Source organism: Aphis gossypii, unplaced genomic scaffold, assembly GCF_020184175.1.
Source record: "Aphis gossypii isolate Hap1 unplaced genomic scaffold, ASM2018417v2 Contig00534, whole genome shotgun sequence".
Classification (NCBI taxonomy): Eukaryota; Metazoa; Arthropoda; class Insecta; order Hemiptera; family Aphididae; genus Aphis; species Aphis gossypii.
Genome location: NW_026083147.1, coordinates 3,962 through 76,050, shown reverse-complemented (window position 1 = coordinate 76,050; position 72,089 = coordinate 3,962). Strand labels below are relative to the sequence as shown.

The 72,089-nt window shown below is 32.7% G+C and overlaps 2 protein-coding genes, 2 long non-coding RNA genes and 1 pseudogene across 4 annotated transcripts; 4 read left to right on the top strand and 1 right to left on the bottom strand.

Moving 5' to 3' along the window:
* The first annotated feature begins 12,741 nt into the window (after window positions 1–12,741).
* On the top strand, window positions 12,742–13,260 carry LOC126554533 (anti-sigma-I factor RsgI2-like). Its single transcript, XM_050209597.1, has one exon. It carries the CDS (start codon window positions 12,742–12,744, stop codon window positions 13,258–13,260), a length of 519 nt encoding a protein of 172 aa, XP_050065554.1.
* A 19,189-nt stretch (window positions 13,261–32,449) lies between these two features.
* On the bottom strand, window positions 32,450–34,426 carry LOC114121108 (uncharacterized). Its single transcript, XM_027983279.2, has 2 exons — window positions 34,085–34,426; window positions 32,450–33,908 (listed from the first exon to the last, which is right to left on the bottom strand). Exons 1-2 carry the CDS (start codon window positions 34,139–34,141, stop codon window positions 32,583–32,585), a joined length of 1,383 nt encoding a protein of 460 aa, XP_027839080.2. The 5' UTR covers window positions 34,142–34,426; the 3' UTR covers window positions 32,450–32,582.
* Window positions 34,427–45,081: 10,655 nt separating this feature from the next.
* LOC126554537 (uncharacterized) lies at window positions 45,082–45,822 on the top strand. The gene is made up of 4 exons (XR_007606689.1): window positions 45,082–45,321; window positions 45,381–45,499; window positions 45,560–45,681; window positions 45,751–45,822. It is a non-coding gene; the product is annotated as an uncharacterized LOC126554537 (long non-coding RNA).
* Window positions 45,823–45,904: 82 nt separating this feature from the next.
* On the top strand, window positions 45,905–46,181 carry LOC126554536 (uncharacterized). Its single transcript, XR_007606688.1, has 2 exons — window positions 45,905–45,943; window positions 46,011–46,181. It is a non-coding gene; the product is annotated as an uncharacterized LOC126554536 (long non-coding RNA).
* A 2,585-nt stretch (window positions 46,182–48,766) lies between these two features.
* LOC126554538 (uncharacterized) lies at window positions 48,767–53,214 on the top strand (annotated as a pseudogene).
* Window positions 53,215–72,089: the final 18,875 nt, after the last annotated feature.

The window sequence follows — 72,089 nt, the reverse complement described above, 5'->3', positions numbered from 1 at the left end:
CAAAATAATAAAAATTAATTCGTTTTAACTTTATTTAAGTACCTACTTAAGAAGTTAAAAAAAGAAAAACAACCAAGAAGACAGAACACAGTTGAAGTCTTTAGACTAAAGACTTTTATAAACTATAGTTTTGGTCATATGATAATATTATCAGGTCTATGGTCATAACATTAATAACACTATCAGGCTATGATTTTCATGGATTAAATTGACAATTAACTTTATTATCCATGACATTTTACCTAAATCTTCCTTCTCATGTTGGATATATTTTTTCTCTCTCTAAGAGCAGTCCATCTATTATCAGGTCTATGTAGATATCTCATAGCCCATAACACCTCCCCACAAAAAAAAGGTTTATGTTTGCAAGACAGAAATCTTTACAATTTTTCTTAAATGCACTCAGTTACACTTACAATTTCAGTTTTACATTGGTAACTTAATAATAATGTTGTTATATCAAATTTAAATCAATTAAGAATACAATATAAAGTATGTTAGTATAATATATATTATTAATATATATATTTTTTTTAATATTTAAATCTCCTTCACCCTGATTAATACAATTAAAATAATAAAATAAATTCGTGAATAATTAATTAACATTACACACGAACGTTACGTTCTACCCACATACCAAATTAAATAACTGAATAACTAAACTTAATCATAGGCAGGGCCGGATTAAGCACGGAGCCTAGGACCCCGGGAACACGCCCTAAAATATTGAAGGCCCCGAAGGGGCCTTCTATCTGAAACCAAGTATTTTATTTTGGTTACATATTTTTTTAATTTTCATAGTTTTATTGTATTATTTGTATTACGCCATATACCTACTATGCCATCCGCCTACGGACGGTGCGATAATATCGGATTGAAATAATTGTTTGCAATCGGTGCATCAACTAGAACAACATTACGTTACTTATCTTATTTCCGATAATATTTTGTTATTAGTAGATTTAGTTTTGATTTATTTATAGTTAAAATAAATTGTTTTTGCTAGAAACACACGAGCGTCTGTCGTCGACCGTATTTGGTCTTCACGATTTAATCCTAACAGTTGACTTATTTAGTGATTACTGATTACAATATAATATTACTAAAAATGTGCTAGTGGAGCCGCTAAGCGAAAGCTTAAAAAAGAGAAAGAAGAAAGTATGAAAATATTGCTAAATAAGGTAAGGCTATTGGCTATTTAAAAAATTATTACTATCCCATGTATCCTATATGTAAGAAATATTATAAAATTTAATCAGAACTAATATCAAGATCTAATGATTTTAAGCTTTTTTAAATTCACATTCATCCCAATAACTTCAGTTGATTGTGAACGATCATTTTCGGTATGCAAGCATTTATTTACAGATAGTCTGCATAGTTTTACTAAAGAAAAACTTGAATATTATTCAATAATTAATTTTAACAATCAAGAATAAAAGCACATTTTGAGTTGTATATTTTATTTTATTTTTAAATAGTAATATTAATTATACATTTATTTATACGTGTTCTTATTTATACATTTATATTTTATTATCTTTTATTTTTTTCATACTTAATATAACTTAAAATTTTTAAATATAAATTTTGTAAATGCATATTTGTTGCATATATTAATGATTTTTACTGCACATTATATGGCATATTTTTTTATACTTTTTAATGATTATAAATCCGGGCTATTAGCTCTTCCCAAAACAGTTTCTATGTAGGTACCTACCCCAAATATTTACGATCGAAAATTGAAATATTATAATATTGATAATAATTGTTATTTGTTGACGCCGCAATGAAATATAGAACCATCACGCGACCGCGGATAACGCGACTACTCGAGACCGGTCTTCTCTCCGAAATACACACACACACACACACACATATCTTTATTATATAATCTTTACGGGAGTATGTTGGTTCAATAAGAAGCAATTATGATGATATAGAAAAAATGGCATTATCTCTTTCTAAATTCGTTTCTAAACAGTATAATTATGAAAAAAAAAGAAAAGTTATTCGTAGGTAAGTTAACTCCAGATGAAATGATTCGAATTGAAGAAGAGACAAATTTATCTGGGCAGGATAAGTTTAGAGTAGAAACATTTATAATTATAATGGATAAATTAGATATATGCCTGGTAAAAAGAATTGAACAATATACTGATTTAGATAAAAAGTTTGGCTTTCTTACTTATTTTAAATCAATGACTGAGAAGGAAATCACGGACATGGCAAAAAATCTCGGTAAAATATATCCGGACGACCTTGATTGTGAAATTTTTCCTGAAGAAATGATACATTTTTCTAAATTGGTAGATGAACAGGACGAAGAAGGAAAATATAAAATGCCATCAGCACTAAAATGTCTTCATATTATACATGATAATAAACTTAATTCAGTTTTTCCTAATGTGGAAGTAGCATACAGATTGTATTTATGTCTTCCAGTTGCCAACTGTAGTGCAGAAAGAGCTTTTTCAAATTTAAAAAGAGTGAAGAACGAATTGAGGTCTACTATGAAAAATCCACGCTTAAACGCTTTAGCATTAATGACCATAGAGAGATCTTTACTAAAAGAAATAATTACAGACGAAATTATTGTAGAGTTTCAAAAAAAGAAGAGAAAATAAGATAGTAAAGTTAGTTTTAAAATATAATATAATATAATATACTTTAATTTTTAGGTTTTTATATTTTATATTTATATTTTGACATTTAATGAATAATATTGTATAATAGCATGTACTTGATGAAAATTGACAAATATTAAAAAATTTTAAAGATATTTCTGTGCAATCAATTACCTTGTATCATTTTTTTAAATAAATAAAATTCAGTTATTGGTAATAAATATTGTAGGGACTAAGGGCCCTTTGGAATACTAGGCTCCAGGCCGGGTAAACTCTTAATCCGGTCCTGATCATAGGATATAATAGTATTTATATTTTAAAATGCTTTATTAAATTTTCGTACCGTTGCTTCTGTAACACATGATTGAATATACACTTTGTATATTCCACATCCAACCTTGAGTCATGTGCATACGTAGTCTTATGTTTTTTATTACATATTCTATCATGCGTTTCTACTAAGTTCAACAATCTTCCTGTTTTATCGAATTTTCCTATATCTATTTCGAAGATAATCTCCCTATTGCTTAATTTTTCAAACTGAATAAAAAAATTCTTATTAAAATATTTGTCATAACATGTAATGTTCAACATAGGATAATCTAAATTCAACCTTTGTAGAATTGTTTTATCCGAATGTCCATTCCATACTACTATTATATTATTTTCCTTATTCCCTTGCCTGATATAATGATCGATATACTCTCTCGTTAAGTTATTTCGTGTTGAATTTAAACTTTGTTTTAATTGATCTAAACACGCATCTCGTAACTCTGTTTTTCACGCAAATATTCTTTTTATCTCTTTAACTGCTACTTGCAACTCTTTCTCTATCATGGGTCTAGTTTTTTCGTCTATTGGTAGCAATAAAGGTCTACCTTCTAACTTACTAACCTCAAATTTTTCCAAGCTATTTGACATAGCACCAGAGATAACTACTATACTCGTTCTTTTGACCATTGAAAATTCAAAGTCCATGATTATGAATTTATGTGTTTCTTTTCTGAATAATATAAACAATTCAATATTACCTAGTTAATTATATCCTATGTTACATTATATATATATATATATATTTATTGATTATTATATTATACTTATTTTTATATTATTTGTAATTATTTATTATTTTTTTTTTTTACGAATAATAATGAATTATTAATATTAATATTTACGTGGTGATGGTGGTGCGCTAAATGGTACTTCATCATATATTTCTGAAGCAAAATTTCCCCTTCTTACATTTCGTAATTGTGATCTAAAATTAGCCAATCTTCTTGGTATATCAATCACTTGACGATTTCTAACGTATCTACATTTTAATAGTATGTATATAGCTATTATTAATATAATAGATAGTATGGCCAATTGTAACATACAAAAGATTTGAATGTATGAACTGGTGTTTTTGGCTTTGTTCTCTAATAACTTCCTCATCTATCATTTTCTGAATCTCATCAAGTGATTTTGACACACTGTGCAGATCTGTTAATTGTATTTTTGATGTATTATTCCATACATCGCTCAATTTATATTTATGTATATGTTCAGGTATTTTATTAAATATATTCTGTATTTTAGTATTAGGTACAAAATCTTTATAATTTGTACTCGAAATATCCTCTATACTATAGATGATAAGGCTTGAATCGTGGAACTTGAACTATCAGATTCTTCACCTAAACAATTTTCAGTTGACATATTGTCATCCCTGCTAAGCAAAATTTATATCATCATCCGGTTCACAGTTTGACAGAATTGTTGGCTGCATCAAGTTAGACTTAACATGCATACGGAAAGTTGTTCTGAACGTTCTTGCAGTAGGATTACTATAACAAAATAAAAACAAATAATATATTTATTTACTAACATATTTAACATTGAAATATTAAATAGATAGTTACCTATTATATCCTCATCTTTGACGAAAAACTGCAAACATATTTTCAATAACATCGGAGTTAAGTCTTCGTGTAAGTAAATAGTTAAAGCCAATATCATCTTGTTCTTTATATAACATTATTATCGAATTAAGTGTCCATACCATCCCATCAAAACAAACTGAACTGGTATCTCTAAGTGTTTTTTTTTGGATCTGTAGATATTTTTTTTAGCGATTCAAACCAAACCTTAGCTTCATATAACAATTCAAGTTATTGTGGATTTTATAGGACAAAGCACATTTAAAAGGATTTGAATTATAAAGTGAATTACTATTCAGACAATCCAGCAAATTATTAAACTTTTTAATCAATTCTACAGTTTGAGAAGCTGTTCTAGATTGTAATTGTTGAGTCATAATGCAAGTCTTTATAGCAACGGCTACTCTATGACTAAATAATTGCATTGCAAGTTTACATGACATCTTTTGAAATGGTCCTGGATGTATATGTGCATCAGTTATAAGCAGTAAAGAACGACTAGTAGAGCTTTTTTTGTCTATATCATAAGTATCCTTCAGATCTTTGAATGATACTTCTTTTCCATTAAATAAAAAGTTATTTCTTATAAAATGATTTCTGAGATTCTTAAATATATGTGGCACATCAAATATGGTTTATTTTTTGTCATCTTTAAATCCTTAAATGCAGCCACATTACTAACACCTTGGTCACATACAATAGCTTTGACTACAAGACCACATTTAAACAAATGTTCTAGTAATTCTGTTATTAAATCAGCCAATATGATGTGCTTTACTGATGTAGAAGGTAGGAAATATGCAATAGGCAACTTCCATGATGAATATAGTTCTCTAATCATGAACACCATAGCCTGCCCAGCAAGTTGGTTAGTTCTGCCTTTGGAGCCTAAGTCTTCATACCCTTCAACTAGATCTAAATATTTATTGTATTCAAGAAAATTCTTTATTTTCATCTCATCGAAGACTAATGTGCAATATTTTTCCTGACTACTCATAGCATCAACTTTAGTTTTCAACTGCTTAAATAAAGCAGTGTTTAGGCCAGGTAGACATTTCAAATTTCCAATCCAACGCTTAATAGAAGTTTAATATACACTGTCTTGACAAACTTACATCTTTTGGAAAACGGTAGAGTTTAACACCCAAGTCAGAACGAGCACTTTTGCTACAGTTCACATACGAACACTAAGTACCACAAGCATGGGACATTTTAAAAATTTAATATTATTATAATATTAAACACAGACAAAAAACAAAATATAATAACGTTGACACGTTGTAGGTAGGTATTGTATTGTTGATGTTGACCGCTGTTGCAAATTTAATTATTTAAATGATAGTGATAAAATTAATAACAGATAGATGATAGCTCTTTGGTCTTGGTAAGACAAAACCTTTTCATGGCAGAACAAATTACTAACAGCGCAACCTATTGGCATGGCTCCCACACTACTACAATTCTGGCTCCCATTTCACTTTATAAAGCGTTTGACGCGGTCCCGCGTAATAGTTGTTTGAATACAAACGACCTTTGCGCGGAAACCCGCGCCGTCACCTGTCTGTCCAACCGCCAATCGACGACGGCCGACACCGACGCGCGATAAGCGCGTCTGGAATTGTCAACCGCCGGTACCGCGGACCGTCTCCGCACTAGTCTTCCGACCGTCCCGACGGACATTTTCACCGCGGACCGAAAACCCCACACCGTTATACTATCGTCAGTAACCGAACAATCGTTTCTTCATTTTGTTTTGTTTTTAAACGATTAACTCTCCGAGTTTTCTTATCCAGTCCCACCTACGGTGAGACATTTTTTTGTTGCAATTAATCATTTGCACTTGTTTGTTTAACGTTAACTCCCCGAGTTTTTCTGTTCAGACATTTGTTTTTTTTTATTAATCTTTTGCACTTTGTTTGATTTAAATATACGGCGATCACACGCCACTATAACCAAATGCAGTGCTTGTTTTTTTTTATTTTATTTTTTTTTGTGTTTCCCCACGTGTTTTTCACCGCTGTGCGAACCGGCCCCCCGGCCAACACCTAGGTCCGCCACAGAACTGGCTCCCCGAAAAGGAATCACCGGTAAGTGAAAATTATTATCATTTACTTACCACATACTACCCACCCCATTGCACCCCCTGTTGTGAAACTTGCGGAAAGTCCCCGAGTCCATACGACGGAAACGTGGTTTGCAGGCGGTAACGGAAAAACCCGGCGTTACGTAACACAGTCATAAAGCACGTAACGACCGACCGTCCACGCCGCCCGACTTACGGACGCACCGATTTCAGCGCGCGCGACACCGCAAACACACACGGAATAGGATAGGTAGGAACGCAAGAGCGCGACAAGGTCACACAACCACCGCCCAGCACCACCACCCGCAAACACCCGGGACAAAAATACACCAAACCGGACAGCCGTCGCCGCCGTCTAAAGCGACCACCGCCGAAGTCGCAATCGCGATAGTCGATCGGATAACGCACACACGCGCAGCCGCGGCACACGTCACGAAAACCGGTTAGGTGATTGCCGGGCACACACAACAACAACAAACCCACTGACCTACATTCGGACGGAAATAAATACCGATTAACGAGTCACTCGTAATCGGAGGAACGGGACACCCGTTCTACCGACAGCAACCACGTATATTTTTTCCGTACACAGCACCGGAAAACCGACCGGACGACATGTCGGGAAAATACATTAACGAGTTGACCGTCGCGGAACTACGCTATGAATGTAGGCAACGCGGACTACCGGATGGGGGCGCAAAAGACGCCCTCGAAATCCGGCTGTCCCAACATTTCGCGGATATGGACCTGCAGGCCAACGCTGTCCGGTTCCAGCCCATGGAGACCATTGGGCAGACCGGAAGCGGCTCGGATTCGAACCCGGAACTCCAGACCTCACCATCCGAGACCACAGCGGACAACCTCACAGACACCCACCAGCCACAAAACACCAACAACCAACCACCCACACCACACAATCAACAACTGACGGACATGATCAGAAGGGGCCGCGACATAATTCAGGAGGCGCAGAGATCGGCAACGCCCCCGCCGCGAGCAGACAGTCTGGAATCGCGACTGGCTATGCTCGAGAGCTGCATGATCCGTTTCGGTGACGACCAGCGCGCATAGCAGAGACAATGCGACGTTTGGAAATAGGTGTGTCTCAACAGGCGCCGGAACGACAACCGGAGGCACCGTCACCGTACCGCCTCCACAGCACGATGTTATCAGGACAGCACCGGAACACGCCGGAGGCATCGGTGACCGATAGTATGCGAGCGCACACACACACACTCACAAACACGTCAACCGTCATGGACCACGGAACGAGTTACCCCGCCCCACGCGAACCGCGTGCCACGGAATACCAACAATCCGATCACGTACCCGGCCGGTCGGTACGTTTTGAAAACACGGCGTGTAATCACAATGTGCCAACACCCTCGCACACATATGAAGCGCACCAGTCAACACTTATACCGTACGACGAGGTACGTACAGCGAGGTTTTCGCTGCCGGAGTTCCACGGCACCACACCCGGGACCCGGTACGGTTTATACACAAAGCGGAATCGATACTATACCAGTCACGGATAGATAGGTCGGGCTGGACTAACATCATAGAACCGCAGCTGAAGGGCGTGGCCAGTACATGGTGGAGCCCATCAGGTTGCTGGACCTCACCTGGGATGAGTTCCGCGCCGAATTTTTGGAGAAGTTCGACAACGCGGACATGCAATCCCGGCTGCGGGCTGAGATAGTATCGGTGAGACAAACGGCCACACAGACACTAACGGAGTTCGTGATAAGGAAAAACCAACTCGCGCGCCGTATCAACACCGGGCTACCTGAACCACAGCTAGTCAGTACGATAACCGGATTAACGCGAGATGAGTACCGCACACACATACGTCTGCAAAGTCCCGCGACATTCGCTGACCTTCGCCGGATCGCGAGCATATTAGATTACACACCGGAAGAAATAACACCAGCACCACCGCTATCGCTACCGCGACCGAAACTGCAATACAAACAGGTCGAACAGACCCGTGCAACCCGGCCGACCCACCAGTCGCGAACACGGGACGGTACAGCTGGAAAACCGCTACCGCCTAACCCGTGCAAGCATTGTGGAGGGCCTCACTGGAACAGTGACTGCCCCGAGCACACACCGGTTTCGGGAAACGGAAACTGAGTCGGCGAACATTTGTCCGTGCCGCCGCCTCACATACTCACACACACACGATCACGCCACCGCCAACAACGTTCGGCAATACGGACGGGGATATAACTGTCAAACGCGCATCGACAAACTCGGCGTCTTCAGATATATCACCCTCCCGCACACATAAAATTTCAGCAAGTAGTAGGTCGTCGACATCACACAACCACACACAGACTACTACTATGAAATCAACGTGTGCACCGTTGGAACGTACAAATAGCACAGAGGCAACCGTACCGGACAATCTGATAATGGCGGTGCAAACCGCTCATCAGAGTACCGGTAACGCGGTTGAGAACCAGTTGCCCCGCTACAGTAAACAACCAACGTCGAGTAACGAAAAGCGAATATGCCCCGACAAGATTCCGACCCCCGCGGTCGAGCTCGAATTTAGGTCAGGCTTCGTAACAGCGCTACTCGACTCACAAGCGCAAAAATCATATGTAAGCCCGAACATTGCACGCACACACGGCACACCACACCACGGACAACCCACCCACGTACGAATGGCGGACGGACACACCACAATGACAAGTGGTACCGCCACATTCGAAGCCAGGATAGGAGAACTGACGGTCACTTTCACCGCAGCCATCCTGGACAACTTATACTGCGACATACTCCTAGGACACGACTTCCTGGTACACAACGAAGTCACCTGGGACTACACAACAAGCACGATTCACTTAGGGTCACATAGGAGAACAACGGCGTGCTGGAAGGGCCGGAATCCCACCCCCCACCTACAACCAGAGATATCGATAATGTAATAGCATGACACACACAGACACACACACAAAAAATAACCGAAGTAATTCGCACTACCCGGACGTTTTCAGCGGTCACGTAGGTCGCACCAGATTAATCGAACACGATATACTCTTAAAAAACCAAACACCCATAGCGCTCAAACCATATCCCTACCCGCAGGCAAAACAGGTTATAATCGATACCATGATACAGGATATGGAACAACAGGGACTTGTAGAGCAAAGCACGTCGCCATGGGCCGCGCCCGTTGTCGTAGCAAAAAAAAAAGACGGCTCGCCCCGATTGTGCATCGACTACCGACGACTCAACGACGTCACTGAGTCCGACGCTTACCCAATGCCGGACCTCAATATGTTGATACGTCAAATGCGAGGCGCGAAAATTTTTAGCATTTTGGACCTTAAGTCGGGATACTGGCAAGTACCGCTTACCCAAAACGCCCGAAAATATACGGCATTCCGGACGCGTCGAGGTCTGTATCAGTTCCGAGTCCTCCCCTTTGGCCTCAAGAACAGCCCCATGACTTTTGTACGTTTAATGAACGAAGTGTTGAGAGGGTACCTGGACGAGTTCGTCCGCGTATATCTTGACGATATAGTGGTGTTTTCAAACACTACGGACGAACACCAGTGCCACTTGGACAAAGTTCTGGAACGCCTACAGAGACACGGGCTAACGTGCAACACGGGAAAATGCAGTTTCGGATCTACCGAAATATCATTTCTCGGACACATATCACCCCTCCGACGGCATAGATAAGCAACCGGAGAAACTAGAGGGCATCATGCACTTCCCCACACCAACTAAAGTTAGGGACCTACGGAAGTTCCTGGGCGTCTGCAACTGGTACGGCCAGTTTGTCGACAACTACGCGGACACCATAGCACCGCTAACAAACCGACTCAAACAGGGCACCAAATGGTCATGGACCGAGACCGAACAGGCGGCATTTAACACAATAAAACGCGCCCTGTACAACTCGCCAAAACTGTCGACACCAGATTACGGAAAACCGTTCTGCCTACAGACTGATGCTAGCGAAATAGGGGCAGGTGCCGTTCTTTTTCAACGGGGTGACAGACCGGACGAAAGACGGATAATCGCCTACGCAAGCAGAAAGTTCAGTGACACGCAGAGACGGTACGCCGCGGTTGAACGCGAGTGTCTCGCGATAATCTGGGCAACGGACAAGTTTAGACCATATTGGGAAGCCCGCCGCTTTGACCTGTACACAGACAACGCGGCCCTCACGTGGCTCCACCGAGCCAAAAATACAAATTCCAAGTTAACCAGGTGGGCGCTACAACTGGCTAACCTGGACTACAAAACCACGCATGTGCCCGGCGTACAGAACGAGGCGCCGGACATGTTGTCGCGGAACCCGGCCCCCGGGCCCCCGGTAGACGAGGAGCACCTCGAGGAACGTCTGGTAGGAGTACCCACGACACCACCCACCACCACAACACCCGTCACTACTACTAGCATACCGGCCGACAACCTGTTCGCCACGACGGACCCGGACAAGCCGACCGAAGGCCACACTATCACACACGCGATGCTCGCGACGTGGCAGGCCAATGACCCCGAAACGCGAGACATAATGAACAACGGGACACCGGGCAAGCCGGCGCACACTACCGGGAGCACCACGGCAAAAAGTGGTCAATACATCTTTGCCGACGGGCTTCTGCGGAAAAAGTTGGGCGAACACACGCCAATAGTAGTACCGAACGACAAAGCGCAGAACGTGATCTGGAGATACCACGACCACGTCCTCGCAAACCACCCAGGTTGGAAGGAGACATACAGGGCGGTAAGACAACGTTTTTTTTGGAACGGCCAAAAAAACGACGTCCGACTGTATGTCAAGTCGTGCCACATTTGCGCGTGTACCAAGCCACTGAACGCGCGTGCAGATGACCCGATCACTCCCAGAACGCCCCGGCAACCCTGGGAGGTAATTAGCGTAGACCTCATGGGCCCCTATCCACGTACGAGTAGGGGAAAACAATATTTACTGGTTGCCACGGACTTGTTTAGTAGGTGGACCGAAGCGTACCCGCTCGGAACAGCCACTACGAAAACAATAACCGAAACACTCGAACGAGAGTTCTTTTCACGTTTCGGATACCCCCGTGTGTGCTTAAGTGACAACGGCCCGCAGTTCGTAGCAAACGATATGCGTAAGGCGATCGAGCGATGGGGGGCTGAGGGTTGGACAACTCCGGTATATCATCCGAGGGCCAACCCGGTCGAACGCCGCAACCAGGTCTACGCGCGCTACTCGTCGACGGTAACCACAACACCTGGGACACCAAGTTAGCCCCTATACTGTTTTCAATCAGGAATAGACGCAACGACCAGACAGGATATCCACCGTCGGTACTTGTCCTCGGCAGAGAGGGCAAACGACCGGGGGATTGGGCATTGTCTCGTACAGCGGACAGCTCGACCGAACAAACAGATAGGGACAGGGCGACACGTGAGAGCGCCGTACTGGACGCACCGCCTGCAATGGGGGACCAGACGGACACGAAATACAAAACAGGTGACACGGTGTACTATAGAGCGCACCACCTGTCGAGCGCGCACAAAAAATTTCATGCCGGATTCGCACCGAAATGGTGGGGACCGGTAAAATTGTACAAACGTGTGGGTAAAGGCGTGTTCCTTACGGACCAGTAACCCGCACGCAAAATCCACGTGTCCTGTCTCAAACGGGCGACGACCGCAACAAAACCACACCCCACCCCGCCCCCCACCCCAACAAACCCAAAACTAAATTAAATGAATTTCAGTCGACATAATGCAGCAGAACACGGCAACCACGGCGACCAATATCCAGCAGGCGGCGGAGCTGTTGGAACGAAGTCAGGAACTGCTGAGGGTGGCGAGCTTGCAGGAGGCCACCAACACCACCACGGCAGCGCGGGTGATGCGGATGCCGACGGAGCAGCTTCAGCGCGATCCGGTGTTGTGGGCGGCGTACACACGCGGCTGGGAGGACCGCACGGCCGTCTTCCGTAGGGCAACGAGCGGCGATCCCACGGCGGCGATTCGCCTGAACAGGTCGCGCAGCCCCAGGCAGGCGCCTCGACCGGCGGCCACGGCACGAGCCGACCGCCAAACCCGTCCGACAGTCATGTCGCGGCTGAACATACAGTAGATGCAGCCACCAGCGCCGGGCCCAAGGCCAAACACCACCAGGCCAACACTGCTCACCGCAAGTCATCTGCCGTCACCGCACACACGGACGCCAAATGCTGCCACCACAACGCCCACAACTTTGCCGGCTCCGCTGAACGCCCGTCAACGCCGGAACTTACAACGTATGCGGGACTACCGGGCCCGACAACCAGGTTCCCAGCAATACCGCCTGGAAAAACCGGCCTCCACAGCCCCTCCAACCACCACCCCGACAAGGGTAGCGCCGCAGCAAGGAACCGCGCCACCGGCCCCCGCCGTAACCTCGGTACCGGAGGTAGTAATACCTACCGGAACAACCGGGGCTACGGAACAACCAGCAGCCGCCCCTCCGCAAACCGTTGATATGGAAATATCAGCGGAGGAGGAGGCGGAATTGTTGGGAGGACCGGACGCGCACCTTGCCGACGAGGATGATATTATGGAGACGGTGTTCGATAACACGTTCCATAGTCTCCCGGCGTCACCTCGACGGGAGTAGGCACTCCGGGGCACGTCCGCTATCACCAGCCGGAGACACGTGCCGAAACCCCGGACAAGTGCCTGCAACCGGCGACCGCACCCTAGGCACCGCCGGGACATGTCCGCTATAACCAGCCGGAAAACATGCCCGTGGATAAGGTGCCCACACTTCACCACTCATCGGCACACCGCCGGTACCGGCAGGAACTTCGCCGCCGTTGGCGGTTTGGGGGGGGAGTATGACGCGGTCCCGCGTAATAGTCGTTTGAATACAAACGACCTTTGCGCGGAAACCCGCGCCGTCACCTGTCTGTCCAACTGCCAATCGACGACGGCCGACACCGACGCGCGATAAGCGCGTCTGGAATTGTCAACCGCCGGTACCGCGGACCGTTTCCGCCGCTAGTCTTCCGACCGTCCCGACGGACATTTTCACCGCGGACCGAAAACCCCACACCGTTATACTATCGTCAGAACCGAACAATCCTCGTTTCTTCATTTTGTTTTGTTTTTAAACGATTAACTCTCCGAGTTTTCTTATCCAGTCCCACCTACGGTGAGACATTTTTTTGTTGCAATTAATCATTTGCACTTGTTTGTTTAACGTTAACTCCCTGAGTTTTTCTGTTCAGACATTTGTTTTTTTTTATTAATCTTTTGCACTTTGTTTGATTTAAATATACGGCGATCACACGCGACTATAACCAAACGCAGTGCTTGTTTTTTTTTGTGTTTCCCCACGTGTTTTTCACCGCTGTGCGAACCGGCCCCCCGGCCAACACCTAGGTCCGCCACATTTTTCCACCTAATTTAGCATTTAACCATTTTTCCTATCACTTAGACTATCTATGTATATTTAATCAATGTATATACGTATAAAAATTTCTGAAAAGCGAAGAGCTAGAGCCCTCTATCATCGCACTCATCTTCCTTCCCACCATCAAAATTATAACCATTTATCCAATTCCCTGAAAAAATTCTTGTCAAATTTAAATCTACAACCTTGCAAAACCATCTATCTAATCTTTCTCCAAAGGAAGGTACTCTTTGGAAAACAACAAAACAGATACTACGTTATAAAGCACCAAACCTCCCAATCAAAAAATCTGATGGCAGTTTAGCGTGCTGGGACACTGAAAAGGCTGATCTTTTTAAACTTCATCTATTTAACAAATTCCAGCCACACTCTAATATAAGTGATGTTGCGCATTTGAATACGGTCGATGAGTTTCTTAATTCTCCACTTCCCGTCTCTTTACCAGTCAAACCATTCACTCCAAACGATATTAAATATACCATTCAAAAAAGCTCTCTGAATAAATCACCTGGCTTCGATCTTATAACTGCTGAAGTAGCTAGAAGTCTCCCAAAAAGAGCCATCGTCCACATCTCACACATATACAATGCAATTCTTAGACTTTCGTATTTTCCACTACTCTGGAAATTTTCAACTATAATATTAATCCCTAAACCAAATAAACCTCCTGATCTTCCATCATCCTATCGTCCAATTAGTCTCTTACCATTCTTTACTAAAATACTAGAAAGGTTAATTCTTAAACGTATACTACCCAGTATTATGGAAAATAATGTACTACCTGATACCCAATTCGGATTTCGTGCTTCTCATTCGACTATTCACCAAGTACACAGATTAGTTGACTCTATTTCCTATGCACTGGAACAAAAAATATATTGTACGTGTGTGTTTTTAGACTTCTCTCAAGCATTTGACAGGGTCTGGCATGATGGCCTACTGTATAAGCTCAAAATATTCCTTCCACCTGCTTACTATCTAATTATAAAATCGTACCTTATAGAACGTCATTTTCAAATTCGCTACGGTTCTGCTTTCTCCGATATAGCAGTTATAAACGCTGGTGTTTCACAAGGTGGCATATTATCCCCTATCCTTTATAACATTTATGCTTCAGACCAACCAACCACTCCTTTTACGTCAGTTGCCGACTATGCAGATGACAAAGCGATAATTTCTATCAACAACGATCCCCTCATTGCCTCTTCAAACCTACAAAATCATCTTGCCTACATGGAAAACTGGTTTACCATATGGCGTTTAAAAGTTAATCAAAGTAAATCTACTCACACCACCTTCACCCTCAGACAGGCTCCGTGTCCAAATGTTTCTCTATATGGTACACCCATTCCTACCTCTCCTACTGTAAAATACCTTGGTCTAACACTAGATCAAAGACTTACTTGGGCCCACCATATAAGAACCAAAAGACTGGCTCTAAATAATCGCCTACGCATGTTAAAAACGGTATTATGCAATAATAAATATATCTCCAAGTCCACTAAACTTCTTATATTATATTAAAGTCTACTCAAACCAATGTGGACGTACGGTCTGCAGTTATGGGGTAGTGCAAAAAAAAACAAACGTCAACAAAATTCAAGCATTCCAAAACATCGCCCTAAGGAAACTAACAAATTCACCTCCCTACGTCTCCAATTTTTCCCTTCATTCAGACCTAAAACTAAAAACAATAGCAGAGTAATCCAAATGTTTCTATAAAAGATTCTACAACCACCTAAGCGCTCATCCGAATCAACTCATCAAAAAATTGGCCTTCGCCACTATACCAGGTAATCCCCCAAGGCGCCTAAAGCGCAAGTGGTGTCGTGATTTGTTATAGTAATAAAATAAAAAAAAAAGGTAAATAATCAAGAATCACAGAAAGTGTCATCAATGGGTGGCTCCTTTCATCATATTATTTTTCCTGTCATATTACTCTTAACATATATTCTTATTGTATTAATGATACAGATTGTATATTACTTGTAAAAATAAAAAAAATATTTCAACTTCTCAAAGAACATTGTAAGCATATATCATTAAACATAAAATATAAAAAGTTATAAATCTAATTTAATTTTTTTACTTATATAAAAACATCAACAGTTTTATCGTAAACATTGAACAACGGTCTCACAAACTTATAATATATCATACCACATCACGACGCTCAACACAAACACACACGGAAAGAGTTCGTTTTTTTTTAAATATTTCAACTTCACAAAATATCAATGTAAGTATATGTTATTAGTATAGATATTATTTTTATAAAAAAAAAAAAAGAAAAAGAATATAGGCAGATAACAGACGTTACATATAGAACGATTCAAACGAATACATGCACATTATCATTGTATACGTGTACAATATTCAATTAAAAATTGTTTTTAAAATATAAATTACAGTATGATTTCAATCGTTTCAAACAATACACGGAATAGAAAAATCAACAATGTTCTAGAATCTTTAGAATATTATCGTACTAACCCAGAAATCACCTTTAGATATGTAGGAGATTATTACCCATTTATGGTAAAGGATCATGTACTAAATATTTTAACCGATCCACTTCGAAATTATACATTAGTTGAACTGTGTATACAAAATGTAGGAACCCAAAAGTGGTGTAGCAGTGCATGTTATCATGATGAAAGATCTGGCGGTGTTCAAATTTACAATTCTATATACCAGTTTGTTCGATTTAAAGATATAGAAGCGTTTAAAGATTATTGTTATTATACACAATGTATATTATGTAAACGGTTTTTAACAAAAGGAGTTTATTTAGAAAGTAACCCATTCCCTGCTAGCATTGACGTCGTACCTGTACTCGTAACATATTCTGCATTTTTTGTTTTAGATATAATGAGAAATATATCTCATCATTAAAATGTTAACTAATGATAAAACAATTTTTCTAAAAAAAATATATGTATATGTGTATATGTTAAACGACTACAAATGCAATAATTGTAATAACATCGGAGGTTCTGAAGATAAACATCAGATAATAGAGGCAAATGAGTATATAGTAATTCAACTAAAACTATTTATTCCAACATTTGTAAATGGTCAATTTGTTCCCAAAAAGATAACAGATCTAAAACTTAGTGGCGTACCCACCTCTATTTTGGAAATTGCTGGAGCACAATACAAAACTCAAGCTGCAATATTACATATGGGAGAAAACACGAGCTCTGGCCATTACATTGCATACCTGAGACAAGGAACTTCCAATTGGGTTTGCGCTAATGACACAACAGTTGCAGAAAAAAGATGGCCAAACAACAGCAAGGGTGTATATGTTATCATTCTAAAAAGATTGTAAAAATATTCTCCAATTGGTAAAAAACATAACACAGCTAAAAATAAATTATAAACTTAACCTGTATACAATCTGACTGTTATTGGATTAAAAAAGGAACGTGTAAACCGCCAACTATTCACTTAGGTACATAATAATATGTATAAGTTGCCAGTCCCAAGCCTGGATAAAAAGTGTGAGGGCACTAACCTTATAATAATTGTTATTTTTTAACATAAGCAGAAACCTAGATTTTATTTTTATTTAAATAATATTGAACTATATATTATTATCCTCACTTCTGACCTTAATACCTTATACTATGTATGTTTGTATTCAATCCTCCAAATACAAACTACAATTTTAATTGTGCGGTCTTAAGATTATCAACATTTATTATGTATTCGCCTAGGATCATAACATATTTTAATAACTTATAGAATATCAGTTCTACAGCAAATCCTATCTTCCACTGTTAAGTATTTAGATGACTTAAGTCTGTATAATAAGATGTTATTTTCCATACATAATTTAAATTGTTTAGGACATGATATTTTGTAATTTTGTGCCAAGTAAATAATTATAATATACAGTGACTAAAAATAAATAATCAGATTTTATTTAAATTTATTTATTCATAATACTTCATATATTTTACATTGTACATTTCACTATGATACAACTCGAATACTAACAATTTATTGAATATATTATAATACATATAATACATTAAAGGTAAAAAGTAAATATTTAAAAAGCCACTTATTATATATGTTAATACTAATTTATTACATTAAATTTGTTATTTTTTACAGATTCAAAATATTTAATCAATTAACGGTTGAAAGTACATGAATCTTTCAATGGCCTTCATTCGGTTTAACAGTTCAAACATTTTTATTAGTTGATATGTTGATGTACTAAGAACTATGAATCTTATAAAGAATTTATCATTACACAATGTGCTGTGTGATACGAAACTTTTACACAATTCTGTATCTATTGAACTTAAAATTAAACAAATGTATTAATCCACTGTTAATTTTATGAAATATAATAAAATATAAAAAAAAATTCTTTATTAAATGATTTAATTTGAATTATTAATATTGTGAATAGTCCATAGTAATCTAGTCAAATTTATTTGCAATACCTCTATACTAAAGTCTACCAGTTGAAAGGCAAATAACAATTTGTACTACAGTTCACTGAGTATAACATCAGCTGAGCTTGGTTACACTATAATAATATGCACATTTGATGATACAATTCAGCCATTAGTAATATCTAAACAATAAACAAAATACATGGTTATAAGTAAATATTAAGTAATTTAATGTGATAGGTACTTATTAAACTTACATTAATGAAATCTTTAGGAAATAGCTCGTCTTGATGTTAATATGTAATTGTTACACAAGGAATCAACACGACGTAGAATCATATTAATTTAAAACGATTACAATTAATACAATATGGTTAATTCATAATAGAAATACAATTTTAAAAACCGTAATCAACCAACAATGTCAATATACGGAATATAAACAAAACATAAAATATCACAGATATAGATAAAGTTTATTATCTATACCAGCAGCTGCAAGGTTTATAGATTATAATCTATAAACCTTGGCTGTGTACAATATTATATGTGATTATATGGTATACCAGGTATATCTATGATAATATAAGGTATTATGAATTATCATAGATATTATCTATGTGAATTATGATAACTACCTACATGCAATGATTTTGGAAAAATTGATTAACCATGCCAAATGCAAATGCGTCCTAATTGAAAAATAAAATATATGACAATATTTAAATATAATATATTCTAGACTGACAAATCATCTTCGTTCGGAATCGTTTTTCGTATACAATGATACCTATCAATGCATTCAAATTTAACCACCCTAGTCCGAGGTCAACCCCACCCCCTAATGTACAGCAGAACGGTACCCACTTGCCCGCTTTTTTTTTTTGAATAAACCGGTTTTATATCATAATTCGGATTGATATTTTAATCCGGATTATAATTTTAATTCCGGATTAAACGGATTGTTACTTTTGTTTCAATCCGGCTCAATCCGGATCGGTAATTCGGATACGGGATGATCCGGATTTGGTGCTCAGCACTACATTAAACCATGATATCGTATTTACTGCTCTCCGAGAAAAAATGCATTTATTGTTTAATGACGATCACATTTTAAGGCGAATATCTGATCAAGTTTGGGTTGATTTGTCGGTTGCACTTCAACATAAAATGTCAGCAAAGACAATACCTATACATAGTAGTTTATCAAAATAGGCATGATTGGCAAAATAAAATAAAACATTTGCTAATCAACCAAATGTAAGTTCAATAGAAACAGAATCTACATCTTCATCTTCATCTACAGAAGAACAAAATAATAAAAGATTATTTAATTTAACTATACTCTTTACTGATTTTCCTAACATTTTGCTAACGTCTGTATCATATAAAAGTAAAGGAAATATAAGATATTATGATATATTGAAACCAGGGGCATGGACCGATGTAATAAATGATGCGTTTTTGTCAAATCATAAATTGCCGTGCTGTTTTATTTATAAACGCGGTAAAGTCAATATGGACATATCAAAAAGCAAACATTATTTAACATTCGAAGCAACTTGTAAAGACTGTAAAAATGATGTTTTTGGTTGGAGTGATGCTAAACCGAAACCAGGTGAACTATTGAATTTATGTATACTAACAAAAAATACTGTCAGCGATGAAATCAATCATACGACCAAAAGACCATTTAAAGGTACTAAACGTAAAATGGTTGGTTGTGAATTGTCAACAGATGTACCTTCAAATTTGAGACGTAAACAGGTAAAAGATTTAGATTTTCGAAGAATTTCCCATCGAACGTGTACACAAATAATGTGTTGAGTAAGACTAAACAAGATTATATAGATAAATCATTAGGAGTCATGAATAAAAATGCAATTGATTCCTTGATTGAATTAAAGCATACTTCTCAGGCTGGAAATATTCATCATATTGGCAATGATCCAGTTGTTATTCATTATTGGACAAGCCATAAACTCGTCATATATAAAGATTACTAAAAAATATAGTTGGCTTTTTATTGATGCTACCGGTAGTTTTATAAAAAATCAAACGTACGTCTCTTAATTTACTATCAGGTGATATATACGATATGTACGAGACTGTTGTTAATGCAGGTTTCGGCTAAATTCCCGTTACCCAAATGATAAGTGAAAAGCACGATTCCCCAACTATTTCATATTGACTGAACATGTGGTTAAGATGTGGATTAAGTGCACCTAGTGAAGCCGTATCTGATTACTCCAGAGCACTTTTTATGGTAATGTGTAAATGTTTTTGTAATTTAAGTTTTCAATCATACCTTGATGAATGTTTTTCTGTAATTACCGGTGAAAAACTAAACTGCCGTTATGTTTTATTAGAATCGACGTCTCTCATATGATCAAAACTGTTTGCAGACTTAAGTGTTTAAGTGGTATAAAGAAAAAGTATTTAAAAGAATTGTATGTTCATTTTTTTAGACTTTTATTAACTTCAACTGATCTTGGCACTTTTAAAAATATATTAACAGCTTTCATGACAGTGATGTTAAGTAAAATATATGGTTAGATAGATGAAACAGAGAATCAAGAAAATCCATCAGAGAAGTATCGAGTTTATTTGGTAAATCTTATGAAAGCCATACCTGCTGATGAAACTAGTAATAATTACATAGACTGCAATACTTAAGAAAATGAAGGTATACAAATTGAAAATGCAGATGAAATAGATTAATCTTCAACTTCAATAACCCAATTTTTGTAGGATACTGAGAATTGTAGTATATAAATGCCAGTGTTTAAGGTAACAGGATATCTGCGTACTTTTTGTCAGAATTAGCAAAAGACGTTAAGAGAATGTGTAAGCATTTTCCATTGTGGATTACAGTTATCCTAATAAGTTAACCTAATAAGTACCTGTAAGAATCGATAGACTATTTTCATAATTTGAGTCTAGTGAACGAGCAACACATTTTAAAGGACCATTATCCATGGTTTTTGTTACACACTGTAAGTTTTCATCTAACAATTATTACAAAACAAAAAAAAATTAAAAACATGAACATCTCATAAATATACTATAATTTAGAGATTTGTGCTTTTTATATACCTACCGAGGTTCTAGTGAAAATTCAGAACCTAATAACCATAATTTTCGAAGCATAGAATATTTCGAATTTAGAAAATAAATATAAATAGCCAATAGGTAGTATACATTTTTGGTTACATACCTGAAATTATGGTTTCTTCGATTTTCCTTTTTTTGGAAAAATAATTAGTTATGGAAAAAACCGATGGAGGTGTAATGATTTGTTTTTTATTATTTTTTATTTTGCACGAATCAATGTGTCTTCTCCAATTAATTTTATTTAATGTTCCTCTATTTCGTTAAAATATTTTACATATAATATTTCACAATACAAAGGCATTTTTATAAAAAAACAATTCACAAAAAAAAAAGCGGGCAAGTGAGTACCGCTCTGCTGTACATTAGGTGCCGTATGGATCATTATTATATATTATAGGAGTGTTAAATTTGAATCCAAAGATAGTTATCATTGTATACGAAAAACGATTCTGAACGAAGATGACTTGACAGCCTAGGATATAATTTCCAGTTGTTGGTGAAAAAGGTGGTTTATGTTTTAATGGCCTGAATACACCAAAATTTAAGTTCTTTTATAATTATTGTAAGCTAAACTTATAAAAAATCTTGTATTAAATTTTCAACTCTTAGCTACCTATACAAACATTTTTATGAATTATACCTACAAAATAATTTGCAAATATTCATAATTTTAACGAATTTTCGTCAAAATTTGAACTTCAAATGCTAATAAAAAAAAATTGTGCCTATGTATTCTTATAATTTTTTAATCACTATTATAATAACTTATGAGGAACTTTGCATTAAATTTCCAACTATTTTGATAGCGCCAAAAAGATTTTATCGACACATAAAAAATAATTTTCAGAAAAATTGAAAATATCAGTTGTCTATAAATAGCTCAAAAAAAGTCAAAATATTTTGAAAATTAAATCACGTAAAGAAAACGAGAATCTTAATAACTGGTAAAATTTTCAAGTATCTACGACTTATACTTTTTGAATAATAACAAATAATATCAAAAATCGTTTGAGGCTAAACTGTTATTTAACGCGGTTTTTGTAAAAATTTAAATTTCAAACACTCATAAAAATTTTTTGTCTGAATCCGGTAGAGTTTTTTTAACAGATATTTGAAGAAAAATGTATGGAGAACCTTGTACCAAATTTTTAAAACTTAGTTATAAAAGAAAAAAAATTTATGGTTTTTCAACTTCAAAATTACTTGCAAATTTTCGCGTTTTCGACAGATTTCGTAAAAATTTGAACTAAAAACGCTTATAAAAAAAAATTGTGACTAAGGATTTTTAATTTTTTTTAGCTACATTAAAAACAACTCATAAGGAACCTTGTATTAAATTTTCAAAACTTTTTGGTCATCCAAAAATTTTTTATCGACACTTTAAAAAAAATTTCTCAAAAAAATCGAAAATTTCAGTGGTCTATAAATAACTCATAAAAAGTCAAAAATTTTTGAAAATTTAACTATATACGGATACCACTGACATTAACATTTGGTGAAAATTTCAAGTATTTTCGGTGATTAGTTTTTGAATTACAACCATAAAAAAAAATCGATTTGGTCGAAAACTGGTTTTGCGTAAAAATTCCCGTTTTTCCGTCATTTTTTTTTTGTTTTTCTCGATTTTTTTGAAAACTGTTGGAAAATGTTAACTTTTTACCTGTATATTGCACCAAGGATATTCACTTTTACATCGGAAACCACCCCCATAGTTTGAAATTTGAGCATTATTTCGACTAGTTATGCTGTACACAGACACAAAAAAAAAAAAAAAAAAACCCACATCATTGTAAAATCAATACATTCATCACTTCGTTCAGAATCTAAAAAAGTCTACTAGTACAGTAGGTACTAGGTTATATAGTTATTTTTTTCGTTTTGGAGAAGGACCACTATTGAAATAAAAACTGTCATCTTCATCTTGATTTTCGTCTAAAATTTCTTTTGAATCCTCATCAATTGTTGATTGTTGACAATTTGAACAAGAAAGACCGTAACACGTTTTGCATGCGACAGAACATTTCAAACCTAGTTTTCGGCAGCCGCATGCTGGTCCGCAATTTTTTAAACACGCACATGTAATTTTTTCCAAAATGCATTTTGGAGCTGGTTCATTTTTTAAAAATATTGGTTGCAATCCATTGCTTGTTGTTTGCCATCCCCAATCTTCAGCATTTTTTTCATTTCCATACCACATTTGGACTAGAAGATATGTTCTAAATAAATGTTGTTTTAAAGCCTCTTCTGATGGAGGTATGCCTGCCAGTTTAAATTGTTTTTTAGTCGTATTTTGAGTAAAAGATAAATATCGATATTCATTTATTTTCGTTTGATTTTTTGGTGCACCGTATGATTTTAATGTTTATCTTTCCCCAGCTTTAAAAGCGTTTTCTGGTGTGGAGTCTGGGCTGTTAAATACATTTATTATTTCTTGAAGTTCTGGATATTGGTTGAGAAGTTTGAAATGTTTTATTTTTCCGATATTATAAAAACATGAAACTGTATCACATCCACTTATAGCATGTAAAAATAAAATTGATATTTTTATGCCATCAACCTTTTGAATATCTTGAATTAAATACATTTTTTTTTCTTTAACTCCATTTCCAGGTTTTAAAAATATGATCTGATATTGTACCGGTGTTAAAGCAATTAATAAAACTAATAAATCGATGTCTTCGCCAACTACATAACAAAGTTATTTTGTGCCATTGTAATTGCTACATTTACAATTGTAGTGCCAGCATCGTCATTGGCCTGTTTAATAATATAACCTTTACTTATCAAATATGAAGACAAAATATTTATAAATTTAGTCTTATTTTGTATATTTGATAAGAATGGAGTTTGTGCAATAGTTAGCACCATATTCTCATCAAAAAAAATGTCTGCTGATGTATTTTTCACCCGTCGATTACGTTCCATATTTTTTGTGTTAGTCGAGCTTTCATTGTAGCCGTCGAAAACTATAACTACATTGGTCCCGAAATGTTTCGTTATATAGGACAAGTACAGTTCAAAAATTTGTTTAAAAGTTAAATTTATTTGCCATATAACTCTATGCAAAAGAAATTCTCCATCTATTACGTTCAGTGCGTTATCAAGTTTTACCTTTTCAGGTTTCGTAGATTGTATAAAATCGTATAATATTGATTTTTTTGTCTTCCTCATACCTGCTTCATTAAATAATGAAAGTGGATACGGAGATAATTCGTATTCAAAATAATTTTTCAATTCTTCTTCGGATGTTCTTATGATAGAAATTCTTTGAAAAATTAAAAGTGGATCTATAGGTAATACTTCTTCTCTTATTTTAATTGAAGAACTTATTATACCTAAAGGTAACACTCTATTGCTTCTTTTAAGTTTCACTGACCCATATGTTTGTCCGATCATTTTTTGCATCTGAATCGACCCGATTTCATATGCGTTATGACAGTTAATAGTTTTATCTCCTACTATACCAGTTGATAAAGAAATTATTTCATTTACTTTTGGAAAAGGCGGATGAGACGAAAACCATTTAAGTACTATGTTTAAATCGTTATCATCTCTAGACATTCGTGAAAGCCTAGCGTCAACATGTTGTTCTGAGTTTGCCATATAAACACCACAATATTTTTCTAAATTTTCACAAACATCGTGTGCAGCTGGTAAGCCCTGTATCCATTTACTCAGTGTACTATCAGTTATACCTCATTCATGCTTGAGACCTCCAATAGTTTTCATTGAACGCATTAACGTCTGTTCAATAGTCATGTCCGACCAATTTCCTGACCAAATTTGGTTTGTACGTCTTATGGTGAAATCACTTTCATTCACAAATTGTTCGTATTCATCAACTGTCATTTTAGACTTTAAATTTGACATATCGTTTAAATACAAATGACACGATTTTGCATATGGAAAGTGTCCACTTACATGAAAAAATGGTATCATTTTTTCAACACACTGAAAATGTAAATTCCAATTGCCCATTCTTTCAGCCATTATATACTCTTTCATTAAAGTTATCATATCAAAATATTGTAACCAAAGTTTAGAAGTAGCACCATTCTCTTTTAGTACATCTAATTGATTTTTTAATTTTTTACCTAAATCTATCATTATATTTTCATTACAAATTTGGTTTAACTCAATTGGATTAAAATTAAAATTTGAAAGCATATCATTTATTTTATTTTTTCCTTCGTCACTGATTTCAATAGATTGTAAAATTATATTTGACAGGGCTAAATGAACCAACGTATGTCCTCTTACAGCTCTGGAGTATGCATGGCCAGTCAGCATTTTATCTGAAGTTATCGGAGCATAAATTGTGCTTAAAACTTCTTTTAAACCACTTCCTGCCATTATATAACCAATGCAACCCATGTACGACATTAATAAATGGAAACCTCCTAACCTTACTACAATATTTGATAATTTTGGAATTTTTGCTACTATATCACGAGCTTTATATAGAGTGGCTGATCAAAAGTCACAACACAGATATTTTGATTTAATGTTGAGCATTTTTTTGATGCAAAATGCAAAACAGTATTTATGGTATCATAATTACTAGGAGGTAAATTAACAAAAGGAAGTAGAATTATTCTCGATTGAGAAAATACTTTATTTTTTGTTATATTCGCCATAAATGCATTCCATCCTGGGATAATAGGAATTTTGATAAATTTTCCCAATATCCATAATAAATGAGGTAACGGTAATACAATTTGATTTTCTTCTATACTAATATTATTTAAATTTTCAAGAATTGTGTTTTTAAGACCATCTTCATTATTAACTGGTTCAAATATTTTTATATTTATTTTTCCTAAGTTTCCTAAATCTTCCGACGTTGGCATTGTTTTTAATCTATTTATTCTATTTACTGGACAAACTGCACTATTAGGTGTCACACATTGTATACCACTCATACTGTGAAAAGTGTTTAAACCGTTCAAAGTATTGATATTAAAATCGGCATTATCGAAAATAAATTGAGAAAAAGAATTTGGTAAAATATCTGGTGGTGGGTGATATAACGAAGATGCCTCAAACAACAATACTTTGCGATAGCTTGCGCAAAAGCCAAGATTCGATAAAATATTAATAATATGTTTAGATTCGAATTTCCTGTGCAACAAAACTGAAATGCCTAGTTGTAACGATGATATAAACGATTTGGGTCTAGTAGCAGCCACAATGGAATGAGCTACTGCAGTACATTTTCTTGTCAACTCTGTTCTTTTTTATTATTATTCATTATTATTCTTCTAAAAATATTTTAAGCGTATTCGGTACAACCGTATCAATGTTTTTTAGAAAATCAAAACAAGGCTCATACGAAGAACAATCATACACCTGTGATCGTATATCTTCTCTAATTATCTCTGCTGCTGTGTATATTATTCTTAATCGCTCTTCTTCAACGTTATTACATCTGTTTGAATACCAATTTTCATTAAGTATTCTATTACCTATTGATTTAAAACAAACCGTCGTACCTTTTCCGCTACTACTAATGATAATATCACTACCATACTTTTCTATCAATTTTTTTTTCACTGTTTTTAAATTAGGTTTATAATCATCAAGTTCTTCAGTTAGATCTACCATTGAAAATTGACATTCCTCGCTCTCTTCAATATGTTTAAAAATTATTTCCATAGCGTCAGATATATTACTTATTACTTACCTTAGGTCGGCCTCTTTTTTTGTGCTGATGTGGAAGTAGTTCGAGAAAACGTCACATAACGGTCATGGTGGTAAATAGCATCGGCAGCTACTAAATCAGGTTGACCGATAACCCTTTTCCAACTGTTTTTCCGAAGTCGTCATCTCGCTTTAATGCCATTTGTAAAATGTTGTTACGCAAAGTAAGACTTCGAACATTAAACACTTTACGACGTTTACTTTCGGGTTTCTTACTTTCGTTTTTTAAAAAATAATCATCTATTTTATCAGCACAAAAAAAACACGTTAATTTAAAATCGAATGAAGGACGAGCAGATCGCAACTGACCCTTAATCGGTGAAATTATCGGTACATCGGGATTTGTATTAATTTCGTCCGGCTTTATGCGATCAATTTTCGCATATTGTTTACGACAAGCAATGTGTACTTTAACAGAATCGAGTCCTTGCAACTCACTACTTTTTCCATCATTATGCACAACACTCGCGTTTATAAGAACATTTACCTATGCCTTTTCGTTTTACAACAACAAAATTATTAACAGTAAATTTACCGTAACAAATAAAACAGACTGTATCAGTCATCATGATTATTTAAATTTCACAAATAAAATTAAAAAGTTAAAAATAAATAACTTATAACTAATGTATTAGTAAAGAAATTAAACATAACCTCAAGTCATCTTCTTATACAAATTCCGTATTGTCGCGTTGACGTTGCGTGTCGCAGATCCGCGATCGCCGGCGGCTCGTACTCGTCCGGCGCGATTTGTCTTCCCGTCCCGCCTGCCTTTGGGTCGTTCATGGGAGAGACAACTAAGTCGTATCGTCGTAGGCCGTAGAGGCGGTTGATAAGGTGCCGACCGGTCGTTGCGGTGCCTATACTTTGTACTGGCGACCGTTACGTACCGTGTCAACCTGTTCAATAAAATAAAACATCAAAAAATAATATTTGTACACTGTAATAATAATATCTGCTAATTGGTATTGGGTAACAACTAATATATAAATAAACAAAAACCTTAGTTATATAATTACAACAATAGTGGACTGTATTCACATAATACTATTATAGCACACTACATACATGAACAATGTTAAAAAATAATAACAATAAAATACACTCGTATATATATATATATATATTATATACATATATTAATATGGGATGTAGGCGCCCACCTACTAGATAATTTAAATGGTTAATATTATAATATATGACCAAACTCAAAATCAAAAGGTCGGCTATACATATAATAATAAAACGTAAATAATAATAACAAATATGATAACGATATTGATATTATACGAATAATGATGATAAAGAATATCGCGAATCCATAGATAATAAAAGAATGGATAGGCCATACAACCTTATCATGTGGGAATTAATTAAACATTATTTGAGGTTATAAGGTGCTTTTGATAAAATAATTTACCTTGATTGATAACCTTGAAAAAGGCACTTTATCGTCCGTCTCTCTCATAGAGTAATACTACTCTATGGTCTCTCTGCTGTCGTTCTCTCTTCCTCAAAAAAGACCGCGGCACGCTGTAGAGTGAGTATTAGCATGTCCTATCCATTCTTTTATTATCTATGCGTGAATCACTTTTGGTGATAACGCGTTACCGTGCAGTGCCGTCAACCGCTGTGAATCCGAGTAACCTCAAAATCCCGTGATCCACTCGACGATGATCGAACTGCAAATATAATATTATACAAGGGGCGACCGAAAGGAAATCAAAATAGGATATGCCCGACTCACTTCTCGGGGATCCCGATGATCCTATCGATTCCCGCTCACTATAAATAATAGTTCGCACCCGCGCGCGATATAATATTATAATTTAATGCACCCGTGTGCTTGATATTAAAACAAACAGACTATATAAGCCGTTAAAACCAAAACTAGCTGCATGATATACAAACAAAAAAACGTCATATTAGGCACCCGTGTACCACACTCACGATGCATTTGCATAGAAGCGACGTGAGCCGTGAGGAACAAACCATGTACCACCGATGGCATAAAAATGGTGACATGACACGTACGAGAAAAAATGTCACACGGTGACGAGCTCAACGAGTCGGAACGATAACTGGTCGGTCGTCTGTAGCCCACAAAACAACGCGACGACGGCGGACGGGTTCACCGGCAGATAGTGCGCAGGGCGCGATAACGAAACCGGATTGTTAAATTATTTGAAACCAATTTGCTGGCGCACTCTGTGAATTTCTAGACCGAACAATAGGTGTAGTCATATAATTAGTAATTATCAAAGTTTACCTCATCGAAATTTGGATCATTGTCAAAAATGTCATTTGTTGCTTTTAATCCTGAATAAAAACTATGAAATGTAGGTAATATTAGTGGAAGAAGATCTAACAACTCTTTTTTCTTCTCCTTTGAAATTAAAAGTGGAAGAGAATATCTTTTCTCAACATTCAAATCACCATATTTTCCACGATGTCTGAAACTTAATGATTTGAATGAGGCATCCTCTTCAAGTGTATTTTTATAATTAATTATGTCTTTATCAGCTTTTCTATACTGTAGCCACTGCACATCATCATGCCATTTAAATGGCTCACGCTCATGTGTAACTAAAAGATCCTTCAATAGCTTAGCAAAATCAAAGAAATCATCTTGTGCCATTACTGTAACTTTAAACTTATTTTTTTCCCAGTACTTCTAACAAGTTGATACCAATTATGTAGGTGGAATATAGAAACTTGAATTTTTTTTTTGTTTTTCTATTAAAGAATGGTCAACATCACATTCCATGTGTGTATGCCCCGGAACTAAATATGTATGATTTATAATATTGTGACGTGCCACGTACAAGCAATTGGATGATGTAATATCGAATGGAATAATTGTAAAAAATGAAGACTGTGAAATATTTTCTAAGTGTTTTTTATTGAAAAATATTCTAAGTCCAAATGACAAAATTATTGATCTGGGTGACGTGAAGGTGCTCGCTCTAACTCTGGTGGATCACGTCTGAAATGTGCCTATTCAGGGCCTCCTTATATATCATCCAGGGATTCCCGCGGTACCTTCAGGTCCCTGATGGTCAGCGTCAGCTGCAACCGCTTCTACCCACGCTTTGCGTTATCTGAGCGACGCCGTGCGTCAATTATACATCTATATATTCTATCGGGTGGTAATTGTGTATCTATAATATTCTACCAGGTGGCAAGCGCACGTGCGATGATCTGTCTTTGACCATGACCAATACCGCCACATACTATAATTGTTATAAATTAATATTAAGTGTTCTCGCGCTGCTCCGCCGCCGTTGAAGATCGACAACTGTTACGTTAATGTGTTAATTGTTCACGGTTACACTACTCACTTTTAAAGTCCTGTTAAGAAAATTCGTTACGCCCATATCGTAATTATAAAAGTGTTTGTTGCACCCCCAATGTTTAGGTTATTTTTGGCTACGGTATGTAGTAATTTATATACTACATTTAATATAAGTATCAAAGCACGTTGCACCTTCCCAAGAAAAAAAAGGTTTATGTCTTAAAGACAGAAATCTTTCAAAGTTTAGTACAAAATGGTTAAGTTACAAATTATTACAATATTATAGTGTTTACAATGTTTGATTACATGTTATTGAAATAAGACATACATTACAATTATCTGTATGCTTTTACATTTAAAATATTTTCGTTGTATAATATGATGTATATATTTTATATATTCTTTGATTAAATATGGTTTAATTATAATAAAATTGTAGTATAATGATTAAATATGTTTGTTAGTTTTCTTATAATTTATAATTATGATTACAATAAAATATAGTGTTAGTAAATAGTATAACATAATGGTTATAGTGCGTTTAATAATTCTAATAAAATATGTGGTTAATATAATGTTGATTACAATAATTCCTTATATGGTAAATTAGTTAATACAAATAATATTTTACTTATTATAATATGTTAGTAATATACAATCTATAAAGTTCCCCACACATTTTTTTATTTTTTATATCCCAATAGTAACTTATTCATACAGTACATTTTCTTAAATCTAAGTGTATATATATATTTTTATCATTTCAGTTTGTATGTTATTTTTATTTTATTTTTACTCAATTAAGATTCGCTGCCCATGGAATGACTTACTAATTATTTGAAGTACATCATCCACATTGACAACAATCTTAATTGATTAATACGTTTACTAGATCAACCTTTACTCATTTGGAATGTCATGGAAGCTACCCTATCGATCATGTGTCAAATGTTATGTCGATAGGTGTTTCGTACAGTTCCAACCAGTTTTCCCTACTTGATTGATTCATTATAGACATATTTTTTTTATCTACTGTAATTTAATATATCCCGTGGATTCTGTATTAGTTCGAGGTAATAGTTTAATTCATAACAGTATGGTTCACCAAATTCTCTGTCTACTGTCATATCAGATAAAAATCTCTTGGTTGCCTCAATCATTTCCAATATAGTTTCGTCCTCGTAAAGTATTAATATAGTTTCATTAGCACTGATTATATGAAAATCAAAACAAGCTGTGTAATTATGCCATTCTCCCTGTGCTGGATTAATATGAAATTGCGTCTCAATGTTAAACGATATTGCCGAAGCTAATTGCTCCAATCTATCCATTATTGTTTATTATTTATTTCGTAAAGTTGATTTGTAATTTATATACTCTATTCCACCTAAGAGTGAACCGCTTTCGCGCATGCAGACTGAGCCGCCGATCGTTGTCGGACCCCCCGGGTGGTGGCTAGGCGTTCTCTGATTGGCTAATAGTTATTGCCGGTCGTCGGCAGTTGTCGACCGCCGTGCATACAGAGAATCATAAAAACATCGCCGTTTTTCGTGTTTAATAATTACACAGCACGTATTTTGAATTAACATCATTAGATAATCAAGCTGTAATAGGTATATACAAATAAGTAAACATCAAATATTATAAATTAAGTTTATTTTATAGCTAAAATAATAAACTAAATATAATATAATACAAATAATTACAAACTAAAAAAAAATTAAAAATTGTACTACGTACACGTCAATATAATACAAAAAATTAAAATTAAAAAATTAAAAATTGTAAATGTCAATATAATATAATACAAATAAAAAAAAATTAAAAATTGTAAATGTCAATATAATATAATACAAATAAAAAAAAATTAAAAATTGTAAATGTCAATATAATATAATACAAATAAAAAAAAATTAAAAATTGTAAATGTCAATATAATATAATACAAATAAAAAAAAATTAAAAATTGTACTACGTACACGTCAATATAATACAAAAAATTAGTCAGAATCGATGTCGGAGGATTCGTCTGATGATGTATCTCCAATTGTCAAAGTTACCGATTCCAACTCTGCAGACAAAACATCGTCTACGACGAAGTCAATTTCCCAAAATTTGTCCTCCTCTTTCTTCGTGTGACTTATATAATTCTTCCACATGTCTGCATCCACACGTTCGATGCCCTCAATTAATAAATTTTTGACATCCTGTAATTTATATGTTGTATTGTTCATCCGTACGTACCTTTTTACAGATGACCAAACCATTTCTATGGGATTCAGCTCGCAATGATATGGAGGTAGTCGAAGTACATCACGGTTATGTTTTTTGGCCAATTCGTCAATTACGTATTTCTGATGCCGTGGTTTGATTCTTTTCACAATGTCCAGAAGTTGTGGTATACACATAGGTTTGTCTATAACCTCGCCTTTATCCTCCAACCATTTTATAATATCAGCCTTTCTGGTCTGCGACGACGGTGCTTTATCCAGCTTCATAGAATGATATGATGCATTGTCCATGATTATCACGCAGTTCTCTTTTAAACGTGGCAATACACCCTCCATCCATTCATAAAATGTCTCCCCATTCATTTCGTCGTGATAATCTGTGGTGTTTTTTTTGGACTCGAAACATAGCAATGCGCCGGGAACAAAGCCGTCTTCTGAACCTATGTGTAGTACAATCAGGCGTTTGCCTTTTCCTGATGGATTTACGGCACCAGTTGAAAGGCCTTCTAAAAATGCGTCTCGGGGGGATTCTATTGTTGTATCGACCCATGTCTTACTAGTGCATTCGCCAGCATTTACCCAGGTCTCGTCCAGGTAATACAAATGTCGACCCTCGTCTCGGTATTTACGCAGTTGTTCAAGAAACCGTCTACGCCACAATACAATTTCAGTTTTTTCTGTCAGTGCACTATTTCGACTACGTTTGCTATATTTGAAATCCATTTCTTTTAAAAGCCTATAAAGATTTGTCCTTGAAATTGTCGGTAAGGAGTTGTCATTCGAAACTGCATGGTGTATTTTGTCGACAGTAGGAATTTCACGTTTAAACCAAAAACTATGTACATGCCTACGAACCGCATTTCTATGAAACTCATCAAATGTTTCACGAAATGTTTTCTTAACACGTGTTTTGGAAGGAGATATTACCCTTTTAGTAGTGTTGTACTCGGTTATGGTTGTTGAAATTGTTGTTGCTCCAATGGCCAATTCTTTAGAAAGTTCTTGCCGGATTGTTCTTAAAGACTTTGTCGGATCCACATTGATTTTTGCCTTGTACGCATTAATAATCATTTGTCTCTTGCCAGAATCTACTCGCTGAAATTGTAATAAAATTTATTATTATAAAACCAGCATATTAAATAAAACAATTAGATTTAGATTTTAGATTTTTTTCCAATGTTATAAAATACGTGTATATATATACATTATACATTCATTTCATTGAATACCAAAAAAATTTTCAAAAGTAAATAAATTAAATGTTTACTTACCTTTCCTGGTGGATTTTTTTTAATTGGTGAACGGCTTACAGTTTGTGGTGGGTCCATGGTAATTAATTAATAAAAAAAATATATGAACAAAAAAAAAAAAAAAATCACTAAGGAAAATAATAACAGCCAATCAAATAAATGTAATAAATACAAATGTGAACATGTGCGCGCGAGTGTAATCAAACAAGTGGTAGTGTGTCAATACAGCTCACTACGTAGACAGCTGCTGTTCGTAACGACCGAAACCGAAGATCGCGGCGGCGAACGTTTTGTGGTGGGGATGCGCAAAGAAAACGAGTTTTGGTCGTCCGAGCGGTTCAGTCTTAGGTGGAATAGAGTATAGAATTATGCATTTCTGAAAAAGAAATTTTACGTTCATATTTTTGATTATTAATGCAACTATTGTTATTGTTTTATATTATATACCTATTGTTTTTTTTTTAAAAAGTGCTTTACTAAATTCTCGTATCTTTGTTTTCGTATCACATAATAAAATATACACTTAGTATACTTGACATCCATTCTCGGATCATGCGCATACGTAGTATGGTGTTTCTTTTTACATATTATATCATGGGTCTCTACTAAATTAAGTAGCCTTCCTGATTTATTATATGTCCCGATATCTACTTCAAAAATTATTTCCCTATTGTTTAATGTTTCAAATTGAATATAAAAGTTTTTGTTAAAATTTTATCATATCATGTTATGTTCAGCATTGGGTAGTGGTCTAGATCTAACCTTTTTAGAATGTTTTTATCCGAGTGTCCGTTCCATAATACTATTACGTTCTCCTTATTACCTCTACGTATATAACTGTCAATGTATCCCTTTGTTAAATTATTTTCCGTTGAACTCAAACTCTGCTTTAATTGACAAACAAACAAGCATCTCTCAGATCGGTTTTAACCCTGAAAACTCTCTTTATTTCTCTCACTGCCACCTGAAGTTCCGTCTCACCCATAGGTCGAGCTTCTTCGTTAAGTGGTAGTAATAGAGGTCGTCCTTCCAGTTTCCTAATCTTAAAACGGTCTAAGTTATTTGATATAGCTCCGGAGATAACAACCATGCTTATTTTGTTCACCATTGAAAATTCGAAATCCATTATTACGAACTTATGTGTCTCTTTTCTGTATAATTAAACATTTTTGTGTTAGTGATTATATTTTATACTTATATTTATTAATTATTCATATATTTTAATTAAATAAGTTATAGTCTTTATATAATTATTAATAATTTATATTATTTTTATTATTATTAGGTTATATTATATTTATAATATTTATATATTTAATTATATACATTTTTTATTTTTCATTCAACAAGGGCGGAATATCCTTTATGGCTAGTCTATCTGGCGTGTCACCTAGTAGTTTTTCTTTAGCCTTATTTCCCTTGTCGGTGACGTCACATAAACAACCTGTCTGTCATTGTCGTTATTCGCGTTTATTTGTTGATGGCCTAATGCCCTCATAGTGGTCAAATTACATTTATAACTTACATAAATGAATGTCAATAGAAATAACGACAATATTAATAACTCCATTACTGTGTACATTAAATAGGAATTGGTATTTGCACTTCTACTCCCGATTGTCTAAGTATTTCCTCATCTATCATGTTTTCTACTTCGTCTAATGAGTGTGCCATTTCATGTACGTTATCGAGTTTGCTTGAATCGAACTTATGTCTAAACTTTTCTATTTTAATGTCCTTGATACTGTTATTGATCTTATACGATATACTCCCTACTCCGATTTTAGGTATGAAATTTGTGTAATACTTCGTTTTTATTACCCTAGTCGAATTTAATACTACATGTTCTGCATAAGCCCTACATTCCTGATTTAATTTAATTATCCCCTGATTTTTAATTTTTTCTATATATGGCTCTAGTATTCCCTGGCATGTAATTGTTAGTGTATCTTTTCTTGTGTATATCCATGTGTTGGCATACTTAAGTTTGTGAAATATGTTTTTAGAAATAATTATTACTCCTGATTCACAATTTTGTGGTAACTGGTCTGGATTTTTAAATAAAGAAATTTCACATGGTTGTTCTTTCGATTCGTGTTGTATTGGTTGAAATTCTGGACAAATAGTAAATTTTTCTGTCTCAGTGCAGTGTAGTAGTTCTGTTTCAGTAAATGTTGTAAATTGTCTACGGTTTTAGGTTATTCCTACATATTGGTATGCAGGTTTTAGTATTACGCTGTGTGCTTTATTATCTGCTCGATAAATGTCTACAGGGTGTGGTATAGGCATAGACCTTATACTTATAGACCGGCCCTGTGAAGGAAAATCTGAATCATGATAGAGAGCATTGATGTTATTATGTTAATCGGTGCACGATATAAAAATTATTGTGCATACAATAAAAGATCTATGCATAATGTTCATATACGGTTATTAGACATCAGCTGTTATTTGATTTTCCGACTTTTCCTAGTTTTGAAATTTTAATGATTTATATTTTATATAATAATCTGTATATATTTTGTAATTTATAATATATATATATTATATATATATTTTTTTTATTTTTTTTTTTTGTATTTTTTTTTACCTACCTATACTACTATAGGTATATTAATATATTATTATTATTTTAATAATTGTTCAATATGGTTTATAAATGCCTCCTTCCATTTTGTAAACGAGGATATAATGACAAATATTCTCCAATAAAATGGCACAAGTAAATTTAATAACAAAACTGCAGTAGATATTGTAGTAATAATAATTTATAATTTCAATTTATTATAAATAGGTTTCCAACAGATGAAGAAATCAGAACATTGTGGATGAACAAGTGTTCAATTTCAAATGTTTTGGTTTCTTATAGAATTTGTAGCAATCATTTTAAGCCACAGGATTATTTAATGAATGGTAGATTAAATCCTAGTGCAGTGCCAAGTGTGAATGTAGATGATATATTTGAAATAAAGTAAGGGCTATGAATTATATGAATTGTAATTTAATAATTAAAAATATTTCTACTATAGAACTAATGGTTGTAAACGGAAATTGCCATTTGATATTTCTAATATAAAAAAGGTATTGAAATTGATCAAAGTTTGTCAGTTCCAATTTCAGAATCACATGTAGACTTAGTTAGTGAACCAAGTACAAGATTAATATTTATTTTAATAAATTATTGTCTAGAATTATATTTGAATATATGTGTAAACAATTTATTATTTGTGATATAATTTTTAGTTATTCTGAAATTACCCCAAAATCCAAGTACCCACGATACATCAACGATCTTAAAATTGATAGTTTCATTACACCAAGAAGAGCTAGAAAAATTTTAATATTTGTAAAAAAACAACACAACTCTTCAGTTAAAAAAATAAAAAATGTAAAACTTCAAAACCAAAGATTAAAAAATAAAATAAAGTCCTATGATCAATTAGTTAAGACTTTGGAACAAAAAACATTGGTTTCTGAAAATGCTACCAATTTTTTAAAGGTAATAATTGTATAGTACTGTTGTAAAAATGATTGTTTTTTATATACATTTTAAATACTGATCAAATAATTCATTATTTATGTTTATAATTTATAAATAATGAATTAATGGCATGGTATTTATGTATCAATATTTATTGAAAAAAGTATTTTACTGTAGATTATGAAATTATAAATTATAAATAAATATATAAATAAAATTTTTTTTAATTATAAATTTTCTTTAAGTTCAAAAATGTTATTAAGAAAAAGTATAATTTATACATGAAATAGAATATCATTACGAATATCATTATCTTACAAAAACAGCAAAATATATTTTTTTAGTTAATTCATTTAAGTTAAGTTAATTTTTTAACTTATTTGTTTTGTAGTCGATGGGAAATGAGAGTTTATGTGATATTGTAAATAGGAAGTTAAATGGTAAAAAAGGTAAATATTCTGAAGAACTGAAAAAATTTGCAATAATATTGCAGTTTTATTCTAGTAAAGCATATAACTTTGTTCGAAAACAATTTACCAATGTGTTACCTCATCCTAGAACTCTGGCAAAATGGTATCAAGTAATAAATGGTGATCCAGGTATTACTAGTGAATCATTTAATACGCTTACATTGATGGTGAAAGAAAAAAAATTGTATTAAGTAATATAGTAGTCGACGATATGTCCATCAAGGACAAAATAGAATTTGACGGCAAACATTTCCATGGTTTAGTTGACATGGGCTCTGGTGCACATACAGACTCTGATATTGTTGACCATGCTACACATGTGCTTTTATTCATGGCTGTAGGGGTTAATGGCCACTGTAAATTACCTTTAGGTTACTTTTTGATAAAAGGTTTGAAGTTTGAATGGTAATGAACGTGCAAATTTATTAAGAACATGTTTGGAGTTGGTTTTTGAAACAGGTGTCGTTATTCATTCAATAACTTTTGATGGCGCTCATAGCAATTTAAATATGTGTACGAGATTGGGTGCTCAATTTGACTTAAGTGATCTAAAATTTTATTTTCCACATCCTATGAATCATTCACAACCTGTCTATTTATTTTTCGATGCATGTCACATGATCAAATTAGTCCGCAACACATTAGGTGACAAACAAATTTTGTTGAACTCAAATGGTGATAAAATTGAATGGAGTTTTATAAAAGAACTAGATGTGCCTCGCTCTGCTGTGAAATTCGGTCTAAGTGATATTCGCTCTAAGTGAGTACCCTAGGTCGGAGACGGGACTGTAAAGAAAATATCGTAAAAAGTCTAGTAGTCACAATTTTAGTTTTGTAATCGGGTGTCTAGAAAAGAAATCATACACTAAAAAAGTAAGAAAAGTACTGAAGTCGAGTAAATAAATACGAAAAATTTTAATTAAATGTCTAGCTATCAGTCCTAAACTGGTGTAATACCGTTTCCCATTGCTTGCCCTGTCTTTTTGTATATAAAAAAATGTATTTAGCGAAAATGGTAGTCGAGTGTCTAGCTATCAATCATCACATCACGTAACTAAATCTTTATCCTAAATCTATATCTGACAATACAATTCACCTGCGCCTCCGACGTCGAAAGTCTAATGTTGTATTGTAGGATAATTAGTATAAAGTCGAATAACATATTTTGAGCATTCAAATCGAGTTGTCAGTTATCATTGGGAAAAATCGAATTAAACGCAATTAAACCCACCCACCACGTAGGCAATCCGATTGCGTCGGATCGTGGACAATGTGTGAATAGTAGGTTATGATACCAATATAGTATAATATGAACAATCTCATACCGTGTCCAGTCGCATGCCTGGTTCTTTTTTTTAGATTCTGAACGAAGTGATGAATGTATTGATTTTACAATGGTGTGTGTTTTTTTTTTTTTTTTTTTTTTTGTGTCTGTGTACAGCATAACTAGTCGAAATAATGCTCCAATTTCAAACAATGGGGGTGGTTTCCGATGTAAAAGTGAATATCCTTGGTGCATTATAGAGGTAAAAAGTTAACATTTTCCAACACTTTAAAAAAAAATCGAGAAAAACTAAAAAAAAATGACGGAAAAACGGCAATTTTTACGCAAAACCAGTTTTCGACCAAATCGATTTTTTTTTATGGTTGTAATTCAAAAACTAATCACTGAAAATACTTGAAATTTTCACCAAATGTTAATGTCAGTAGTATCCGTATATAGTTAAATTTTCAAAAAATTTTGACTTTTTTTGAGTTATTTATAGACCACGGAAATTTTCGATTTTTTTGAGAAATTTTTTTTAAAGTGTCGATAAAAAATTTTTGGATGACCAAAAAGTTTTGAAAATTTAATACAAGGTTCCTTATGAGTGTTTTTAATGTAGCTAAAAAAAATTTAAAATCGTTAGTCACAATTTTTTTTTATAAGCGTTTTTAGTTCAAATTTTTACGAAATCTGTCGAAAACGCGAAAATTTGCAAGTAATTTTGAAGTTGAAAAATCATAAAATTTTTTCTTTTATAACTAAGTTTTGAAAATTTGGTACAAGGTTCTCCATACATTTTCTTCAAATATCTGTAAAAAAAACTCTACCGGATTCAGACAAAAAATTTTTATGAGTGTTTGAAATTTAAATTTTTACAAAAACCGCGTTAAATAACAGTTTAGCCTCAAACGATTTTTGATATTTGTTATTATTCAAAAAGTATAAGTCGTAGATACTTGAAAATTTTACCAGTTATTAAGATTCGCGTTTTCTTTACGTGATTTAAATTTCAAAATATTTTGACTTTTTTTGAGCTATTTATAGACAACTGAAATTTTCAATTTTTCTGAAAAAATATTTTTGAAGTGTCGATAAAAATTTTTTGGCCCTATCAAAATACTTGAAAATTTAATACAAAGTTCCTCATATGTTATTCTTATAGTGATTAAAAATTATAAGAATACATAGGCACAATTTTTTTTTATTAGCATTTGAAGTTCAAATTTTGACGAAAATTCGTCAAAATTATGAATATTTGCGAAATATTTGAAGTTGAAAAATCATAAAATTTTTTGTGTTTATAACTAAGGATTAAAAATACAACACTAACTTTTCCATAAGTTTACCTTCAAGTATCTATAGAGAAAACTCGAAGCATCATTATAGGAAAAATTTTAAGTGCGTTTGAATTTTAAATTTTAACGAAATAGCGTAACGATAACGATTTATCCTCAAATGATTTTAAATATTTGTTATTATTCAAAAAGTATAAGTCGTAGATACTTGAAAATTTTACCAGTTATTAAGATTCGCGTTTTCTTTACGTGATTTAATTTTCAAAATATTTTTAATATAAGCTGGTTTTTTTAAACCACCTTTTTTACCAACCACTAGAAATTATATCCTAGGCTGACAAATCATCTTCGTTCAGAATCGTTTTTCGTATACAATGATAACTATCATTGGATTCAAATTTAACACTCCTATAATATATAATAATGATCCATACGGCACCTAATGTACAGCAGAGCGGTACTCACTTGCCCACTTTTTTATATTATAAAATTTATTTAGTGAAAATGGTAATTGAATGTCTAGCTAACAGTCATCATAATATGATGTAAATCAATGTCCGAAAGTTAAATCCATAATTTTCATACCTCCTAATGTCAAAATTCAGATATTGTTTTTGATATGTAAGTGTAAGAAATTATAAAACATATATCATTTTTTTAAGTATTAAGTAAAAGATAAATATTTTTAATTTATAAAACATATCAATTCAAAATGTACTCCCTAAACGCATTGTAATACTACACGTCTACACTTTATATGTATATATACTTATAATAATCATAATAATATGGTATTAAAAAAAATCGTAGAGGTATGTATTTATTGTATAAGTGAAAGCAATAGCTTTAATTTGCAAAATTCAAATTAAAAAATCAAAAACTAACTCGAAAAAAAAATGCAAAAAATTGTTGGATACGGGCGGAAGAGACGTTAATTAGAACGTCGCCGTAAAAATGCGCCAAAGGCACAGCCAGAGAGGGAATCTTACACGCTACCTCCTATTACCTACCACGGGGAACTTACGCCTTATCCTATCTACTACAGTTTAAGCTAGATACTAATGCCTGTCGCATGCCTGGTTCTTTTTTTTATATTATAAAATTTATTTAGTGAAAATGGTAATTGAATGACTAGCTATCAGTCATCATAATATGATGTACATTGATGTCCGAAAGTTAGATCCATAATTGTCATACTTCCTAATGTCAAAGTTCAGATGTTGTTTTTGATATATAAGAAACTATAAAACATATCAGATGTCATAAAAATTGAAAACATAACAATTCAAAATTTACTCCCTTAACGCGTTATAGTAATACACTTAATAATATGTATATATACTTATAATAATAGCGGCCGGCGTGCCTCGGTGTATCGGTGTAAGTGTGCCTCGCTCTGCTGTGAAATTCGGTCTAAGTGATATTCGCTCTAAGTGAGTACCCTAGATCGGAGACGGGATTGTAAAGAAAATATCGTAAAAAGTCTAGTAGTCAATCGAGGTGACTTGGAACTGCGAGGTGAAATGAAACGATTCGGTTTTTCTTTAAACTTATCAGGTTATCTCTGAGATAAAATGATATAATTTAATTCTACCTCCATTAAAATTAAATTTACCATTTTTGTGATAATAATTGTTATTATCAACCATGTGTTTGGTCTTATCATTACCTCCAAAAAAAATAACCAAACATTTCGTTTGATAATAGTGATTTTATCATTGCTCTCAAAAGTGCATCAAATCTCGGTGAATGAAGTCAAGTGTAAAGGTTTGTATATTTTTTATACTTTAAAGGACACTTCAAAAGAAGAATTTTGTAGTTGGAAGTCTAAAAATATTTTTTTCCAATTTTATAGTTTAAGTTTTATTTTACAGAAAAAAATTGAGGGTGACTTGAAACACCAAAAATGCCTAACAAACACACACGTATACCGGGTAGCCGGACTTATAGAAATTACAGTTACGAAACCCTTAAACAGGCCATCGATGAGGTAAGACAAAAAAAACTTTCATACAGAGAAGCATATAATAAATATGGTATATCTACTGCTACTATAAGTAGAAAAATAAATAAAAAAAACGTTAAAAAACACGGTGGACAAAATGTATTAACATCCTTAGAAGAAAAATGTATTGTTGATGCTATATTGTATGCCTCTGATTGGGGTTATCCGTTCGAAAAAAATGATTTGAAAAATCTAGTCAAATCATACTTGGATCGTGCTGGCAAAAATCTTAAACCATTTAAAAACAATTTACCTGGTGAAATTTGGTATAAAAATTTTATTGAAAGATACAATACAGTTTTAAAAACACGACTTGGTGAAAATATTAAACGTTCACGAGCTGCAGTGTCAAGAACAGTTGTTAACGAATATTTTGATAACTTGGAAATTTCTCTCTCAGGTTCACCACAAAACATAATAAATTATGATGAAACTAATTTTGTTGATGATCCAGGTCGAATTAAAGTCTTGGTAAGAAAAACCTCTAAACATGCTGACAATATAATGGATTCATCAAAGTCAGCAACCTCAGTGATGTTTTCTGTCGATGCTGCTGATTCTATGCTACCCCTTTATGTTGTATATAAATCCACTCAGTTGTGGGATTCGTGGACTACTGAAGGTCCAGACAAATGCAGGTATAATCGAACACCATCTGGGTGGTTTGATCAAAGTATTTTTGAAGATTGGTTTATTACAGTCGTTATACCTCATTTTCGACGAATGGAAGGTAAAAAAGTAGTTATTGGGGTCAACCTGGCAAGTCATATGTCAATAAAAATTATACAGTTGTGTAAAGAAAATAATATAAAATTTGTATTTTTGCCACCCAATAGTACTCATTTGACACAACCGCTAGATGTGTCTTGCTTTAGACCAATTAAAATTGCATGGCGAAAAGTTTTAAAAAGCCTATAAAAGAGCTAGGAGAGGTCCTATTCCAAAAGAGATTTTTCCTAGACTTCTTAAAAAAACCTTGGAAAAGCTTTCAGTTTCACAAATGAGCAATATAAAAGCAGGGTTTGAAGCAACAGGAATATACCCCATCGACAGAGAAAAAGTATTGAAAAGATTGCCCATTGAAGATTTAGACTCTATAAACAGTTCTGCATCTATAATAATTCCTGAAGCTTAACATGATATTTTCAAAGAAACTAGGTTTGGAAAAGTTGGTGAAAAAGTCAGTAAGAGAAAAAAATATAATATAAAAGCAGGATGCAGTGTGACAGAAGAAAGCATATTATTTAATAATGAAGAAATTATAGAAGATATTATAACCACAAAAACAAAAGAAAAAAAGAAAGTTAAAAAAAGAAATTGTGATAAAAAAAATGAAGAAAATGTATTAATTGATGGTGAAGGAATGTTAATAGTTGATGAGGTTGAAATTAATAATAGTGATAAAAATAAATTAAATGAAGATGATTACATAATAGTAACTCATGAGACTGAATATAATAATAGTGATAAAAATATATTAAATGAAGATGATTACATGATGGTAACTCATGAGACTGAATATAATAATAGTGATAAAAATATATTAAATGAAGATGATTACATGATGGTAACTCATGAGACTGAATATAATAATATAAATAAGACTGAAGAAAACATAAATAAAAAATGTGATAAAATTAATGTTGATGATTTTGTTATGGTAAAATTTCAAACAATTAAAAAAAATATTGAAATGTATATAGGCCAAGTGACTGATATTGAAGAAAATGAATATACAAGTAAATTTTTAAGAAAAAACAACCAAATGACTGGATTTTATTGTTTTCCATTCATCATTGATGAAGCAACTATATCAAGGGAGCAAATAATTAAAAAAATGGTAGTAAAAAGTCAAAGAAGAGGCAATTTGAAGTTCCAATAAAGTTCCAATGGTATCTATTAAGTATTAAGTACCTATTATTATAATGTTATGATTTTTTTATTTTTATTCATCAAATTCCTTATTAATATAATTTTTATAATTTAAGATAAAGTATTAAATACCTACTGTTAAAAAAAGATAAAGTCTTATCCTAAGGTAAATTTAGTATCAAGTGTTAGTATTAAGTTATTTTTTTTATTTAAAAAGTTTTATATTTTGTTTTTGTCATGTTATTTATATATTTTTTTTTTTTTTTTTTTAATTATGTTTTTATACAGTTGAAAAAAGGTAAAGTCAACCTGTTTTTTTAAATATTTATTTAACATGTTCTTGTGATTATTTTTAAAATAAAAATGTTGTTACAAGTCCACTCTAACGTTTTTAAATTGATATTTCCATTGAATTTTCATAGTTGTTACAAGTCACCCAAAAAATGAGGTGACTTGTAACACGTACTTTTTATTTTTTTTTAAGTCCAATTTTGGTCAAAAATCTAAATTTTAGGTCTTATTCTATTCTTGGGAGGTATACGCACATTTATGTATTTTTTGTAGTCCAGTGCGATTTTTTTTAAGCTCGTAATACCAAAAAGTATGTCAAAATTTTTGTTAGGTATTAACTGACTTATGGGTACCACCAGAAAATTATAAATTTCCACTCTTAGATCAATGGAAAAAAAGAGGTCTTAAATTCCAGTACAAATGGTTGAAAGCGTATCCATGGCTATCTTATTCAGAAAAACTTGAGGGGGCTTTTTGTAAGTACTGTGTGGTTTTTGCTTTTGCTGGTGGTATTGGATCACAACGCTTATGCAGTCTTGTTTTAACACCATTTCAAAACTGGAAGAAAGCTACAGAAGTATTAAACATAGAAATTATAATTTAGAAAAATGATTACTAATTAAAAATAAATTTTAGGTTTTATCGAATCATAATAGTTTGGAATATCACAAAACTTCTTTTTTAAAATCTGAACATTTTTTAAATATTTTTTTAAACAATGCACCATCAGTTATTGATAAATTGGACGATGAAAGGTATAATATGTCAAATTGTCTTTAATTGTCTTACTTGTACTCAATAAGTTTATATTTTAGGATCAAACAGAAGAAGCTAAACAGGTTGAAATTAATTCCAATTATAGAATGTATTATCCTTTGTGGTAGACAAGAGATCGCACTCCGTGGACACAGAGATTTTGGCCCAATAAACTTTAATAGTTTGTATTTATAGCTTATGTATAGTATAATACATTAAATTTTGCATTAATATTTTATGTTTAATTTAGATGAGTCTGATGGTAATAATTCTAATTTGAATGAAGGTAATTTTCGAGCTATTCTAAAATATAAAGCTAAAGACATAGATTATTTAAAAAATCATCTAGAATCCGAGTCTCGAAACAAATACATAAGTCCTCAAATACAAAATGAAATTATTACAAAAGGCTGAAAACATACTTAAGGAATACGATGGCTGAAGTAAAAATAAATAGTTATTTTTCATATTTAAGGTTAGTATAAATCTATTTATGTAATTACTTTTCAGACTCGACTAAATGGATTAACTTTGCTATCAATTCACCGAGAAGTTTCTATTACGCCCGAAGAAATTATAGATATTATGTCACAACAATCAAGAAAAATAGACATTATATTGTAAACTTTATAGTGTACACATTTTGTAGAAAAAATAAAATAAGTTTTTTTTATACAAAAATTTGCTAGTTTTTTGGGGTATACGTCATATCCCCCCCCAATGAAAATTCCTGTCTACGCCACTGGTTTTTGGAATGTGTAATTATGTAATAATATATATTATATTACATATACATAATATAAAAATACGAAAAATGGTAATTGATTGTCTATTACTCTTCAACCAGTGTAATACGGTGTTAGGTCGCTTGCCCGGTTCTTTTGTGTTTGTAAAACAAAAAACAAATGAATTCGAAAAATTGCAATTGAGTGTCTAGCTATCTGTCCTCAACCAGTGTAAATATATTCCTGTGAAAGTGTGATGTTAGTTCTTAAACACATACATATTATATTATAATTTAATCGACCACATCATATATTGTACAATGTACACATGTATTTGAAAATCAAATTAAAGGAATATAAAGTATTTTAAAGAACACTATAGTAAAGTGTAATATTAACAAACAATAAATATATGTAATATGTATATTATTGTATACGTAAAATTAAACTTGGCAATAATACGTTTAAGTATTGGAGTTTATTCTTTTTAATTGTTTGTAATGGTAAATAATTAAGAATATTGTATATTTTTATGATATATTTGATATATATTTTGAACATGAGACATAAAAAAAAAACATACAGAACAATGTGTATTATAATTATTATTATAATGTAAGTAATTAATAAAAATATTACATGCATAAAACGCTGTACATGGTGTGTGTTATAGCAATTGTTATGGTCAACAGTGTCTGGTTTGGTTACAAATCAGTAACTACAATGCTTATGTTGTATTATAACAATTAAAATTTTTGTTCAATGAAACAATGTCAATCATTACTTGTTATGTTTCTTAAGGACATTGACAAACAATATAAATACAAATTAAATGTGTAAATACGACAAATATTCACGTTGAAAAAGTGCGAGGTACGAACGTAATGAGAATGTTGTTGACCACATCGACCGACGATCCCGGAAAAGAACTTAAAAATAATAGAACACATCAGTGGCGCAACTAGGATTTATTCAAGGGGGGGGGGTCCAGGAACATTTTTTATTTATTATATATTGTTTTTTTGTTCTCTTCCTGAGTATTGTTGTATTATATGTATGAATATTTTATAAGAGATATTAGTACGTAAGAAATAAGTTAAGAAAAAACTATAGATAATAAGCAAAATAGCGAAATTAAATAAGTTAAGCAATACTTAATTATTCACACAAATAGGTTAAAATAACAATTGTGCAATTCAGTGTCAGTAAACTTTATATTACAGTTAGCATAGTAAGCAAGATATAATAATAAGAAATGTAAATAAATTTGTTTAATAATTTATTAATCGGGTTATAATAACAATTACATAATAGTCATAGTGTCATAGTGTCTATGAACTGTAAATTTAACGTAATAATAGAAAAATGCAAAACAATCGATAGCAATTCGATTGTAAGTTTAATATATAAGAGATATGGCTAAGACAGCAAAGGGTCCAGTAGTGGTAATCGTGTGACTCGATTACCACTAGACGTCATATGTGAATAAAGTTCTTCTTTTACGTAATTTTGGTTTTACTTTATTTTTGGTATACGTTCGAGCAATCGGCGTATACGACAGTATATACTTTATACATTATAAATACATTTCATTGCTTTATATATACAATTATATTATTATACCAACTCTAATAATAATAATTATAATCAATACATTTTGATGAAAACTTTTGGGTAACTTTAAAAATATAAAATAAAAATAAATACTATGGCATGATCCCAGTTGGGGTCCGGGCCGGGGTCCACCCCCCTGGTTGCGTCCTGGAACACATTAAGTTGTAAGTAAAAAAAAGCGGCATCCTCGAAATCAAATAAGCTTTTCCCCGGTAGTATAATACCACTTTTACGCATATAATTGTAAGTGGATGGCGATTTATAATAAAGTGACAAAGCAATTTTTTTTTCTTGGGGAGACCATGGCTTACGTTTTTTATGTAGAACTTGCATCATTGTAAGGGCTTTGGAATTCTTTGATGGAAATTTTGTCCTGTTAAAAAAATTTCTCACAACATTTTTAGATATATTTTGAGTTTTTTCTTTTTTTTTTTTCAAAGCGCTTATTATAGCTCGTTTTCTTTTTAAAATCCTTCGTAGAGTGAATAACTTTTGTTTAAGAACAGATTCCGTGAACAACTTTTTTTTCGGTGATTTTTTTGGGGGAGTAGGAAATGAAATCATTGATGATACAAAAGATTTCGTAGTTGGTGTTATAGATAAACTTGGACTTTCATCGAACAGAAGCTGCTTGGCAACGGGGCTAATTGATCTCTGACGCCTATCATATTTACGTTTCGGTGTTAAAACTTCAAGCGATTCAGCTGATGTCAAATTATCTAAACAAAAAATTTTAATTTTTGATATTTACGTACCCATATCTTATTTTAAAATGGAAATTTAGAAAAATCTTCAACGCGCTTAAGCACAGATAATGTTCTTATTTAAAAGTTTTATAATAGGTCAATTCACTCTAGTATCAAAACTAACAGCACACTATTGAAACTAGTGAACAACAATTTGCTGTGACGTGCGTGTGTAAGGGCCGCGCCACACTAGAGCGGTTTTGACGCGCGGTAAAAACGCTTCATTTTTGCTCGCGGTTTTAACGCGCGTTTGTTAGTGTCACACTAAAGCGTTTATTTTGCGTTTAGTTGACTCAAATTTGTTGAGCAGTACAGTTCACAATTGCGATTCTCAAATACATATTAATATAAAAAACAGTAATTTGTTTTTTATTATATTAATTAACTAATCAAATAATAATATATTAATACAATAATCAGGATAATATTACACCAATATTTTTCAATTTTATAAATATTTAAAAACTCATCCAGAAGGTAAGTAAATTACATTTATTTACTTTATTTATTTAGTATTTTATTGAGTATTCATGTGTTCTTTTAATTGATTTATTATTTAATACTACAAACTATTATCTAATATTTATTTATGTATTTATTCAGTATGGACTATGATTATTATATTAATGCGATTCAAGTAATAGCAGTGGCAGAATCATTTGGGTATCTTGATCCACCAAGAAGAGAGAGAGAGTTTTGGATTCACCCATTTAATCTAAACCGTGAACCTAGCAATAGATTTTTTAATTTTTATTATGATATTCGAAAGTACTCGGACAAATTTTTTGAGTACTATAGAATGTCAATTGCGTCATTTGATGAATTACTTGAAAAATTGCGTCAAAAAATAACCAAAAAAACAACGAAGTTTCGACGTCCAGTAAGCCCAGAAGAGAGATTAACTATTACAATCAGGTACAAACTAAAAATCTATATAACATAAATATGCATATATATTTATTATTTATGTGTCTATAAACAATATTATTTAATTATCTTCTTAGAATATTATCATTAAATAATGTAAAAATAATAATTAGTTTCTTTTCTAACGTACATCTTATACACTTTAATAGGATGACTTATAATAAATATCATAGCAAATAAAAACAAAGTAAAATTTAATACCTTTTGAATAAAATAAATATTTCGATTCTGAACCTTTTTAAGTAGAAAAACAAATAATAATAAAAAATAATAAAAAATAATCACTTCAATTTTTTTATAATAAAATTTATAAGATCAAACACTGTGATGCATGTTTATATCCTCATAATCAGTAGGAGACAGCGAATTTAGAGGCGGTTGAGAATGACTCGAAATGGGATGTACATTTGAAGTAACACTTGAATGAAAACTTTGTACAGGGAATTGATTTAGTGAATGAATATAAGAGTTAGGTGGATTATAAAAGTTGTTAGGATAGTTGAATTGTTGTATGTTTGAAAGTTGAGAACTATCGGTGGGAGGATTTAAAATGTGTTTTACGGATTGCATAAATAAAATCTTAAAATCTAATTTTTGATTGTCGTTCATTTTTTTGAAGTCTGGCAAGAATGATAATAAAAATGCTTTGTCTGGATCAAATTCTTCAGAACTGGACTTCATAATTGGAGGGTTTTTCATAATTTCTAGCAAACTTTGTTGAAACGTTGTTATTTTTTGTTTTTTATTTTTTGGCTCAAGAGTACTTGTATGGTCAGAAGCACTAGTATTCTCAGAAGTACTTATATTTATAATATCCACTGAATCATTGTTCTCCATAAAGCTATCTTCATTAAATTCGATATTAGAAGTATCGTCTGACTCATTTAAAGTTAAAGGTGTGGATATATTGCCCGTTGTTCTAAAAAGCCAAAATAGCCTTTAACAAAAAGAAAAATATATTTACATCAAGAAACATGAGTCTGAAAATAAGAAAGAATATGTTAAAGACGTATGTATGGAGCATTGCCCTGTACGGGTGTGAAACCTGGACAATAACAGCGGAGGAAAAAAGAAGACTTGAGGCGTTTGAAATGTGGTGCTATAGAAGGATGCTAAGGATAAGCTGGGTGGATAGAGTAACCAATGTAGAAGTACTGGAAAGACTATCAGATGGAAAGTCACTATGGAATAACATAGTCAGAAGGCGAAATGAATGGATAGGCCATATCATAAGACACGAAGGATTGTTGAAATCGATAATAGAAGGAACAATAGAGGGAAATAACCGTAGGGGTAGACCAAGATTGGAATTCATTCAACAGATAATAAAGGACCAAGGATGTAACTCGTATGTGGAAATGAAAAGGAAGGCAGACAGGAGAGAAGACTGGAAGATGGCTGCAAACCAATCTACGGATTGAAACCATAGAGAGAGAGAGAGTTCTAAAAATTATTTGTTACATAATTAAAAAATAATTGTAAAAAAAAAATTATAAGCTTACTTTCTTTTTTTTAGTACTGGTTGTAAGAAAGAAAGTACATCTGCATATGCATACTTTCTAGTGAGCTTTGATGCACTCCCACTAGCAGTATTTTTTTGCTGGCTTAAATCCCGAGCATAATTGTCCCTAATATTTTTCCACTTTTTTTTTTATTTCATCAACTAAAAAATAAGAAGTAGATATAAACAGAGTAGGGCGTCATTTGAATAAATTTTTTTTTTAGATAATAATTTTTATTGTGATAATTATTTCACAATTATTCGAATAAAAAATTATTCGACTAATTTTCAAACATGGCAGTTATTTAAATAATTTTTAGTAATTTTATTTTAGTAAACATATGGTTGGTATTTTGCCATTTTGGTAATTAAAACATGTAGAATATGTAGTTTTAACATATAACTATCTAAAGAAAAAAACTAGAAAGTAAAGAATTAGAATTAGATATGGTTTTTTTCAATTATAGTATAATAATAATAATAATATATTAATATACCTGATATATTAGTATTAAAATAAAAATAAATCATTCTATACAATAGTAATATATATAAATTCTTAACCTTTATAATTGATATTTAAAAATGAATATATATAATTTTTATTTTAAATATTATTTAATGATAGTCAATCTAAGACGTAATCCTATAAATACTACATTAAATTATTGTGAATAATCAAAGCATTGTTTCTACTCCAAAATGTGACGACTGACACAAAAAAAAAATAAAATAAAATAAAACATAAATTCATTACTGTAAAATCAATACATTTCTCATTCCGTTCATAATCTTAAACCAGATGTTTGGTTTTAAAAAATACTGATATCATATAATACGTCGTTAGAAAATTTTAAATATAATTTTTTGACGAATAAAAAATAGGTAGATTACAAGGATCAACTTCATAAAATATAATATGTAAATACAATATACGCATTTAAAATTTTTTTATTGAATAAATTTGATCATACAAACGAATATCGTATATTTGTATTTAAGCTATATATATTCAAAGTATTTTTTACATAATACTATTTCAGATATTTGTCAACTGGAACAAATTTTGTGGCCCTGCAGTTCGAATTTTTACTCGGACGAAGCACTATAAGTAGTATAGTTCGAGAGACGTGTCAAATTTTATGGGAGACCTTACAGCCTCAAGAAATGCCAGAACCAAACCCAAACCAATGGACAAATAGCCAACAAATTTTATTTGAAAACTAATTTTCCAAACTGTATTGGAGCAGTCGACGGGAAGCATATTCGTTGTATAAACCCGAATAATTCGGGGTCAATATATTTCAATTATAAGAAGTATTTTTCCATTGTACTGATGGCTGTTGTAGATGCAGAGTATATTTTTACTGCTATTGATGTTGGTGCATATGGTAGAGAGGCTGACTCTACGGTGTTTAAAGAATGTCCATTCGGAAAAAAACTTTATTCTGAGCAGTTGAACTTACCAGCACCTACTTGCTTACCTAATACAAACACCTGTCCACAACCGTATGTTATTATTGGGGATGGAGCATTTGGATTACATAAAAATCTTTTGAGACCATATGCTGAACGTGGTCTTACAGAAAAACGAAAAATATTTAATTACCGTCTATCGAGAGCTCGAAGATACGTCGAATGCACGTTTGGTATATTGGCAAACAAATGGCGCGTCTTACATAGTGCTATGTTAGTTGCGCCAGATTTTGCAGACGATGTAGTAAAAGCGTGTTGTATTTTACATAATTATGTCAGGCGTAGAGACGGGTATAAATTTGAAGACACTCTTTCAAATGATATGAAAGTTTTTCAAAATAGAAACTCAAATAGAAATCTAGGAGCTAGCCAACAAGGGATAGACGTTAGAGAGTATTTTTCTGAATATTTCCTTAACTCTGGATCAGTACCTTTTCAATATCGCTTTATATAGCACTATTTTAAATTTTATGTGAAAATATACCTACCATAATAATATTTTAACTTCATAATACTTTTAAGTTGTAGTAATTTTAATAACAGTTGAATGGTAAAATCAAGTTTAAAAATAGGTTTATAAATTATAAGTACAATTTATTTTTAAAAATAATAAAGATAGTATCAAAATAATAATTATTAAGAATCTATTTTAAAATATTGTTATGTTTCAACTATTTATACATTTTAAGTTAATATTGAAATCAAATATAATATCAAAATCATAAACTACCTATGCTTTGCTAAATTATAATATTATATATTTATATTAAAACTAAAATTAAATTATTTTTTCTTGTGTATTTTGAAAAATGTCTATTCAAGAATGTACCTATAATATATTATAATACATACATATTTTTATTTTCTGTACTGTATTTTTAGTAGTTAACATAAAATGTCATAGAATAGACTGAATAGTGTGTAAATTATAATTTATAATATAAGTTGATATTATATTAATATGTATTTTAAGTACTTAAATTCGAACATTATGCATTACTGATTACTTATATATGTTATTTAGTTACATTCATAATTTTAGGTTATTACTTCATAATATATTATAAAAGTATATATTGAGGTAATACATATAATTATATAATATTATAATATTTAGTTTTTTTTATTAATTATTAATTAATACATAGATTTTAAAAAAACTTACTGCAAGCTTTTTTCTCTTTTTCTGATGACGTGTTCCAATTATTACACACTATACTAGCTATATTTGTCCACGATTTTTGTTTAGCATGTTTGTCCATATAATTGTTACAAGTGGTTTTCCATAGACACTCTTCTTTCTCAATTTCGTTTATAAGTAAATCAATATCAATCATTTTGAAAACTTTTTAAAATATAACTTTTTTTAAAATAATTTTGAAAAACGGAACCGCGCGTTGTAACCGCTGTAGTGTGTGCCGTATCAATGAAAATAATGTGTTTCAATAGCAAGCGGTTGAAGCGGCAAAAACGCAAAACCGTAGCATACAGCGGTGACACGCGGTAACGCGCGTTAAAATCGCTTTAGTTTGGCGCGCTCTATTACATGTAGTGCGTTTTCGTCTAGCGTTTTCGACGCGCGTTATACGCGCGTTTTTACCGCGCGTCAAAACCGCTCTAGTGTGGCGCGGCCCTAAGACGAAGACAACAAATGTATGGGTAGGTATAGCGTCCTCTTAATCTATTTTATTTTATTTAAAAATTAGATTACACTATGTAACAAATTAGAATATAATATGTACAATTTAAGTAAAAAAATAGGGCAAGCAAATAGGTACTTATAAAAAATCACTACCTACGTATAATATTAATGCAAAGCCTAACGAGGGGAAATTACGAAAACCAAAATTATATTTATATTGCCTACAGAATTTTAACTGTGAAGACAAATCCATAAGCTATATACGATATACCTACGCATAATATTACTCACGTAAACTTTCAAAAGTAAATGTAAAATCTTTATCATTGTTTAATATTTAATTATATATACATATAGGTATAAGTAGATGTATAGTATTGTATTGTATCAAAATAGTATGTACCTGTAGCTACGACGGTTTCTTTAAATTGGAACGGCCTTTTTTCAATAATTTTATCTGCAGGATATAATATGTTGTCCTCATTAACACTTTCTTCTGTATTCCAGACAATTTAAAAGTACAATTTTAACAATTCTTAACTCAATTTGTTTTATAATAAAACATTATGTATACAATTTAACTATGATATAAGGCTGTAACTGGTGGTCCAAAATAAATATCTACTTATAAATTTATGTAATAATTATTAATTACCGATAGGCTTGAGGACGTCATACCCACATATTATATTGTGTTGTCAGCTCCGTCTTACATACTATACGCGAACGACATACACAAAACGCGTTTACGCAGTCTGAGTAGAACTCACTCAATAGTGGTGTTACAATAAAAACACCTATTAAAAAATTAAAAGATGACAATATTTTGGAGAACAAGAAGGTGAGTATTAAAAAAAAAATTAAATTTTGAAAAGTTAAAGGTAATTTTAAAATGTGGTAATTTTCTCTATTTCTAAACGATATAATCAACGTTTATTATGAATAACACCTTCTTGCTCTCATAAATTTTGCCACAATTCAAGTTTATAATAGATATATTTACTCTAGAACCAAAATTGAGTGAGTGTCTAAGACGTACGTGTGTAAGACCGAGAATCGATACAAGACGTAACAATCTGACAACACGTCATAAGGGTGTGACGTCCTCTTAAATATTATTATTTATAACTTATATATTATTATATAGAGAAGAAAATCTTCGAAATAATTGTATATTTATTCATGGATTCTTTTCAGAAAAGGCCTTCCAAAATTAGTTTATAATATATTACAAAATAAATGTTACCCAGAGAATATTCCATCATCGGAACAGCATTTTTTTTTAATATGCGACGAATTGTACCATCTGGCTCGTTGTACATTTTACTTTCAAAATGATTAGCACAAATGTACCGTTTTTTTAACCGTTTAGGGCTGAGTGACACTAGCTTCATATTTCCTATGTTTAATTAGATAAAAATAAGTAATAGAGTAATACAGTAACGAGTAACCTTCAGTAATATCATATGGTAATATTTATTTTTAAATAATTTACCTGAATGTAAAATCCATTTTTTAGCTAATTCTTCATTTTTAGGGAAAGAATAAAAACTATTCTTAGAGGTTCTTCTTGACAATTTACAATTAAAAAACATACATTTATCACCAGACATTTTTAAAAAGTTTCAACAGACAGCTAGAACTCTAGAAGAGCTCTGTACTCACTACTTCGTATGAATCAAATGAAAAATAAATCTCGAAAATAATATCAGTAGACAGTATTTTTAATCGTGTACCGTTGAACGGATTTCCCAAGATCTCTTATACAATAAAATTGTATACTATTTGTATAATTAACGTTTAAGAACACTAAATATAGAAATGTGAGCAACCGGTGGCGGTCGGGACATGAGTCTGACCTGGCCCCCACTAACAAAACATAGCTGGTATTTTAAATCAAATCATATAGATTTATTTAATTTCCTTCGACCGAATGAAGTTAAAAATAATATGAGTAGTGAAGACTTAGATGACAAAATGTATAAAATATAATTTGTTTTTCAAATAACAAATATCACGATTTATGTCGAAATCTACCTTGGATATGGATCAGACGGTGAGACCTAGGTATAATCGTATAAATATTAAATATATAGTTATTGATTGAGCTATTTACAGCACTCAACAGAAAAAAGGTGGGTAAGTGGATGTCGCTCTGCTGTACAGTAGGTTACAAGTTTTTAAAATAAGAACTATTTTTTTTTGCTCATAAATACATATAATATTATACTAATCCAGTGAGCCCAAAAAATTAAAATTCTATAGGGTCTTTCCCCTTAAATCCGCTACTGTAAGTAACATAATATGGAAATGGCGCGGCGAGTACACCTTCAATTTTGAACCGATAAGCAAGTTATAAAGCAACCGCAACCGTGCAAGCTGCCTGCTGCCTGGAAGCGGATCGCGCACGGTAGTCTATCAATATGAATAAAGCCTCGTATCGTCGGTCCCCACTCCTGCAATCACTAGCGCTTACAACGTTCACCGCCAATACTAGTCGGGTGCCCACAGCGCTGTATAACGGCTGCCGCCAACTGACGCGCAGACTATTTTCTATAGCAGTGGGCTATCTATAGTATTTATAATCAATGCTTATATGAATGATAGAAATTGTACTTACCGGTCTGTAAAACGTCCAATGAAGTTAAAAAAATTTATATATAATATGTACTAAAAAAAGTACAGAAAAAAGTGCAAATTTTTGTTTACGTAAAGACAAACGTGTTGCATGAACGTCAAAGAAAAATTGCCTGATGCAGGCGCACCGGACCCAGGTCCTCAACGCTTTTCGCTCTCTACTCCGCCTCAAAATGGCACCAGTATTACCAAATATTAAATACCATACATAATATAATTTAATTAATATTACAAAGGATATTATTAAATATTAATTATCAATCGTCACTAATGGGTAGACCGATGGACCAGACTTGCGGTTATTTATAGTACCAATTCCAACCATAAATGCGTAATATGCAATGGAACAACGAACGTCTTACGAACGCCATTCAATTTGAATTGTTCATTTGAAATGAGTACACGTATTAGTTATTTTAACCTTTTCGCGTGTTTTTTTGTTTGTTTTTAGGTTAACTGTAATATGTCATTTTACTTAATTAATAATTTAATATTAAATGTTATAGATTATGTTCAGTTTCAGAAACTGTACGGTGATGGTCAACACCGACCAAAAATGCCAAAAAAGTATGAATATCAAAAATAATGAATATATACAATGTTACCTATACACTTTTATTTTTCAGGATGCTATAAACTGAAGCACAAAAGGCCATCTGGCCCGTGATTGTACGTATATTTTGTAATTATATATATTATTATTATTATTGCGCGGGGGATGGCGGCACTTATTTTCCGGACACCGGGACTTGCCCGAAGAAAAATGCCACCCGGTGACCGCGAATCGAACCAGTAACCGGCTGCGCCGCAACGACGCCTTAGACCGCACGGCCACCTCGTCCCCAATATTATTAATTAATATTGATTGTTAAAATATGATTTAAATACAGGACAGAGAAGAATGTCCAAGCGGTAAGCAATAAGTTTTTTATTGTTAGCATTTTTATTATTATTTTTCTAAATTTTAAATTTGTTATGTTATTTTTTCAGAATAAATAAAATATAATCAATATATTTGTATGTGTTTTTCTTTAAGAGTTTTCCTGGTGTCTATATTTATATTAATATAGGTAATATGAGTGTATCTAATAATTAAATAATAGTATCAGTTGTAGTAGTGCAACTTCAATGTATCATGTCTGTAAAGGAAAGTATAAGTTCGATCAAATTACTTACATTACAATTACAGGTATTTGTGCAGCTAATAGGTTAACCTAATAATAATAATGATATGTTAACATGAGTGTTTTAAGTACCATTATATTTATGTTGAGTGTTGGCGCAGTTGGTATTGTTATAGGTATTTTTTTTTTTTTTTGGTAGTAGCATAAATATTTAATACATGTATGTATGCTTATTCAGCTTATTGTAATCTTAAGTATATTATATTATATTAATTCATTAATTTTAAAATATATAATGCAATACAATGTAAAAAAAGAAATTAAGCAGTATAATAGGTAATAGGTATTGGTTAATTTACATGAGCTATTGCGTATAATACATTTAATTTTTTTTTTTTTAATTTCATTTTCACATAAAAATGATGAAAATACAAGAATTTTTGTAAATAAATTTAATATTAATAAGAATAAATAACAAAATACATTTAATAAATTCATATTTACCATATTAAGTTACTATAATAACATGTCCTATGTCCATCCAACTTATTATATTCAGTCATAACAATTCTGCTTAAGTATACACACACAGTAATATAAGTAAGTATATATATATATTGGTATACCTCATACCAGTGTATGTATTGAAATGTCACACTTATAATCATAATCATAACTATACACTGTATAAACTCTTGTTTCTTATCCATATGTACAGTGTCAGTGTGTTGTATCTATTATAATAGTCCAATATATTAGGCAAAACATTAAAACAAATCAAATAGGTATCAATTGTACAATACAATATATAACAATATTTAATATAGGAAATAATAATATATATAATTTATTCAGAGAAATTGTTACAGTATACATTAAAACGTATTACACATTACATCATAGTCAATTTAAAGGACATGCATAATAAAATACTATAAGAAAAGTGTCATAAACATTTCCTACAGAAACTCTTAGGTATGATTAAGAATATTTGCAATTACAACTTTGACTTACCTAACTATACCTGTACCTAACTCTTTCAGGGGCTTTTATTATTGAAACATATCAATTTTATATGTATGTGTGTGTGTGTGTGTGTGTGTGTGTGTGTGTGTGTGTGTGTGTGTGTGTGTGTGTGTGTGAATAAATATTATATTAAAAAATGAAGAGTATGCCATCATATATACCTGTAAAATTCCGTATAATTCGTGTGTAATAAAGCTTATATTAATTGTCTATTTAATATAACGTTTCCCAAAGCAACGTACACTTGAAAGTTGAAACCCTCATACCTATAGGTGTTTACGTAAAACGGGTTGAAAATACAACAACATATTATAATATAACAGACAGCCGATAAAAAAAAAAAAAAAAAAATCGAAAAAATAATAAAATCGTCGAAAACCCGCGTAATAATCGAACCTAACCTAAGAAAAACGCGTTATCGAGACGACGGCGTTGGAGAACCGTCTGTTTTCGCGATAACGACGGCGGCGGGCCATGGAAGAAAAAAACGGCGACCGAGGCGCACTCTTTTCATAGTGAAACGAACTATTGTTCACGCTTTATTATATAAGATTAAATAGTTGTAGTAAAAATATAATTTAGATAATCACATATTTCAAGGTCGCTCACTCGTATTAAAGTTTTATACCTATATGATTTTCTGTTTGGTACCTACTTTTCAAGATAAAACTGATTATCTACACATTTTTATTATTATACTTGACTAGCTGTCCCACCCGGCGTTGCCCGCGCAAAAGTCACCTCAGGTGAAAACCGAGATTTTTTTTATACTATATTAATAATAATAATAGGCGGCCTATTAATAATAGCTGACCCGGCAGACTTCGTATTGCGTACTTCGTTTTGCACTTCGTTGCCCGTTAAAAATGCCAATTCTATATGACTCAGACTTTGTTCAATACGGATTTTAATATTCGATGGATGATGTTCTAGATTTATCTTAAGTTTTCTGTTGCCCGGAATAAAAATTCTGATTCGCAGCAGTATATTATCAGGTAGGCAATCTACCTGCGGTAGATCGCGGACCTAGTGCTGTTTGATTTAACTCTAATAAAGTATCAAAGTTATACTAAGTTTTACATAATACGGTAGATTAATATAATCAATTAATACATAATCCTAACCTAGGTTTTGATTCTCGAAAATCTTGAATAACCCGGCTTTGACCGTGTACATTTTTTTTGTGTTACCTACTATAACTTTTATTTTATCAGTTTATATTATTACAGTCTGCTTTTAGATGTTATGTTTATCCTTGGTTGCCCATGTATTGTAATATTGTAATTTGTTGACAAAAAATTACTTACATTATGGTGTTATAAAAACCAAAAACAAAAAAATATTTATATTGAAAATTTTATTCATCTCAATAACTCTTTATTAACAGTATTTTGGTACTGCCTTTTAGGGCTAAAATAACCAAACTACTGGCAGAGCTAACTTTAGAACATGTGATATAGAACTATCCATGTGAAAAACATTCTTCTCTCAAGTCAATCCTTGTCATGCTCAATGATTGTCCTTGAGACTTATTAATAGTCATAACAAAGCAAACTTTGAGTGGGAATTGTATTCTTTTTAATTCAAAAGGATAATCAGTTGGAATCAACGTTATTCTTGGGATTAAAACTTTATCTCCTCTAGCGCTCCCAGTGATAACTATAGCGTCTATTACATTTTTGTGCAGAGCTTTAACTTGCAATCTTGGTTCCTTTCTGGTCTAAATTTTTCATACAGTTCATCATTGAGGTATACCTCAATAAATATCAAAAATTATTTGATATGCTACCAGCTCATATTCGACAACCATATTAATTAGTTTTTAATAATTTGTAAGAATTTAAACAATTTTAGATAAGAATTAGAAATAACCGTTCATAAACTGGGGTGCGTATACGAAGACGCATTAATAATTAATATTCGAAAATAATAAGTAAAATACCTTGTCCTCGTGTATGCGTAAATGCGTAGGGTATTTTACAACTTCATGTTATCATGTTTTTATATATAATAATTAGCTGCAATAATAAAGTGATAAATGTGTTAACACATAAATCAAGTTGTTATAGCAACCATTTATAAACAAAATTTCCATCGTAAATCTCAAAATCCTCGTTTGAGCAACACTTTAAAATGTGGATTTTGAAAAATCCTTTCTTAGTGCACGATGAAATTATTATAAAAATCTATCCTCGAAATTTCAAGTCGATAACTCAAATAGGTTCGGCTCTGCGTTGATTATTGGTAAAGTACACTTTCCTTTATATATAGAGATTATTACTTTCCCATGCATTTGATATTAACTATTAAATTGTTAATACTCGTGTCATTGTACTAGTATTCGTATACCAGTGAGTTAAATTTTATTTGTTATTATTAAAGTGAAGTTAAATTCGGTATTTTTTTTTTTGAAGACAATCAATTTTTACTTATTCATACATGCAGATTGCAGACCTTTTAGTCGTATTGACTTGGTATATACATTTTACACAGTCATTTATTTAAATAAATATTACATTAGTACAGTAGATAATATAATGTCTTATAAAAAACCAAAAAATCGTGGTATTTATTTGATTGGTACCACAATCGAAACTTTAACTGGAGCTAAACTGCCATCCAATAGACAAATACTTGGTCGCTTTTTACATTTACATTTAAAAGATAATTTTTCGATACAAAAGAGTGCTCATATACAAATGAATTATTAGATTTTTGGAATAAAGCGAGAATCCCTACTAAACAAAATTATAATATAATAAATCAAATCAAAAAATTACATTTGAAATTGATTGATATTAAAAAAAATGCGACCAGACAAACAGGGACACAGGTTATGAAAATGAATCATTTTGTAAATAATTTAGACGATTTATTTGATGTTGCCCACGCCAATGCTATGAATTTAATTAAATTATAAGAAGACAAAGAATTTTTGAACGCACAAAGAGAGAAGGGTAGACGAGGATCAATGGGTGCACTTGATAAAAAATTGTTAATTACAGAAAAAAATGTATTGCAAAGAACTTAAAAATAATAACAAGAAAAAAAAAGAAAGTGAACGTTTAGAAATCGAAACACATGCAGTATTATGTACTAGTAATAGTAGCAGTAGTAAGAAAAATACAAGTGATATTGAAGATAAAGCAAAATATAATATTTTACCAAAATGTCCTAGAAAACGTCCGAGGAATATAATAAATCGAGCTGTTGCGTCAGCACTAGATCGTACTAAAGTTAGTGATCGTAATGCTACATATATATTAGCAGCTACAGCTGAAACAATTGGTTTAAATACTTCTGAAATCGCTTCAAATAAAGAAACAATTCGTCGAATGAGACGAACACATAGAGAAAATGTATCTAAAGAAATAATACAAGGTTTTACAACCTGAAGTTGCACTTACAGTTCATTGGGACGGTAAAATATTACCAGAATTAATGTCTAAAGAATCAGTCGATCGTTTAGCAGTTTTAGTCTCAGGAGAAGGAGTAATGAAACTACTCGGAGTACCAAAATTAACCAGAGGAATTGGAGAAGAACAAGCAAACGCTGTATTTCAATTGCTGGATGAATGGAATATTGTAAACAGAGTAAATTTTATGTTTTTTGATACCACAGCTAGTAATACCGGTATACAAAGGGGGGCCTGTACTATTTTAGAACAAAAAATCGGAAAAAATCTCTTAGGTCTAGCTTGTAGACATCATATATTCGAAATAATAATCAGCAAAGTATTTAATTATCTTCCAATCGAACCACAATCTGCCCCTGACTTATTACTATTTAAAAATTTTTCAACATTTTGGAAAAATATAAATAAAGAAAGTTATGAAAGTGCAATATCAGACGACTCTATTTCTTTTGATATAATACTTGTAAAAAATGATATAATAAATTTTATTCGAAATCAATTATCAGTTTATCAGCCAAGAGATGATTACAAAGAATTACTACATCTAAGTTTGATATTTATTGGAGAAAATATAGGTGAAAAGTTACAATACAAGCACCCGGAGCATTTCATAGAGCAAGATGGATGTCTAAAATCATTTACTGTTTGAAAATTTATATGTTTCAATCACAGTTTGAATTAAAACTTCTCGAGGGATTAAAAACATTCAATGTTTTTATTGTCAAAGTGTATGTTAAATATTGGTTTACATCACCTAATGCTGCTAGTGCCCCCATAGGCAACTTTTCTTTGACGTTCATGCAACACGTTTGTCTTTACGTACACAAAAATTTACACTTTTTACTGTACTTTTTTTAGTACATATATATAATTTTTTTTTTTTAACTTTTTGGACGTTTTACAGACCGGTAAGTACAATTTCTATCATTCATATAAGCTAATTAATTAGCGCATTCGCCCCGAGTATTACAAGGATGTGCGTTATAGTCGTTCAATTCAGAATGCAACGCGAATTACTACCGGACCGTATTCCCACTAAGTCCGTATGTGATTTCGAGGATGCCGCTTTTTTTTATTTACAACTTTACGTGTTCTATTATTTTCAAGTTCTTTTCCGGGATCGTCGGTCGATGTGGTCAACGACATTCTCATTACGTTCGTACCTCGCACTTTTTCAACGTGAATATTTGTCGTATTCCTATTTTATTTTTTTTTCATTTTCTTTATGCGTTTCATTTATGACATTTCGTAAAAATTATTTTCAATGTACATTATGTACCGTTAATATTCAAAGTTTTTCTAAAAATAATACAAAACTATTGGGATTCCCGTATTAATCTATTATCACCACTGATAACATAGGTACGATATAATTACAACGAGTGTATAACCTTACGTTTTATACTACCTACCTATACTACCTATACTTCTTATATATACATACATTAATTAATACATTTAGTTATTAGTTATTACATTTTCGATTGTCATTAAAATGTCACTTTTTAGTCACATCACCATGGTGAAAATCTGTGGAAACGTCAGTGGTCTTGATGGAGGTTCTGTGCACAGGTAACAAATAACAATAATATTTTATTACTACTCTAGCTATACATTGTGAATATTCATAAATTGATTACATTAGGTTTCCACCGAATGACGAGCAGAGACGTCAATGGGTGTTGTTCGTCGAGATCAATGGTTTCTATGCTCAACAGATATTTGTCAACTCAAAACTGTGTTCGAGACATTTTGTCCCTGGTCGTGACTACGCTTTGGGCAGAATTCGTTGCCGTCTACTACCAACAGTAGTACCATCTTTATTGAGTTAAATAATTTATATATGTATGTGTTAGCTGCTGTTATTATGAGCAGTTCCAATAACACTTTCAATGTTATGCAAGACAACAATAAACTATACATTACACTTTACACTTTACACTATAATAATATTATATAAAGTTTATTATTTTTATTATGGTTCTATTATAGTTTTACTATAACAGGTTAGGTTAAATAATAGGTTTTTATTTTACTTTCAAAAATATGTACTATGCAAGTAGGTTTAGCAATTTGATGTAAACGTGACACGCAGATCATGGGCGCGACGGCAAAGACAGATGACGTACGAGACGTTGGCTCGAATGTACGTCGTCAACCCACTTGATCGAGATCGTTTTCAAGAGAGAGCACAAGAGAGTTTCACAGTCTTTCCACGATATGAGGACAGTAGACAGGGTGGTGCATCCAAACTATGTGGCTGCAGATGTCACGATGGGACTTTTGGAAGACGACCGAGCTCTGCGGGTTTGCATGGCAGAATCGGCAACATTGGACACTCCAGTTCAGCTTCGTTACCTATTTGTGACGATACTATTGTTTTGCGAAACCGCAAACTCACTGGCGTTGTACCAAGTCAGCGAAGCTCACATGATGTAGGACTTTAATCAGCGATTGCGAGACGTCGAACGCGCTAGAGCGGCGTGTCTCAATGCCATCGAGCAGTTACTTCAGGTTCACGGGAAATCGCTCTCGGACTACAGTTTGCCTCTATTGGACGTCGCACTGCTAGAAGAAGACCCTGACGATGACATTCTGTGTGCAATAAACGCTGCGGTACGCTGGACTGTACAATTGAACGGCTTGAAAAACGAACAACGGACAGTGTTCGATCGTGTGATGGCGGCCATAAACGACAACAGAAACTGCTCAAAAATGTTCTACGTCGACGGACCCGGAGGATCAGGTAAAACTACGCTGTGTGATCCAAGTGGTCTGTGTGACCCACAGTTTATGGGCAGTCATGAGTGCAACTCGTGGAGAGAAAGTTTGACAACCTCCACGTAGTTTTCTCTGGATGCGAATTCGCTTTGTAGTAAATTCGTAACTAATGTCAAACATGTACTTAAACTTGCTTCAAACACACGAGTTGGTAAAATATTTAGAATATTATATCATATCAAATGTATGTTATTATTTGTATTTATATTGTTTCAGAAACATAAGGAGTAATGATTCATGTTGGATACTCTTATATTCTAAATCAATGCAAGTGTGAACATAATCAATAATAACAAAACTATCATTCTACTAATTTGCAACTTAAGTAAAAACTGTTAACCATAACAATTTGCTACACGGTATGTATAGCATTTTATTTGTGTATTCCATTAATTTTTTTTATTTCATTAATAATCTACTTATGTTGGACATGCATTTAAATTTACACATTTAATTTGTATTTATATTGTTTGTCAATGTCCTTAAGAAACAATAATAATAATATTGATTGACATTGTTTCATTGAACAAAAATTTTAATTGTTATAATACAACATAAGCATTGTAGTTACTGATTTGTAACCAAACCAGACACTGTTGACCATAACAATTGTTATAACACACACCATGCATGTACAGCGTTTTATGTATGTAATATTTTCATTAATTACTTACATTTTAATAATAATTATAATACACATTGTACTGTATGTTTTTTTTTATGTCTCATGTTCAAAATATATATCAAATATATCACAAAAATATACAATATTCTTAATTATTTACCATTACTAACAATTAAAAAGAATTAACTCCAATACTTAAACGTATTATTGCCAAGTTTAATATTTATTGTTTGTTAATAATATTATATACTATAGTGTCCTTTAAAATACTTTATATTCCTTTAATTTGATTTTCAAATACATGTGTACAATATATGATGTGGTCGATTAAATTAATATATATGAGTAGGGTAGAATCAAAAGTCACATGTTCCAAAAATCACTTTTTTCAGAAAACGACAAAAACTAGAGGAAAAGGTACTGTAACATTAAATAAAACCAAGTACATCATTATTGTATAATTTATGTCTAAAAACACAAATCTTTGATAAAAAAAAATATGATTTCCGTCGTTTAAATACTATATTTTAAAGTTAGAAGTTCCAAACATGTGAATTTTGAAATCAATATATGAAACTTGTGAGTTTTGATTATAACTATATGTGAACATGTGAGTTATGACAATATATAGCTTATAATAATAATAAAATAGAATAAAGTTTTTATAGATTCGTACATTTTGATTTTTATTAGAAAATTCTAATCGTTATTAAATATTTTAAACTTTTAACATTTTCATAACCTGTGACCTATGAAAAGTAACTAATAAAAATAAAAAAAAAACACATTATTTAAACATTATTCTTATACATTTTCTGTAACGTCTTCTAGAACTTGTTCCCAATAAGGTTCTGGTTCATCAGATTGCTCCTCTGAATTTCCTAAGCTTAGTGTAATGATTTGAAAAAGGATTACTTAGTTAAACGGGGGAGATTACATATTTCTAAATTCATTATTTATTAAATAACCATAACTTAGTAAATAAATATTAGTATATTACCTCTCTGATTTCCATGTCGACTTGTTCGTTGAAACCATGGCTTTAGTCTGATATGTGAAATGAGGTGACCGATTTATATTCCAGAATAAAAAGACTTTTTTCTTTGAATCACTATTTATTAATTTTATTTAACACTTTTTTTTTACACACATTAATATATATATATATATATTAAATTATTATTAAAAACGTTTATAATTAATTAACTATGTCTTACTGTCCAGACGATCTGCGTAGTCTCTTACCGTCAGTACGATGACACACAGATAACGCAATTGGCCGTCTGAACGGCAGACTGGAGTTCTTATAATATGATATATCAATGTGTGTGTGTATGTGTGTGCTTAATCTTAATGGCTGATAATTATTATAATTATTTTCTTATATACTTTAAATTTAAAAAAGATATGATGGCTTAAACGCACATCATTGCATTAGTTTGGTATAGAATTCCAACTCCTTGTTACTTTTCTATTCTGGTCCAAAATGAGCTTCCAAAAGCTTATGTACATCATTGAATTTTGCAATAGGTAAAATATTGGTTTTTTTCGCGATATCTGCATTGAATAAAATACCAGGCAATTCTTTCTTTTTCTTCAACTGAATTAATGATTTATAAACTCCAATATCCATTGGGTATGAACCTTCTCCTCTAACAATGACAATGCCAATCGTTTTTTGGCGTTTTATAAAAAGGCGTTTTACTTGCGATATTTGGAAAGGCCATGAAGATGTATTTTTAAATGCAGTACGAGCCATTAATCTAAAATCTTTTACTTCAATGTCAGTACCAACATGCTTTATGGTTCCATGTCTCCCAATTATTTCATATACTATTTCTGGTTTAGTTATAGTTTCAAATTTCAGTAATTGCTTTTCAAATATGCCAAATACACGATCTGCTGGTAAAAAGCTATGTCCAGTGATTGGAAAATCTACTTCAACCTCTTCAATATGTTGTGGTGCTTATCGGATAGCAACCAAGCGTGATCCATAGCGACAATAGAAGAATTTTTATTTTGCCCAGCGCAACCGTCGGGCACCAACTGTATTCTCGCAAAGTTTGTCATATCGACCGTATTTAATTTATCAAAAACGCATGAAACTATCATGTTTGAATCTCTGTTATACTCGTTTTCAATCCAACAATATGAAGTAACCGTAGATTTATTTAACGCAGACTTACTGTGGCCTTCAACGATAGTAAAATTTTGTAAATAAATTTGGCGGCTGTAATAAGCACGCTGATCGGGCACTTTAGATAATGGTAGATTTTTTTGAAAATCATAAGATAAAATTAATAAGTGGGGATCAGTATCTTTCAAAAGTTCATAAAAAGCATTAAAAAGAAGCTTATGCAATGTTTTCTCGTGTTCTATTTGCTGCTTCTTTTCAGGATCTTGTCTAACTTTTTTCGCTCAGTTAAACTTAAACATGTGGAACACACGTCCTTTCTTGGTTGATCAAATCAAAAGATTATAACAAGTGTTAAAAATGTGACGAAAAAGACTTAGTTTCACAGGTAAGTTTTCTGAATTTTCTAAATAGATATCCCACATCTTTTTTACATTGAGTTCATTCGGAAAATACTTTCGGGCGGTCTTTCCGCGACAATAATGCGATTCTACGCAATGAAATCTATTAATAACATTTATGATACATTCTCTTTTAGGCCTAAAAGTATCATCCTGTTTAAAACCACCTCGTTTTTCTTCAACAAAACCTTCATTATGAAATGCTTTAGTAATACGATTAACTCTAAAACGAGAAACATGTAGGATATGGAGGAACGCATCCATACACACGGGGACTAACACTTTTTCGCTATTTCTTACAAAATACTTTGTCGTTCTATCAAGTTGAGATTTATTTGAGTTACCTTTATCTTTACGTTCGTGACGACTTTGAACAATATTTATTTTAATATACTTAAGAATAAACTGATCTTGGATCTTCTTATTTGGTACTCGATAAAATAAGCTGTGAAATTCACTAATATCTTTCATTGTAAGTGACTTACATTTGAATTTGTTTGTATCGTGATTACATGTCGGAGGTACCGGTAACATTGATGGTTTATATCTACAATGAACATAATGTCAACAATAATAAATTTATTAATTAATAGGTGTATAAATAATTTAATTAAAATACACCTTTCATTTTTTTCTATGTTTTTTTTTCCAATTCGATTCATTTCTTATGCATTTTTTGGGCCGCTCACCAGGTGAAATGGGTGAAACATTACTTTCCATTGTACGTAATTATTACAGTAAATTGCATTTAGTTTAATTAAATAATATTTTACACGTCAAGATGTGTATAATACAATATAATAATATTATTATTATTAAACGTCGCTCGTGTTTTCGTCGTCGATGGCACTAATATACTAATGCACATTATAATTTTCTCATTAACAATTTGATGTTATAAAACTTTTCTAAATTTATATATTAGTTTTATACGTTCTAATATGACGTATATATTATTGTTCTGGGAAAACCAACAACAAAATATTATATCAGAATCAAGGTTATTATTAAAATATTTACGTTTCTGACGCATAATTCTATTATTAGTTACAAAACTCACATGATCCAACACACAGACTCATTTTACCATTTGTTGGAACATGTGACTTTTGATTCCAGCCTACTCATATAATATAATATATATGTGTTTAAGAACTAACATCACACTTTCACAGGTATATATTTACACTGGTTGAGGACGGATAGCTAGACACTTAATTGCAATTTTTCGTATTCATCTGTTTTTTGTTTTACAAACACAAAAGAACCGGGCAAGCGACCGAACACCGTATTACACTGGTTGAGGAATAATAAACAATCAATAACCATTTTTCGTATTTTTATATTATGTAATATATATATATATTATTACTGTTCACGCCAAACATCGTGCTTATCTCGCTTATGCGCGACGATGACACCGTCTTAATTGTTTTTTTTCCTCTCCATACTCCTCTCCGTCTTCTACGTGTTCATTATAAATTATCTTAATATTATTATACTATCTATATATTTATTCTCTTTGTGTTCCTATTATATTATTTAATTATTGGTCAGCTTTGCCGTTTGTATATTATCATATGTTATCTCTTATTAATTTATCATTATTATTATTGTTAGTACTCTGCGGCCAACGCCTTAAGTATTATTATTATTTTTTACTACATATCTTTTATGTACGTTTTTATTGTCTTTGATTCTTTTTCCGCTATTGCAGCATATTTTGGCTCTTAGTTTTTATTGGTTTTTTTTGATGTTTTGTAAGTCGCATTGAGCGCAATAACGTGTATTACTATTTACTATTGTCATTATTCTTCCGTGATCTATCACTCACGGATTATCTTCACTGTGAAGAAACAAAATAAACACCCTCATACCACGACACACTTCATAAGTTTCTTCACCATCTTATCACCTCATTGATTCATTCACCATAGCCAGCGTCTTCCGACTACTGCGTGACGCTGCTCCACCATCACGTCAGCACCATTGAGGTTGTCACCGCGTAAGACCGCCAGCACCCACCGTGGTGTGTGAGACGCCGCCCCGGTCCTCCAGTCGTATCAGTCACCAGCCGACCAGTCTCCAGCCCGCCACCACCTGCCTTAATTATAATTCTTTTTAAGTTGTCTCATATCGATAGTTCCCCCCTGTGGTCATCGCACCAGACCGGATCGATCACAGGGCCCCTTGGCCCCATTAACTAAATTGTATTATCCTACTTCCCTTGTTTATCTCATATATATTATATTTCTCTTCCCGTTCCTCCGTGTCGTCGTCAAGCGCAAGAATTGCCTACTTGCAATTTATAAGGCGTACAGGTACATTTGGTTGCCTATCGGTCACTTAGTCGGCGTTCACCTTATAAGTGGTCGTGTTGTGGTACTTACATTGTTCTCGGGCATTACCGAGTGGTCCTTCGGCCCATAGTGTTGGTCGCATACAATTACATTATAACACATTCAAAAAACAGCCGGTCAATTATGTCGAGATAAACTTTTACACCGATAGCGATAACAATGATAATACTATCAGTTAGGTATATTAACTATAGGTAATATCTTATAAACTCAACGATCGACTTAAGTACTTTTTTAGTAAATGATCTCTTCTAGACACCCGATTACCATTTCCGACCGAATTCCCCGTAAAACGATTTTCACTCGACCCCATCTAAGGTTAGGTTAGGACCCCCTCGGCGCCTTCCATAACCCTTGGATAGGTTAGGTTAACTAAAATTGTGACTACTAGACTTTTTACGATATTTTCTTTACAGTAACGTCTCCGATCTAGGGTACTTACTTAGATCGAATATCACTTAGACCGAATTTCACAGCAGAGCGAGGCACATCTGGAAGAAAAAAAGAAAAGAAAAGAAGGTGTTATAAAATACAAATGCATTTGAACAATAGCAATATTCAAATTCAAAATTATATTAATGACACATCAAAAATCAAATTTTTACATCAATCACATTACAATAAAGTTATGGCGGTGATTCAACAAAATAATTTTTTCCATTCTTACGTAGCCAACAAAAATCTATAATCTCCTTATATAATAAAGCGTGAAGAAGTTCGTTTCCTTATAAAAAGAATGCGCCTCGGTCGCCCTTTTTATGCTCTATGGCCCGCCGCGGCCGCCGTCGTTATCGAAAACGGATGGTTCTCCAACGCCCCCGTCTTGATAACGCGTTTTTCTTACGTTAGGTTCGATTATTCCGCGGGTTTTCGACGATTTTTTTTTTTTTTATCGGCTGTTTGTTATATTATAAAACGTTATATTAAACAGACAATTAATATTAATATAAGCTTCATTACACACGAATTATACGGAATTTTTTCATTTATTCACACACACACATACGTATAAAATTGATATGTTTCTTAATATAAAAGCAGTTAGGTACAGGTATAGTCAAAGTTGTAATTGCAAATATTCTTAATCATACCTAAGAGTTTATGACACTTTTCTTATAGTATTTTATTAAGAGTGTCCTTTAAATTGACTATGATGTAATGTGTAATACGTTTTAATGTATACTGTAACGATTTCTCTGAATAAATTATATATATTTTAATATTGTTATATATTGTATTGTACGATTGATACCTATTCGATTTGTTTTAATGTTTTGCCTAATATATTGGACTATGATGTGATATTATAATAGACACCTACAACACGCTGACACTGTACATAATATGCGGTGTTCTCTGCGGTCCGGAAACGGCTTAAGGGCTCGACGTTCGACTCGGTTTTTCATCTCAAACTGTAGTCGATAGGTTTAGGCGTTAGGTCCCCGTGCTAGGAT

Excerpts from the sequence above, each read along its gene's own strand:
- LOC114121108 (XM_027983279.2), bottom strand. The coding sequence starts at position 34,141 with ATGGACCCACCACAAACTGTAAGCCGTTCACCAATTAAAAAAAATCCA. Across the intron at positions 33,909-34,084 it reads AAAAAAATCCACCAGGAAAG|CGAGTAGATTCTGGCAAGAG; the intron begins GTAAGTAAACAT and ends TTACAATTTCAG.
- LOC126554533 (XM_050209597.1), top strand. The coding sequence starts at position 12,742 with ATGCAGCCACCAGCGCCGGGCCCAAGGCCAAACACCACCAGGCCAACA.